Consider the following 72,089-nt stretch of genomic DNA (forward strand, 5'->3'; position numbering starts at 1 on the left):
CTTTGCTTCTTTTATGCAATTTCAACTCACAATCACTTATAAATATGTAATTATGATATGGTTTGAGAATTTATAAGTTTATTAGTTGAGAAATGAAGAAAATAGGCAAGTGAGTAGCCATTTCGGCTCGAAGTGGCTTTATTTTGATAAAATGCGCAAAAAAATTAGAACTTTGCTTATTTTATGCAATTTCAACTCACAATCACTTATACATATGTAATTATGATATGGTTTGAGAATTTATAAGTTTATTATTTGAGAAATGAAGAAAATAGGCAAGTGAGTAGCCATTTCGGCTCAAATGACCTTGATTTTGATGAATTGGACCCAAAACCTTAGAACTTGGCGATTTTTATGTAATTTCAAATGACAACCACTTATAAATATGTCATTATGAGTTTTTTTGAGATGCAAGGAGTTTATAAGTTGAGAAATGAAGAAAATAGGCAAGTGAAAAGCCATTTCGGCTCAAAATGGCTTTATATTTTTAAAATTGCTCAAAGTTTTTTTTTTTAAATATGCAAGTTCCGCCGCCCCGGGACACTCGAGGGAGCCGCCCCCGCTGCCAGAACAGCGAAGGCAGCCCGCGCCGAGGCCACAGCAGCCCCGGCAGCCGCATGCCAAGGCTGTAGCAGCCACATATTGTAAAAAAAAAAAATATTTGGCGGTTTTATTTTAAAAGTGCCTAACGGTTTAACACTTACAAAAATTGAGAACTAAATAATTTACCTCCTTATTAATCAACTTCACCCATGCACGTGGCCAATCAACGAAGCTACCTACAGCTTGCCAAAGCGTTGTTATCTCAACCTCCTCTATCGGTACGGGTAGTGGGATGTCTTCGAACCCCGCAACCACTGAATCGATCCCAACTGAGTAATGATGTGGCCCCACCGTAGCACCCGTCGTCGGTTGGGCACTACCATACGCTACCCAACTCAACGCCGTACTATTTGCATGCCCCGGGGCTAGAAGTGCACACCGGGTGTCTTCCTACACAAGTATATATATAAAAAGAAGATAGTTAAATAGGACTTTTACAACAGCATAGATAATATAACAAAATTCATTAAGGTAGAGGGTTACAAATCACCTGTAACTCTGGAAATTCATGCGGTGTTGGATTTTCAAGCTCCCTCGAGTCCGCATGTGTAGGAGTAGGAACCTGCAACAGTACATCAATCATTGCACCTCAAATCTCAATTAACTCAGTATTTTAAAACTTTTAATAGACCAATTGATTTTACCTCAGGTGGCACATCTTCACCACGTATCTCATCTCCTCCATGTATATCACCTTCTCCTTGTCCTTTTGGTTCAAAACATGAGTCGACCGGAGTACTCGTGAGGAACGACAAAGTCGGTAAGTTCATCAGCTTCGCCCAAGCATTCAATTCACCAACTAACTCGTTGCGTACTTGTTCCTTAATTGATGCCACCTTGGCATCCAACTCCCCCGGTGAGTTAACACTGGCTCGAGATCTACCCAATTTTGTGTATTCGGGACCCATCACCTTATTCCATCCAAGAAATGACCCTCCCGAACCTACTACTCGTCATGGATGGTATGGCCTTCCCAAAGCCATGGTGAAAGGGTCATTCTCCACACTTGGTTCAAATTTGCCCTCCACCATCTCTTGAGTGTGCTCAAGCTATAGCATAAGGAAAAATGAGGTCAGTAAAATAGTTAATGGTTTGTACAGTGATTTAGATGCAAAAGTGACTTAATTTCAACAATTCATAGGTAACTTACAAGCTTATCCGCCAGTTTTTTGACTTCCGGACCCTTGATGACCCATTTTCCGATTTCCTTATCAAACGTATGGAGAGAACAAAAGAAATCACCGGCACGACTAACCAATGTAGTGATTGTGGAACTAGAGGGTTCCTTCGATGCCACTAGAAGCGCTTTAGGGTATAAACCCGAATCGACCCACTCAGGTCTCTTTTCACCAAAAGTCTTAGGACCCATACGATGGACGTATTCCTTCTTTTCTGCATTCTTTTTATTTTGCTCTCGAAGTTCCTACAAAACTAAAAATGTTAGTCTCATTGCTACAAAAAGTGTCAAGCTATTATTCAATTGAGATCATATTTACACAAACTTACAATGGCTTTCTTTTGAGTCTTCATTCTAACGAACTCTTCCCAATCATCTTTTGACACGGTCGGCCATATTTGCCACGGGAGACGGTCATCCTCATCAGCATTCTTCTTCTTTGATTTCTTCTTATTCTTGTGGATCCACCGATTAGTCAACTTGGTCTTAAAGCCTCTAAATCTTTCCGCTAATAAAGATTCAAACACCCTTCTCTTCTCGGGATCATTAGGAATAGAAAACAGCCTCTGCAAGCACAAATTAAAACCGATTATTAGTTTCTATTTAGTAACAACCATAAGGTTAAGGTATCTTAAATTGTCTAAATGTGCCAAAAACACACTTACCCTTGTATCATCCCAAAATGTTTGAATCAAACCCGGAGGTACTTGCCGCATTACAAGTGTAATGGGGATTTTCCGCGAACATATGCCAACTTGATTAGCATATTGTCGACACCATTTGGGCCCGGGTTGGCCGTTGTTGTCATACTCCAAGACCATGGGACCGTCCGATTTCTTAAAGCTTCTCGTCGGACCCCTTCTTTTTCTTTGAGCCGGTGCCTTTCCCCCCCTCCACCACCTGTGTTGTTTTCATCTTGTCCTTGGCCTTGACTTTTAGGAGTCGGGTTCTCACCAACAATCTCACGTGCTGTATTTACAATAGGCGGTGCACGTTCAGCTGAAATTTCAAAATCGTCAAGCCTACGCTCGAACTCATCTTGAGCCTGATCCTCTGGCTCACCCAAGTCATCCTCCTTATTCACATCATAAGGCACATCATCATCGTCCTCGTCCTCATCCTCGTACTCGTCCTCATACTCATCATCGTCAATGTCCTCTACACAATGAGGATCATGATCGTGCACCATGAGATATAAGAACCTGTCAAAGCAATCACAAAACAATATTAGTGTATAGTAAAGTATATGCATGATAGTTATTATGGTTAAGTAGAAGCTATTTCAGCCATTTTCACCTACTTATTATGGTCCTATAACCTTGTATATGCATGATAATGAGTACAAAATGGCAATTTCAATCTACAAACATGTTAAATATAATGAATATAGGTTGTTAGAATGAATAAATGTTAGTTCATACACAAAACAAAGGAGTTGGGTTAAGTAGAAGCTATTTAAGCCATTTTCACCTACTTATGGTCCTATAACCTTGTATATGCATGATAATGAGTACACTTAGGCAATTTCAAACAAAAAACATGTTAAATATATTGAATATAGGTTGTTAGAATGAATAAATGTTAGTTCATACACAAAACAAAAGAATTGGGTTAAGTAGAAGCTATTTAAGCCATTTTCACCTACTTATGGTCCTATAACCTTGTATATGCATGATAATGAGTACACTTAGGCAATTTCAAACAACAAACATGTTAAATATATTGAATATAGGTTGTTAGAATGAATAAATGTTAGTTCATACACAAAACAAAAGAATTGGGTTAAGTAGAAGCTATTTAAGCCATTTTCACCTACTTATGGTCCTATAACCTTGTATATGCATGATAATGAGTACACTTAGGCAATTTCAAACTACAAATATGTCATTTTCGCCTACTTATGCTCCTATATACATGATAACTAAACTATATTTGCAATGAAACTATTACTAACTTTTAATCAAACTACCTCATTCTGAAATTCCTTCATTGTGGTCTGATCGCATATAACCTGCTTCGTTGTCTATGTCATTTAGTACAACAGGTCTAGGAACAGTGAAAGGTGCTGAATCATCAAACGCATCATATTCTTCCTCATCCTCAACATCTCCAATGCCTAGGATTCTTCTTTTCCCAGCTAGCACTATAGACCATTTCGAATCCATTGGGTCAATTACGTAGAACACTTGCTTAGCTTGAGATGCAAGGATAAATGGTTCCGCACTATCATTCAAGTGGCCAAGATCTACAAGAGTAAAGTCCTCATATTTGACGTTACGCATGATATTATCAACCCACTTACACTTGAAAAGAGCAACCGTGAAGTCACAATAATCAAGCTCCCATATTTCTTGAATTCGACCATAGTATGACAACTCTGCATCGACAGGTGATTTATCCTTAGAACTTGCAAACTCCCTTGACGATGCCACAAGAGTTACACCACTGTTTTGGGTGGAGGAAGATTTCAAATCACGACCCTCGGTCCAAAAAGTGTACCCATTGATGTTATATCCCTCAAATGAACGAACATCATCCCTAGGACCGTACGCAAGCCACCGTACTGTATCGGTCACATTAGTATCATTCAATCCACTCATTACTCGATCACGAAACCAATCAACAAACCTCTTATTATGCAACTACATAAGTTCCCTTTCACCTTTGGATGGAAATTCGTCACGCAAACTAGCCATGTGCTCGTCTAAATATGGGTTCACATCTGAAACATGGTGCAACACATAAAGGTGTGCTTGTAAGAACTGATCTCGGTCTGGTGACATTCGTTTCGACCCAATTGTGCCATGACCATCAAGTCTACCTTCATGTCGAGAAGTAGGAAGACCAATAGGTTGAGCAAGGGCTATGTAGTCCACCACAAAGTTACCTATCTCCTCACCCACTGTCCCTTGCATCATACTTCCTTCAGGGTGAGCCCGGTTCCGTACTTTATCTTGTAATGTACCCATGTGTCTTTCAAAAGGGTAGCACCACCTCATGAACACTGGACCGCACAACTTAATCTCACGCACCAAATGAAGAACCAGATGAACCATTATGTCAAAAAATGAGGGTGGGAAATACATCTCAAATTTGCACAAAGTCACAACCACATCTGCTTGCAAAGCATCTAGTGTACAAGGATCAAGAACTTTGCTACAAATTGTATTGAAAAACGAACAAAGGCTTGTAATCGCTTCCCTCACGTGTTTCAGTTAATACCACGGATTGCAATCGATAGGAATACTTGCATCATAATGTGACAATCATGGGATTTCATACTTGTCAGCTTCAATTCTCCATTTAAGGTTACAAATCTTTTCATGTTAGATGAGTACCCTGATGGAACCTTAATGACGTACAGACATGCACAAAACATACGTTTCTCTACCCTTGACAATGTATAGCAAGCGGGGGGTAAATAATTCTTTTCATCCTTCCCTTTACCCTTAACTTTCTTCTTTGACGCATCTTTGGCCTTTCCCTTTCCCTTGCTCTTCTCCTTCCCTTTTTTCGAAACATTTTCATCTTCTATTCTCGGCTCCTTCCCCTTTCTAACCTTTTCTTGAGGCCACAATTCTGGACGAATCCCCATCTCTTTCAAATCTAACCGTGCACCCTTTCCGTCCTTTGTTTTGCCTGGGATATTCATAAGCGTCCCCAAAAGAGCATCACACACATTCTTCTCTATATGCATCACATCAAGACAATGCCTAACGTCATGTTCTCTCCAGTACGGAAGCTTCCAAAAGATTAATTCTTTCTTAAACAGAGCAGCTGAGACCACAGTTTTTTCTGATTTTCCAAACATCGTTCGTATCCCTTTCACCCGAGCACTAATCTCAGCACCAGTCAATGGTCTAGGCGCAGTATCCTCTTCCACGGTTTCATCGAAAGCCTTTTTCTGCCTACGGTACGGGTGATCACGCCTAAGGAACCTTCGAGTCCGTAGGTAGACATCTTTGTGAGAATGAGTCAGGTATACGCTTGATGTGTCATCAATACATATGGGGCATGCTTTTTTCCCTTTGAACTTGTACCCACACAAGTTGCCATATGCAGGGAAGTCATTCATGGTCCACATAAGGGCTGCACGCAATGTGAACATCTCGTTCTGATGATCATCGAAAACGGAAACCCCTTCGTCCCACATCTTTCTCAAGTCGTCAATAAGCGGCGCAAGGTAAACATCTATGTCGTTTCCAGGTTGCTTAGGACCAGTTATTAGCAATGAAAGCATTACATACTTACGTTTCATGCACAGCCAAGGAGGCAAATTATAAATCACTAAAAGTACCGGCCATGTGCTGTGTTGGGTACTAAGAGTGCCAAATGGATTCATCCCGTCCGTGCACAACCCAAGCCTTAAATTTCTGACTTCATTACCAAATTCCTCAAACTTCAAATCAATGTTCTTCCACTGTGGAGAGTCAGCTGGATGCTTCAGCATTCTGTTTTTCTTTCTTCCCTCTGCATGCCACCTCAAGTTTTTAGCGTCTTTTGGTATTGAGAATAGACGCTTAAACCTTGAAATAATGGGAAGATACCACAACACCTTAGCAGGAGGTCCCTCCGTGCCAGGATTGCAACTCATGCGCTTGTACCGCGACCGCTTGCATCGTGGACACTCCTGCAGTTGTTCATACTCATTTCGATACAAAATACAGTCATTAGGACATGCATGTATCTTCTTATACTCCAAACCAAAGGGACACATGAGCTTCTTTGCGTAATAGTAAGACTTAGGAATTTCATTCCCATCAGGCAACATATCACTTAATGCGGTCAACAAAGAAGTAAAACTGATGTCTGTCCACCCATGCTTCGACTTAATGTTGAAAAGTGTTAGCACGGCCGATAGTTTGGAGTATTTTTTGCACCAGGGATACAAAGGCTTTTTGGAAGCCTCCGATAATAACTAAAACACTTCTCCTTCAACACCATGCAACATCTCATCCACTTGTTCATCCTTGACCTCATCCGCCTGATCATCATCGGCTCCATCCTCACCATTATCAACAATATAGTCATCATTCTCGTATTCCTCGTCCACATGAATCTCATTGCTTCTAACACGGACATCATTCCGATCAAGATCCCCACTGTACTCTCCACTTTCTCCGTGCCAAATCCACACATGGTATAATTGCCTAAACCCACGACATAATACATGATCTCTAATGATTTCAACACTATCGACCACATTCACATTATTACAATCAACACAAGGACAATAAAGGCCTTTGCCACCCAGTTTGCGTTGATAAGCTAAAGCCCTCTCGCAAAACTCTTGAACCCCATTCCAAAATTCCAATGTATCGCGTCTACCATACATCCAACCACGATCCTTCTCCATTTAGTAAATTGTCTCTAGACATATATAGCACCATATAATTTATAATGTGTAAGTGCTACATATTTTATGTAAATCAAATTCAAGTACAAAACGTAAATATACCATTCATATAGTGAAAAAAATGCATGTTTCCAAAGGGTCCTTATCACTCCAACCTAACTCATCCTTGAATGTCTACTCTCACTAGTGAATGTATGTCAACTTTCCAATTTTAAGGAAAATCTGGCAGCATTTCCCCCTAGTTCTCCAAGTACACGATGTAGATAATTAATTACCCACATATGTACCCAGATAACATAGTGAGGAAATGGTAAGCCAAGATGTTCCTTAAAATCGAAAAGAAAACATACATTCACCACCTAAGTGAGAGTACACATTCAAGAACAGTCCCAACCGGGGACTATTCAAGACTTTCTCCTAATGAGAAATCCTTGAACGGGTATCTAGGCATATGATGATGCAAGTATTCTATATATTGTTGTATTTATTTGCAATTAAACAATACACAAATTGCAATTTCATGAATAAACTTTTATTAAATGGATAAATAGAAAGAAATATAGCTAAGTAAAGTTTATAAGTCATACCAATATAGCAACTACCCACTTGAGCTCAATATGTAGTCCTCAAGCTAATTAAACTCGTGCTTCAATTCATATATGAATCTATATATTAAAAAAACAAAAATTAGCAACGTCACTAATTCTCTAATATATTCACAATTCTCTAATGTATTCACAATTCTCAAATTTATCCACAACTAATTAAGTGGCAATATCACTATTTCTCTAATTTATGCACAATTCTCTAATTTAATCACAATTCTCTAAATTATTCACAAATCTCTAATGTAATCACAATTCTCTAATTTATTCACAATTTTCTAATTTATTCACAACTAATTAGTAGCAAGGTCACTAATTCTTTAATATATTCACAATTACCCATTAAAACAACCTAAAATTACACATTAAAACATACAAAAACTCAACTAATTAAGTAACATTTTTACTAATCTCTATTATATTCATAATTACTCATTAAATCAACCTCAAAATAACCCATTAAAACATACAAATTTTTCAACTAAGGAACAAGGTAATGCAAAATTACTCTAATCTATAATATGTATTCAAAATTACTCTAAACATACAAAATTACTCTAATGTATAATATGTATTCAAAAATTTCTAAGAAAAAGGTTAATTAGCGACGGCCAATGTAGTCGCAAATCCGTCGCAAAAATGGATTTGCGACTGATTTGCGACTAGTTTGGTTCGTTACTAAAGACCTCGTCGCAAATCCTTTTTTGCGACTAATTTTTGGACAGTCGCAAATTTAGCGACGGATTTGCAACGCCTTTGCAACTACCATTTAGCGACTAACTTTCAAATTTTAGCAACTAAATTATTGTCCGTCGTAAACTATTTGCGACGGATTAGCAACTACTTAGACCAATGTTTTAGGACTACTTTTGCGACGGATTAGCGACTACAAGACTAAACTTTTGCGACTACGAGACTAAACTTTTGCAACTACGGAGACTAGTTTAATTGCGATGGATTTGCGACTACTGAGACTAATGTTTTTTGCGACGGATTAACAACTACTTACGAAACAAATTTTTGCGACTACAAAACTAATTATTTGTGACAAATTAGCGATTACTGAGACTAATGATTTTGCAACTAACGAATCAGTCTCTAAACCAAATTTGCAGTTGCTAAATATTTGCGACTGGCGATCAATATTTGAGACCATAATTCAGCGACAACCAATATCAATCACAAAAAAAAGGTACCCACGCATAAATTCAAATAACCAAAATGTTAATTTTATTCAAATATCCAAAATATAATCAATTTTGTATCAATGTATTAAAAAACAATATTTAACTCATATGACTAATTGTTCCAAAAGTCACCTCCCATATAAAAAAAGCTGCTTCAAATAAGAACTAATGACAATGTAAAAGACCAGTTGTTCATAAAATTACCACCAATAAAATAAAAATCACTTAGTTGTATCACGAGAGCGGGTGACTGCAGGCGTAGGAGGCTTATAAGGACGGTAAACTTGTTTTACAAGTGATGCCATTTCCTGCAATGTTTTTTGCATAGCTAATTTTTCCTTCTTCCATGTAGCTTTTTCGATCTCATGATTTTCGACGAATTCCTTAGCACATTTTAAGCTCTCTGCCGCTATTTTTTGGCTTTCTTCCACCTTGTTATGGTTTTCTTCCGCCATCTTCTTTAGTTCTTCAACTTGAGAACTTAATTGAGAAATCATGGAAGGAGTGGAAGATGATGCAGTAGATTGAGAAGTAGGATCGCTCTTGTAATACATTTGTGAAGCACTCCCTAAACCGTAGACTTTTCCTTTCTTTTGCCCACCTACAACCTCCAAGTAGACTTTGTCGGGGTTTATCTCAATTCCTTTGTTCTTATATTCCTCAAGTTTTTCCATATATTCTCCCTGCATTAAGATATGTATTAGTAACTATGATCTCAAATGTTAAAACTTAAATAAACTAAATACATTTTAAAAAAAACAACTATAATAAAAATACAAGCAATGACTCGGGGCATCGTCCGGGATAAAAACTTGTTTGGACTTCTAAAACACAATTTAATTTAATTGTTATCTTATAGTCTTTCATTTTGGACATAGTAAAAACTTGCCTTTAGATACCATCTGATTTATTTAGATACCATCAGATTTTGGTTACAAAGTGAAAAGTTAGGTGATGGTCTAAGCAAATGGTATTGATGGCAGTGAGGGTCCAAGCAGTTATTAGTAAAAATTTCGGCAGAGTCTCCTTTATAAATTGAAGAATTCCCTCCTATAGGGTATGGCTTCAAAATAAACCTGTTTCAATTCACATTATGCCATACCACATTAATCATATGATTAATGCCGGCAAATCATTCTCATCCTCCGACTCAATCACACAAACAAATAAACAATCCATTATATCTCCAAACATTAACTACCATATATCTTTTTGTAATCTTAGAAAAATATAGAAGTATACTCATACCATGACTTTTTGAGACTTGTCACCCATCAATTCAACTTCATCATTGCCCACACAAACAGAATGAGTGCTCTCATAGACTTCAGCAGCAGTTGGTAAAATTCCATCCTTTTTCTTTGCCTTGTATTAGAAGAAGTTGTTAGCACTTAAATAAAACAACAAAAAATAGGGGGACATAGACTACAGAGCAATTGTAATAAAGACCAGTTATAGTCATCTATATTAGTGGCTAAAAAGTTTCTACTTGCTTCAATCTGATATTAAAAATCATAAGTTTGCTGCTAAAATCATACACTTACCATTTTGGTTATCCTCATCTAATGGTATCCTCATCTAATGGCCAAGGTTGATGTCACATAGATGTTGGGAAATAAAACCGAATTTGACAATGACAACAATACAGTGAATACACCTTATTCAACCCAGATAAGAAGATGAGGGTAGTGGGAAATGTGAGGATATCAAAATCAACATACGTAGTATGTAATTAACACTATTAAAAGTTTCTTAGTCAAGTTAACAGTGAATGACCAAGAAACTTGCATGCTTAATTACAAGTTCTTAATTACAAGTTCTTCACCCCTGACTCCCCGAGTCCTTACCCAAGTAGTTTGCACAACTCACACCAGCTATATGTTCACTAAGAAACCTGAAGTTGAAATGCATAACTCCAGCACCAATTCGCTTTAATGATTTGTTAATATATTTAACTTCATAATAACTCCAAACACATTTCCAATCCAAAAGCAACTCCAATTCTCCAAATAAGTGATCCATGATTACACATTATATAGAGGTGAAGTGAATTCAGACCAAGCAGATACTCAGAAAACAGAATGAGTGAATGCATTTATGCATTCGATGCCGGGTCAAGGTAAATTTTTATATCCAACAAACACTTGATGAATTTAAATTCATCACCTAAAATAAAACCAAATTGAACCACCCCTTGCGTCCTTACCTAGTCATCCCCTGAAAGGAAGAAAAACTCAAGAACAAGGCTTGAAGCTTGACAATCCAGTACAATCTATCTTATATTCTTAGTAATCAGTACATCAATCTACATAACACCACAAAACCAGCTGATAATATTCAACCCAGAATACATACTAGCAGTTGATAGCAAATTCAGCAACACACATTCCTCATTTATCTCGACAATCCACGTCTTTTTCCTAAGGCAAATAGGGGTACTCTAAGACACAAAAACCATGCTTTACCTTCACATTATCACCCCCAACACAACACCACGAAACGGGTTGCATTTCGGATTCCACCCATCAATCATAGTTGAAAGCACTCTAGTAAAACTAATTTCTTACCTTTCCAATAAACAACAGAAATCAATAATCCCAATTTACAACACAACACAGTTATATCAAATTCAAATTCCTAAAACCCTAACAAACTAAATCAAAAGGGTATTACCAGAAATCATCAAAAATCACTAAAATTAGAAATAAATTGAAAAGAATAGCAAACTAACCATGAAAAAATGAAGAAGAAGATGGCACAAGTAGTGGACCCACCAACAAGACCTTTCCCATAACAGAGACACTTAGTAACACCATTAACAATCAAATGACTAATCAATAGCAAAAAAATCGCAGCAACTCCGTACAACGTCGAAGCATCAGTACCGTACTTAAATTAGGAGCAAACTCAATTAACATACTGTTATTCTAGCAACCACCCACAACCGTGGCCATGACAACCAACCAGCAGCAAATTAGGCTCAAAAACATGATAAAATCAGAGCAAACAAGAATTCAATTATAACTAGCGAGCCTCAATACCCTCTAATGAACAGGAATTCAGAGCAAAACGAGAATTCAATTAACAACAAACCATTCGGGATTTTTACATTGAAAATCATTCGGGATTTTTGCATACTCAATCAATTTTGATTGATTTTTAATTAATTGACTTCAATTAGACCATGGAAACCAAATTAAAATCAATAATTGGACCCAAAAAAAAAAATCAAAGATAACCCTAAAATTCATAGTCGACAAATTACAATAAGCGAAGGGTGGAAGGCATTTAAACTTACCTGGGAAGAGACGTGATGGCGCAGCGGAGCTAAGGAAGGTGAAGAACGACGGTGAGGGGCTGAGGGTTGATTCTCTTTGAAAAACCCTTCTGCGTGTATAAACCCGTACCCTTTCGACTTCCCGGAGATCTTATCGGTAACCGCCTTACAATCCTCGATATCGCCGTACTACGAAAACGCACTCCTCAACTAACAACACACACAAGGTGAAGAACGACGGTGAGGGCTGAGGGTTGATTCTCTTTGAAAAACTCTTCTGCGTGTATCTTGAGACTTGAGTGATTAATTCTTTTTTTTTTTTTTTTTTTTGTTTTGTTTTAAATGATTAAGGATTTTTTTTTTTTTTTTTTAGGAAGAGTATGATAGTTTTTGTTTTTGACGGTGAATAAGATTATAAGACTGATTGATAATTCTTGTTTTTTTGGCGGCAATAACCTTTTTTCCGTTTTTTTTTAGGAATAAGGGGTTTTTTTATTTTTTTTTATTATACTAAGGGTTTTTTTTTTAATTTCTTTAATAAATATTTAAAATAATAGTAGCGACTACCGTGTTAGTTGCAAATTATTACAAGAGCGTCGCAGATTAGCGACCGCATAGCAACTATTATAAATTCGGTTGCAAATTTTGTGACTACTCGTCTTTTTCCGTCGCAAAAATATTTTTTGCAACTGATTATTATAGTAGTCGCAAAAATCAGTCGCTAATTAACGACCGCATAGCAACTACTGCAAATTCGGTTGCAAAATTTGCGACTACTCGTCTTTTTCAGTCGCTAAAATTATTTTTGCAACTAATTATTATGGTAGTTGCAAAATTCCGTTGCTAATTCACCTTTTTCTTGTAGTGATAAACAACCAATGCAAAAATTAAAAAAATTAGGGTAAAATTATATACATTCCTGGACTTTAATTTTCTTAACAATAATTGTTCAAAATGCTATTGAAAATAATAGAATTCATATTTCAAAATAATTGTTCAATTTTTAACAAAAAAATAAAAACTTACCATAAATTAGTTGGAGGTGGAAGAAGCTAAGGGGATGAGAGATTGAGGAAGACCCTCGCTGGTGGAGGTAGCAGCGGTGGTGCGCACTAGTGGAGGCAGCGCGGAGGTGGAGGCGGTGCGCGCTGGTGGAGGGAACAGCGCGGAGGTGGAGGCGGTGCGCTGCTGTTTCGAACAATGCTGGTGGAGGTCGGTGAAAGACATAGAAGGGCAGGGCAGGGGAGAATTAAGGGTGGTGGTTTTCGACAATGTTGGTGGCCGGTGAAGGTGGCGGCTATGGTGGAGGGAAAAGGGGGAGGTTGCCGCTGTGGTTTTCGACAATTGTTCTTCGTCTCTAATGAAAGAAGTCAGGTTAGAAAGGAATGAAAGAGAAAGAGATCGAGGAAGGAGAAGAAAGGAGTAGGCCGCGGTTTTTTTTTAAAAAAAAGCCCCGGTTTAATTGGCACTGGTTCAAACCGGTGCCCTTTTAATTTTTGGCACCGGTTTGAGTTGAACCGGTGCCTTTTCCCTTTGTTTAAAAACCCGCCCAATTTTAGGCCGATTTTTGGCACCGGTTTGGCCTGAACCGGTGTCATATGGGGAGTGCCAAATGCTATTTTTCTACTAGTGACAAGACACTTTTCCTGGGCACCGTTTCACGGTGCTGACTGTCGTGACACGGTGCAGTCTACCGTCAGACGGTAGAAAGCCCCGTGCCACGGCACTGTTCACCGTGGCGCGGCAGAACATGCTGTGACACGGTGTGCAGTTCCAGGTCAGTTTTGTGATTTTTCCAGATTTTAATCGATTTTAGGTCCATACTAATTACTATGTGAAAATAAAAACCCTCGGTCATGGGTTAAACAAAAGAGTAAACACATGAAGGTTAGCACCAAACAATCACATAGCATTTAGGCACGATGATGTAAAAAAAGTTCGCAACCTAGAGTCAAGATCTATGTTCAAATATTGGTCAAGCTTTGGGTGTCAAAAGGGTACCATGGTTAAGAGTTTGGACGCGTTAGCAAGGCAGCCTCCCTTGAGGGTGTATGCCAACGGGCGGCTCCGCGAGTTCGTGATGAAATCGAACTCGACTCCATGGTTTGGGTGGATTTAATGACTCGGATGAACCCTTATTGCCATGAGCATTTTTTGGTTGATAGAGCTTAAATCCCCCGGGGCTAAGACGCATGTAGAACACATAAGTTTTTTCAGAAAAATCGAAGGAAGTTGACTGTGAGAAGAGAAAATAAGCCACCGGACTGATTTTAGGACTGCCGTGACACGGCAAAAATTCCAACGGTGCACTGTACCGTGGCACGGCAGATTTTGCCGTGGCACGACAGTCAGAAGATCTGACTGGTACCCTGTTTTCCTTCGTGCGCAACCAAGTTATTCAATTTTTCCTACGGGACAGAACTGAATGCGACGTTAAAACGTCTATGCAGATGCAAAAATGCCAAATTAATCACAGGAATATTTTTTCAAGAATCTTTCAAGTCTCATCCACTCATCTTAATTAAATATCGATCACTCAAATCGATAAATAACCAAGAATCCTCCCCAGTGGAGTCGCCAAATTGTAGGCGTCGTTCGAAGTGCGCCTACGTTAAAGCATGTGGTGAATATGCTTGGCACTCATAGGAAGTGGGAATTGACATTACGATTAGGGACAACGATTAGGGACAAAGCAAAGTAGGGAGCCGCCAACAAGTTTTTAAGGAACTTGTAAACCGTTCACGGATCATAAAAGGCAACCACGATAAAGGGACAACGATAGTCAACAACGATTGACCCGTGAAGGTTACACCCCATTCATAATTCATGAGATTACTAACTCCATATGGTTCGGAACCACGAAAGGAGGATCGGGGATGATGGTACGAAGTGAGTCATGGAGTCACATTCGCCCGTATTGGCCTCTACTCGATTCTTATAGTGAAAAGTGATTCGTGCGATCTCAAAAACATACAAACAAAGATTCAATTTGCTCCAAACTATTATTAAGCTAAATTGGTTTAATATTAATGCAACACATAATTCTAAAATATTTTCACTTCGTCAAAATAATATCATACTTCATATGTTCTTTAATTTGATTTTGAGTTACACTTCATACATACATAAGTGAAAAATAGCAAACTTCTCATATTTTAAGGGACATATAAATTAATGACAAAAGCATGAAAAATTAAAGGAAAATTGTTAGGAATAATACAATCTTTCACCGATCTTTTAAAATAAAACGACATTGTAAACACAAATTTTAAATCTGAAAAATATATAGATTCAAAACAAATGCAACAAAGAATTAATTTTATTAATTTGATAATTTTGGGTACAATCTCTAATTTGCTCCTCTGATTCGATCTCCACTTTGGTTTCTCTCTGTTTTTCTCCTTTTTTTTCAAATGAAACAGAGAACCTCTATTTATAGAGAGAGACACCCTAGGTTAATTAGCTTAGGGTTTGATATGTATTGGGCTTTTGAGGTAATCATGACTCATTTACAATAGTTTAACCCATTTTAATAGGTTTTAACTATTAAATAAACAAATTAGTTAAAAATAATTAAAATGGGTTAATTTAATTTATTTCACCCAAAATAATTAAGTTTAATTAATAGTCAAATAAATAGGAGTCAATACTTTGACTTTTGACCCATATAATATCCGATGTGGCACTTTTATAAATTTTTCGCGCCTACAAACATTTTGATCATTTCGGAATAAATAAAAAATCTTTAACACACATTTTCTGTAAGTAGAATAAAAAAGGAAAAATTAGAAATAATAATCCCAACTTTGTCTAATTTATGTAGAATAATCCCAACTTATAATTATAATGGAATAATCCAAACTTTGGGGGTCTTCTTTTTCTTCAATCCCAAATACCGGTTACCGGTTGAATGGGTTAATTTTTTTATTAAAATGACACGTGTCACAAATTAATTGGTTAATAAATACATAAAAAACAAAATAAAAAAAAAAACCAAAAAAACCTACCATGAACCAGACAACCACCCAACCCCTCCACCCTTGCTCACCGGAGCCCCAAACCCCACCCACTGCCCTCTCCCTTTTTCACCGGAAAAACCACGGATGCCAGACCGAAACCTGGCCCCGATCTTCCCCCACTCCGGAAAACACCATCGCCACCCCTATCCGACCTCCCTCATCCTGAAACCACCGAAACCCCAACCCAACCCATTGTTGGCTTCCCTTCTTGCCTGGCCAACCACCACAGCCTTGCCAAACACCACAGTTACTAACCCCAGTCGCAGCCACCGACCTCAAAACTACCAAACAATCTCTCAATTCCCCCAGCCACAAGCGCCGGCCGGCATACCGCTCACGAAACTCACTTGAAACCCTTCCCCTAATCCCGAAAATACCTAACCCACCCTCGAATTTGCGATTTGGGGTTTTGGTGGCTGCGATTTTGGGATTTAGGTGGCTGCGTTTAGGGATTTTGGTGGCTTCAACCTTGGGGTTTCGGTGGTTGCCTGGGGGAATAGGAAGGTGTTTTCAGGGAGGGGGAAAAACGACGACGTAAGGGGTGGGGGATAGCGGCGGTTCGGCGAGGGGATAAGAGGCGGTCTAGCTGTGGTGGTGGAGGTATGGGTGCACAGGGGGGGGGGAAGGGGAGGTTGGTTGGGTTTTCATTTTTAAAATTTTTTTTGGACCAATCAAGGCTTGCCACGTGTCAAGTGACCTGATATAGTAGGTCATTGACTTTTGTTGACCGGTTAAGGATTGAAGAAAAAGAAGACCCAAAAGTTCGGATTATTCCAATATAATCAAAAGTTGGGATTATTCTACATAAATTAGACAAAGTTGGAATTATTATTTCTAATTTTTTCATACAAAAATCGGTAATCCGGCTTTATAAGTTAAATCGGATATGTGTTGCATTATGATTAATTCGATTTTTTGTAAAAAAATTTAGCATAAAAATGATCTTAATTTTTTATTTTTATTTTTTATTTTTAAAAACAGAAATCCCCTCCACCTCCCCACTGACCCTTCCTGTTCAATGTTTTTTGATTCATTTTTTTCCTCTCGTGAGCTTTTCACTTTAACGCTGCACCTATTTCTCTGTCTCTCCATTACAGCGTATTCTTAGCTTTCTCTCCTCCATTGAAGTTGGTTCTAAGGTATGATGTTGTTCTATCTTTTCTTTATAATCGAATATCAATTTAACAATTAAGAATTCATCTTTAATTTAAATTTCAGTACAATCAAATTAGGGTTCTTCTAATATGGATTATTGAACTATTGACTATTATTATTGAAATCAAGTCGGGTAATAACGAGCAATTTTTGTTGACATTCTTAAGCAAGAAGAATGTATCTATGTTTGTAGCTTAATTAGATAATGGAGTCAATTTTGGTTGTTAAGCAATGTTAAGATGTAAGTATGAAATTGAACATTTTCTCGTTTGGACAATTTAATTTATAGATGCAAAAGCAATTTTTGAATATGTAAAATCATACAGAGAAATTTCGGTCAAATGTTAATTAGGACTCTGATTTGTATCCACTTTTGGTCATATAGTTTTAAGCATCTTGCATTTGATACTGGTATGTAGGAGACGAGACTCGGACTAGTATCAATGCAATGTGTGCTATAGTCAAATAAATGGAATGATCTCTTTGTGGGAACAATGTATCTGCGATCTCAGATTTAATCATGGTGTTGTAAATATATATCGGGTTGATTTTTTGTTGATCATGCATTGCCTCTTAATACTAATATGACCCGAGCAGCCAGTGAAACATATTACTGTGAGTACCAAGCCTAGGACATACTTCCTCCATCTCTTTATATCTGCAACACTATGACTTATACACTATTTACATACACTACTTTGACTAAATCTGATGATATTCTTCAGGAAATATATAATCATGTAAAATCTTGTTACATTTGCTTCAATTTATTATTTTTATATATTGATTATTAAGGATGTTAGTAATTAAAATGATGCATCAATAAGCATGAAATGAGATATGTTAGTAAAAAGATTGAAACATCAAAAGTATATTTTTAGCTTAAATAGCAGGAAATATAATTCATTTCAAGAGGAAACTTAACTCCAACATCTTCAATAATATATTTGAATTTAGATGTAGACTTCCATAGGCCCGGGAGGAATTGAGAGATGATTGTTTGAAGTTGCTTCAAAAATCAAATTTTGCCTATATGATATCCTTTTGATGGTATTTGATTAGAAGTTGAAGCTACTGAGTAGTTTAAGGATAACGTGCACCACCGGTCTTGTACCTCTTACGACTGCCTTCATTTGTACTTGGTTTGAGGGTAAGATTGTGATTACTTTATTTTAATTCAGGTTCTTTCTCTCTTGTTTATCTTGACACAAACTGTTGTCCTTCTCAACACAAGTATTTCACTCGTGGAATTGGCTTTGATACTTGTATTGATGAATGTTCAGTCATTTATAGTTTGTAGAAAATTTGGAAAGCTAATTTGAACTTACTCCAACAAGATTTTTGTCCCATGCAGCATCCATGGTGATTAATTTTCAATCAGTGCTCATATTCTCAACCATTTTACGGGTACTATTGATCCTCTATGGAGATTGGCAAGACTCCCATATGGAAGTTAGATACACTGATGTTGATTATCTTGTATTTTCTGATGCTGCTACTTTGATGTCTTCTGGGGAGTCTCCTTTCAAAAGGACCACGTATCGTTATTCACCATTGCTTGCCTTTCTACTCATACCAAATGCGGTTTTTCATCACTCTTGGGGGAAATATCTATTCTCAGCTGCAGGTATGAAAGAATCATCCTAACAGCTCTAGAAAAAGCTATTTTACTTGGCATTATTTTTAGATATCTGGAATTCAATTTCGTTGTGACACATCTTATCCCTGCTCTTTTTTTTTATGTACATTCCTCATGTATGTGGAAATAAATTCTTCCATTCTAAACACTTGAAATTTTGGCATTTAACTTTGGTTGAGCTTCTGTTTTTGGTTTAGGGTGACCAGTTTTTATGATATTGTGAATTTGCTTGCTTTTTTTATTTATTAATTGTGGTGGAGCTTAATGTATTATTAGAAAGAAGAGAAATTTCTGATCCATTGTTGTGGTCAACAATTTCTTTGTCATAACTTCTGTTACTGTGGTCTTGCTATTTACAGATTTGGGAGTGTACTAGGAAATATGAGGTGCACAAGTTTATTTGGCCATCATCTGAGTTGCAACATTTCTAATTTGCAGATCTGCTAGTTGGATACTTAATTCGTTCCATTTTGAAGCTACGTGGAGTACCAGAGAAAATATGCACTTACTGCATGATGGCATGGCTTTTCAATCCATTTACCTTCACCATTGGAACTCGTGGAAATTGTGAACCTCTTGTTTGTGCAGTAATCTTGTGGATCATTACCTGTATTATGAGGGGTAATATTCTAAATTCAAATATCTTTCTTTTCTTTCTTTTACTGCGACGTGGCTCCATACGGGGGAACTGGGTTCTTAGGACTTAAGTCATCCCCCTTATCGGATTTGAACCGATGACTTACGCCTTACCATGGCAATTTAGTTTGAAATCTTGTTAGCCGGTAAGCCCCATATAAATATTCTTTTTTAGTCTTTCAGTTTGTCTTTTGCTTTTTATGAATGTGAAATCACACAAGCTTAAAAAAAACCTCTATGACAAGTTCATCACTCAAACAAATACTTAAGGAACCTCACAAATTTAAACTAATGCCAAGGCTGCAATAATTGGTAGCTTTTTACCCTGATACAACTTGTGCTTTGACATGGGTTTCATTCTTTGTGAGCTAAGATAGTAGTGATACACTATTAGGAGCTGTTGAAAAGGGAAAAACATGAAAGGATCTCTCACTACTGTTGTGAAAAACAAAATCTGGGGAGTGCTAGCAGAATGATATACAGTGAAAATTGCTCATGTTAATGTGAAGGCCTACTGGGTTTAAGATATTTGCTCTATTTACCATATACATTGCATATGTTAATGTTCATTGTTGTAGAAAGTACTCTTCATCATTGAGGCCTTCCAGATTCAAGTCTACCTTCTTCACTGAGAAATTTCTTGAATGCAACAGTTTTTCTTGAGTAGTTCTCGTTATCGCAGTTTGTAAGTTCACAATTTCTATTCATGCACAGAGAGATAAATCATTCCCCCCCCCCCACCCCCCTCTTTTTTTTTTTTTGGGTGAAATCTGTGACTCAAACAATTTAATTTAAAGTGGAATAAAAAACTGGTATGGATGGTATATATATTCATGCGCATATGTGTAAGTATACGTCATGTATGTAAATAAATTTGAAGAAATGGTTTTGAATTTGCTAACAAAAGCAGTCTTTACATAGGATCCTGTCGAAATTTTCTAGATAATGTGTGTAAGTATAAATTTTTATATTAATTAGTGCTCTTAAATTTGAAAGACCAGTCTTTTGACAAGATACCATCAGAAATTTTAGAAAATGAAGTAATTCTAGTGCTACCCGTTAGAGTTTAAAACACTTGAACGACTAATAAATGAGATTATATGCTTTAGGTTTGCTAAGTGAATGCTTCTGACAAATGCTAAGTGGCACTTGATATTTGTACATGTCAGTGGATGTGCATGTTATATAATTTTTAAGCGCATTTGTGGTGCAACTTACAATGTTCTACCAAGCTTGTTTTGTATGTTTACTTCATTTTATTTTTTTGGAATTTCTGACCGTAAGACATTATAGATTTTTTTTTTTTTTTTCTTGGGCAAATTGTACTAATTTCATAATGTCTTGTGATTTTCTGTTCTTATCTGTCAACAGGGAAGGTCTACCAAGCTGCAATATGGTATGGACTTATTGTCCACTTCCGAATATATCCTATTATATATGCACTTCCCATAATATTAGTTCTTGATCCACGAGTCATCCAATCTGGTCAGAAGCCCACGCTTGTGAACTGGAGCTCTGATCAAGAAAAATCACCTCAACGCTTAAATGATACAGACCTGAAGTCTTTGTGGACTGTACTTGCGAGCTTTTTTTTAGGCACTAGGATCCTGTTTGGATTGATATCAGGTGCTGTCTTCTTTGGTTTCACGGGTCTCTTTTATTATTTATATGGGTGGGAATTTCTACATGAGGCATTGCTTTACCATCTCACACGAACTGATCCTAGGCACAATTTCTCTATATATTTCTACCACATATACCTTCATTATGAGCATGAGCTCTCAATACTTGAAAAGCTCGTCTCTTTCCTACCACAGTTTACCGTTCAGCTGGTTCTTATGTTCAAATATGCCCTCGATCTTCCCTTCTGCTTTCTTGTGCAGACAGTGGCATTTGTAGCATTCAATAAGGTTTGTAATTTTCCTTTCCTTTTGCCATATTTTTTCTTGTTTTTCGTTTTCTTATTAATGTCTGTAGTCTTTTAAGTGATTGTTGTATATATGCAAATTTTGAGTATGTTTGTTTCCCCTCTCAACATCAGGTAATTACGGCACAGTATTTTGTGTGGTTCTTTTCCTTGATACCAGTGGTATTGCCATGGAGTAAAATGAAAATGAAATGGGAAGGACTCTCCTGTATAGTAATTTGGATGGGGACTCAACTTCACTGGCTGATGTGGGGTTACTTATTGGAATTCAAGGGCAAGAATGTGTTCTTACCTCTTTGGATTGCAAGCCTATTATTCTTAGCTGCTAACTGTTACGTTCTCATTGTTATAATTTGCTGTCATAGATACTCTCCCATATTTCAACATCTTAGCACAACCTCAAGAGACTCAAAAGGGCGTCTAAAAGTCAAGTAAGCAATTAGAGCTTTGAGACAGTTAGATTTCAGGTAATTTCTTGTAACTTAACTTTTGTTACTACTTGTATTAGATGATTTGTTACCAAATGAGTTATTACTCCTTTTTCCTCATGCTACCTTGCAATACTGAAAAAAGAAAGGTGAGTTTTTGAATTATATGGACAAATTGCTATGACTTTTACATTCCCAAAGAAAAGAGCTGGGCTTGAGTTTTCTGATAAGCTTGATCTTGTTTGGGTGGATCTCCATAGTTTAGTTAGCATGAGCTTAATTTTAGTCTTCTTCATGCTCATGATCGATTTAACTTGAGCCAAAGCTATACCAAGTCTATATGAGTCAAGTTTAAGATGGATGTAGCTTAAGTTATTAGCATTGCTGATATGGTGAATGTGAAATTTGGTACTGATTTATACATCCTAATGGCCTTAACCTTATATGGAATTTCATTTTGTTAGTAGTTAATGCTTTTATTTTAGGCTTTTAGCCTTTACGGTGTGTTTGGATAGAAGGAAATGGAAGGAAAAGAAGGGGAGGTAAATGGAGAGATGTGATATCTTTCATTTGGATAACAAATGAGGAAGTAAGGGAATTGGAGGGGAGAGAAATGAAGGGATTAAATTATAGGAAAATGATCCCTCCAACAATGGAGAGATTTGGAAGGAAAACTCACCATTCTTCTCTCCCCTCCCTTTCCCTCCCCTTCTTTGCTCCTCCCTTTCCTTCTTTTCCTTCCTCTAATGTTATCCAAATACACTGTTAGTGTTGCGTATACGAAGTAGCAAACTGTATGAGCATATTAATTGTCTTCAAAGCTAAATTTTCAAAATTTCATTTCCAACTGTCAGATTCTCTCTCTCTCTCTCTCTCTCTTTTTTTTTCCTCTTTTTCCTCTAATACTCTAGATTATTGATTAGTGTATCTAACCATTACTCTCTCTCTTTTTTTTTTTTTTAAATTACTACATTTTGATATTTGATATCCGAATAGTGTTCTCAGGGAAAAAAATATCTAAGAGGAATTTCACTTTTTCCTTTCTACTCCTTATGTCTGTTTCCACTCTTCTATTCCATTTTCTACCTTATACTACCATTTTTCTTGAGGTACTCCCACTTAAGCAATTTGATTTTTATGGCAAAATGGTAAATAAAACAACATATATGTCGAGTCATCATGACATTTTTCATAAATAAATCAACAATAGTAGGACCAATATTTAATACTATTTTGCCATTTTTTGTTTATTAAATTGGTTAACTGGTATTTTCTGATTTTTCTCATCCTTGAATTTTTGTTTACGTAGTAGGAATTCTACAAATTTACAATTGTATTTTTTATTTATTTTTTTTTTTACCTTCAAAATAATTGAAGTTAAAGTGTCATCACTTGCATAGTTACATGTGCCTTACTGACAAATATAATTTGATGGGCCAAGGGTATTATTATTAGAGGAAAGTGGTAGCTCAAATCATAAAATAACCACATTAACAATTATAATACTAATACGATTAAGTTAATAAATTAAATTAATTCAAAAATAAATATTAATAATATTAACAAAAATAACATTAATACTAATAATAATTATAAAAAAAAAAAAAAAGACAAAAGCTAACGAACGCTCCGGGGGCGTTGGATAAGCTAGCTAAAAATAGAAGGATTAAATTAAAAATTAACATTAAGATGCGTGATTTTGTAATGCTTTTCCACCCAAAATAATTAATGAAAATAAAAAAATAGACTTCTACCCAAAATAATCAAATCCACCTAGGCAAATCCAAAAATTCTAGGCGGATGTAGAGAGGCAGATCCGGAAATTTTTGGTGAATTCGGATTTTTTAGGTGGAAGTCTGTTTTCAAAAAAAAAAAAAAAAAAAAAAAGACTTATAGAATCTTTTGACGACATCTCTAGAGTACGAATATTGTCGTCCATCGTCCTAAACTTGTCCAAAAAACTGGATAAATTTTTTGGTGGTGGATCGAAAAAAGTGGGGTTAGATGTCGTGGGGACCGACGTGGTGGGCTTGATATTTTTCTTAACCACGTGGTATAAATTAGAAGGGTCAGTATGATATAATAATGGCCATGACTAATAAATGACTATTTTATAGTCCAACTTGCAAAAAGGCGAAAATTGTCCATTCATGTGAAAAAGAGAGTGTTCCCTTGTAAAAGGGAAACGACGTTTACTAATTCACTTTTATTTCATAGGATTTAGAATCTGAAGACGGCAGTGATAGTATGAATTATAGTGTGAATTTTGTCACGGACACTTAATTTCCAACGTTTGAGGATGTAGTTAAATGGGCGTATGTTGTTTCCATAAATCTGGGATGTATTTTGGTGAAAATGTCTTACAACTAAAGCAGAGATGGTCGGCCGTATCGATATTTGAAATGTGATCGGGGACGAAAAAGCAAGCCTAGAGATTTGGAGAACGCGATACGGAAGGACACAAAAACCAAAGCTAATATTTGTCCTTTCTACATCATGATATATTATGAATTCACCACTAACAGTTGGAAGATCCATGTAAAAAATGATAAAATCGAGACCCATAACTATCCAATGATTGTGTCTCAGGAGGGTCATCGTAAAATTAGTGGATTGAGCCTGTGTGCAAAAAAGGTTGTGCGTGACATGACAAAGTCTAAAATTGCGCCGCGTAACATTATGACAACTCTTGTAGAGTAATTTTCAAGTGATCATCCAAACATTTAACACATTTACAATTGCCGAAATAACTTGAGTACGGAGATGTCCAAAAGTAGAGGAGTTGTTCAGCAGTTTCCTCATTTGGCAAGACAGAGTCGGTATATTTACTGGGTCATGGCCGATGACCTCGGCATTCGGCAACATGTGTTTATGGTGCACCCAGTTACGATGAAAATACTCCGCACATACCCACATGTAATAGGTATGGATTTGACTTACAAGATCAACCAACAAACCAGAATTTCCTAGTTGGTTATGTGTTCATGCGCAAAGAGTACACAACAAGCTGTTGGAGGGTGTTGCAGAGATTAATTGAGTTGATTGGGTTTGATAAAGTGTCATCGGTAATTTTTTAAGACCATGAACTTGGCCTTTGTGCGTCTTTGAAAGAAGTGTTTCGAGTGACGTCGCATTTACTCTGTCGATGACACATTAACTGATATGTTAAAAAACAAGAAAATTGGTGCGAGTTTTAAAAATGGCAAATGGGAACACATCATAGATGCTGCAACCGAGATGCAGGAGTATGATGTTGCTCTAGTTACAATAAAAGATTTGTGGGCAACATTTCCGGCAGTGATTCTTTATGTTGAGATAATATGGCTTTGTCATAAAACCAAATTTGTGACATGTTGGACGAATCAAGTTCTTCACTTTGGTAACACGAGTAACTGTACAGTTGAGAGCTAACATACAACAGTGAATACATGGTTTGAATCATCGACATGTTCTTTGTTTTACTTTAGCAGTTGTTGTCTTTACTTTGTTAATGTAATTTTAATAAAAAAAATAAAATTATAATGTCTTTAATAATCTGAATCAATGGCAGGTTCTTTGGATACCGTATGGGCCCGAGTACATTGTCATATTGGTAATCAGCATTACAATTCGTAATGGTTTGAAGGTATAAAAATTTAAAATTCGTGAGAAATGCAAAAATTTGCCAATGTCACGTATAAATGGCAAAGTGTCTCAACATTGTTTGAAAATACTCAATGATGAGACGACAAGGATGCGGGAGTTGAGTTACCAGGTATATGAGCCTTGTGGATGTGCAATGCGTGTGACCCATGGTATGCCATGTGCATGCCAGATACATGATTCGCTAATTGCATAGACAAGCTTATACCAGGAAAATTCATCCCTTATAGAAAACCTAGGTTATTGGTAATGGTGTTAATATTCCTGAATTGGTTAACTATTCGACCGAGAAAGTTGGACATTTTCGTTCCCTGGTTGATGAGGTAATTGATATTGACTCTACTGTACTTTGAAATGTATCTCGTATCATTGAAGATGAGCTGCATCCGGATCATACAAACCTTGAAGAACCACATGTAAACCTCAACGTTCGAGGTCGAAGGAGGAACAATGGTACCAGACGTAATCAAAGTTATTTCGAGCATGTAAACCGTCGAAACACTCAACGTGGTGGTAACCAACAAACATGTACTAATAAATGACTATTAATTTTTAAATTAAATGTATTTCAGCTTCTAGTGTTACAAATAATTAACTATGATTTTTGTGCATAATATCCGTGTGACATTAGTCAGTGTAGGTATTTGCACTTGTTTTCGGAACCGATGTTGCCTTATATCACGGCATAGAAGGATGCCATTGGTGATGGGAACTATGGATTTCATTGTGTGGCAGACTTCTTTTTTTTGGTGATCAAGCGCAATGGTATGACACTCGGAAAATAATAGCAAATGAGATCGTCGGTCATCCTATGTTGTACGAACGGATTTACAGGCTTGAAAGAATTTGGATGAATTTAGAACGTATTCGATGGGATAGTGAGGTGGTTAGGGAGCGACATTGGATGGTAACAATTCAAGATTTATTTCCTGTTGCTACTTGGTTCAACGCAAGGGTGATTTGTCTCGGTGTAGGCCTAATACCAATTTAATATTACCCATGCATCACGGAATTACCATTGAGGGCATGAAACGGGGTCAGGGCATCCGGTAGAGAGTTCGTGATTGCTACAATTGGTGGGTCACATTTCATCCGTCTTGATCCCTGATTCACATCTTTTGTTAATCGCAAGTTGGTGGATTGAGAACCACGAGCAAAATGTTGATGGATGAGATCAACAATAAGAAGTTAGAATAAATATGTGGAACACATTAAGTAGGAAGTAAACTTATCTATGTAATTATTTATGTACTTTCAATAAGTTTGAACAATTGGTTTGCCTATCATTGCCATGAACATGGCCTTCACCTTAAACCTCTTTGACTATTGACACTTGTAGGGATCTTTCTCTTTTGGAAGCAAATAGAATTTTCTGGTTTCTGGGTTCAAGTAGAACCATTTCTCATCAATGTGAATGACTTCTTTCATGTCAACAAACTTTGGGTCCCCTTGACTTGGAATTGGGTTTATGTGACTTAAAACCCACTTCAACCTTGCCACTTTGTGGTTGGATGTCAATGCAGGATGGTTTGTGCTTGTGTGTGTGCTTGGTCTTCCTTTCTTCCTTAATCTGTGAATTGTTGAATGTGAAACATTCAGTGCTCCTGCATAGCTTCTCTGTGTTGTTCTCTTGTATAATGGGACAGATTACAACCATTCATTAAAGTACTCTTTGGGTTTGGGACCAGTCCTACCAGCTTTTTTAACCTGACATCAATGACATTCCTCTAGGCCATTTGCTTCTTAATGTTTGCATACAACCTAAACATTGTTGATCTATGAATGTCGAATTCTCTTGCTTGTTAGGATAAAAAAAAACCCCTTGGAAGATCACCTCCTTGCATCTGTAACAGAATGGCATCTACGATTTGCCTTTTCTGTTTTATGGTGAGGTCTCTTCTCTTCTCTCCTTGCTGGATTGTTTGCTGATTGTTTAAAATCTGATAGTATGCCCATTCTGCAGCATATTCATCTTCTGAATCAGTACTTGACTGTGATGAATCAGTGGATAATGCTTGTTGTTCTTCACCTAGTAACTGTTCTATTGAAAAAAAAAATTCTTCAATATCAATATCCATTGACAGATACTACCTTGTTCTGACCCAGGTCTTGCGATGGTGATGAAGTGGAGATGCAACTTTTTGGACAACTCGAACTGAACCAGCTTTTGGAAGATTTCAAAATGAAGATGCTGCCCCTAATTTAGCACTAATTAGATTTATGAATGTAGGTTTTGTGTAATTATGGTAGGTTTTGAACTTTCTTAGTGCTAACTTTTAGAAATTTAAGGTGAAATGTATTCATTAGGAGGGAGTAGAAAATGTTGATGTACTAAATATATATGATGAGCTGGGTGTGTTTTAAACAATTTATACCAACATTGCTTGGGAAAAAATTTGTAGTGGAAAACTAAGTTTTTAAATTTTGGTGAAAATTTGGGAAGGAAAAGTACACCCTCCAAAATAAGTCCATGTGAATGCTTTGAAAAAATAGGTAGTCCCTTTTACTTCCCTCCTTTTTAAAACTTAATTACATGGAATTAACTTATGCTTTACTCCCTTAAAACTTTTGACTTGGAAAATGTGCAACCTCCTTTTGTTGCAAGAAATAAGAAGCGGAGGGAGTACTAAGTACTCCGTATTAATGTTATTATTGTTCTTTTAATTAATATTTATTTTTATTATAGTTATTATTAGTATTAATGTTATTATTGTTAATATTATTAAAATTGTCCATTTATGTGGAAAAGGGTGCGTTCTTCTAGTTTCAAAATGTATTTTTGTTTTCTTGTCTTCTCGTAGTCAAGATCTCTTGTGGAGTAATCGGATCCTAGATCCAACCATATCTTCTATCCCTTTGCGTTTAAACTGGAAGAATTAAGCTCCCTGACTCCTTGTAGTTCACAATTAATTTACCATGGCCTTCCAAGTTCTAACTTCAATAGGGACAAAATCACACATTCACGAGGATGCTCCAGTTTATCACTTTGAATAACAAAAAATTGTTTATCAAGTTGCAAATGATAAATAATTTAACAGAATTGTCTAGTCGGTTTGACGATTTTGTAAAGCTCCCCTTGTGGGTTGAGGGTTGCATCCTCCAAAATCTGATTATACTCCCTCCGTCCGTTATTGATAGTCCCGATAGTCCCTTATGGTGAAATTTCATGGGAATAAAGAAACTTAAATAACTTAAATAAAAATTGTAAAATTCCATTGGAAAGGTAAATTTACATGGGGTATGCAAAAAAATAGAGAGAAAATTAATAAAAGTATATGGAAATGCAAAATTTACATAGGGAAGCAAAATTCGCACAACCTTGTTGCCAATTGATGGGAATTTTGGTGAAAAAAAATAATATTAATAGTAGTTGGAAAAAGCAAATGAGACTATCATTTTGAGAGTTAAATTAGGTCATAAGGAACTATCAATAAGGGACGGAAGGAGTATCTATTATTGTTAGGGATGTTCAGATCCAGGTACCCGGTATTTCGGGTACCCGGGTTTTTGGGTAATCAAGTCCTCGGCCCATGACCCGACCTGCGAAATCCGGGTACCCGGCTATCGGGTACCCGAAATTCCCGGGTCGGGTCAGGGGGTACCCGGAAAAAAATGTAAATCAATAAAATTTAATTCTTGCATTTGAAAGAATAATAATAATACATAATTAAAATTCAACCAAGGGATTTAAAATAAATTGAGAAAATAAAAATCAATTGCAAGCTTGCAACCACAAATAATACGAAGTATATCAAAGATAGAAAAACATAATCAAAACATCATTTACATTTATAAATTGGCAAAACAGCTTTAAATTCAAATCTGAACACTATAATATGAACACGCAGTGGTTTCCGACGGCGTTGAACTTATCTCCGACGGTTGCGGTTTTCTGGCGAGGGTTTCGTTCTTTAGACCGAAATCCTCTTGCATGGTTCGTTCTTTGGACCAAATACCTCTTGGGTTGTTCAATTCAATGGGTTGATAAAGGGTTGCTCTTGATATTTGCTATGAAATTGCTTATTTACAATAGGTGGGTGAGTATTTGTGGTGAAGGGGAGAGAGAGGAGGTGGGTGTCTTAGGGCCTGTTCTCTTCCGTTGAAATTTAGTTCAGTTCAGCTCAGCTCAGTTCAGTTCAGTTCAGTTCTTAATTTATGTCTAATGATATTGCTAATGATATAAAGCCAAATTTTAACAACAACAATCAATAAGTAATAAATAATAATAATAATAATAATAATAATAATAATAATCAATAAATAATAATAATAATAACAATAATAATTGAAATAATAATAATAATAATAATAATAATAATTAATAAATAATAATAATAATAATAATAATAATAATATTGATACACATATGTACATTTGTATATACACATATGTATAGTAATAAATAATCAAAGATCACTAATCCGTAGTTAAAAATCACTAATTAATAAGTTCAGTTCAGTTCAGTTCAGCTGAGTTCAGTCAATCGGAACAGACCCTTAGACTCTTAGTCTGTGAGGAGGTTGGTCTGTGAATGAAGGAGAGTGAGGGGAGGGAGGAGAGAGAGTGAATGACGGCTACAATGTATAAAACCCTAATAAACATATAAGAAGTATTTTTTTTTTAAAAAAAAGAAAAAAGTAGCTTAGCGGATCAGCGGGTACCCGCCTAACCAAAAGGGCGGCCCATAACCCGACCCGTTTGACTTCTTTTTTACCGGGTCGGGTACCCGACCCGCTAATTTTGAAAAAAAAATAGATAAAATACCCGCTTAAAATTATCGGGTCATCGGGTCGGGTATTTTTGAACACCCCTAGTTATTGTGGAACCTATTTAACAGAAAGCTGATTACGGAGTTTAAATTTGTGAATTGCTAAATACCACCCACGTTTTTTTATCAAATCGCCAACAAAAATGATGAAAAGATAAAGCTACCCTTACTTATTCCCACTTTGCTTTCTCTCTCCTAAGTCCATTAAGCTTCAAACTCAATCGTCAACCACCGCCCACGCCACCACGACTACCACCACCCATTACACCATTACCACCCACAACCACCACCACTCACTATTGCACCATCACCGCCCACAACCACCACAACCCACTGCAGCATCACTGCCCACAACAACCAAGAGGACTAGATCGAGGTATCAGAATTTTTTAAGCTACAACTTATATTTCCGACAACCACCAACATCGAGTCAGTTAACCACCATTGGAATAACGACGAACCACCACCTTCGCGCACGACAGTGAAGGTGGTTATTTTATTCTCGACGACCAGCACAATCGGTTCTCAAAATCGGTAACCTAGGACATCAATCAGTTTTAAGAGCCGGTTGACCACGGTAATCGGCGTCCAAAATCGGTTACCGTCCCAGGTGACCGGTTTTGCACGCCGATTGACGACCAGGTTGACAAACATCCAAATCAATTACCGTGGTGTTTAATCGGTTTTGCATGCCGATTGTGAGCGCCTAGAAATTAAAAAAAAAAAAATCAGAGGTACTACCCTTTCACCTCCGTCGCTGCCACCGCCACCGATAGCTCCACCTCCGACGAACTGCCGTCGGGACCACCGCTTCCCTTCATTTGATGTTGTTGTGGTTGATGGTGGTTGGGGAGTGGTGGTTGTGGTCTTTACAGGTGATGAGAAAGAAAAAAAATAAAAGAGAAAGAGGAAGATGGGTGGGGGTAGTAAGGGTATTTGTGTCCATTCACATTAAATGTCGGCGGTTTTGATAAAATTTGTTGGCGGTATTTAACACCCCTAAAATTTTGTTTATCATCAAAGTCTTTTTGATGGTGAAGAAAATTACCTTTTCCTCCATTCAAATACTCTGTACTTTTATTTATTTATTTATTTAATATTTTTTTCTTGCAGTTTTAACTTCTAAATTAAACAAATAATTTAAGAAGTCGTCACTTTCATAATTTAATTGGTTGTTGCTTCTAAATAATCCCAAGCCTTAATTACATAATTGATGTTGCTCAAGTTTCAAGATGTGTGGTGGTATGTCGTTGCTGCCCTTGCTCCCACAAATGGTCCAGCCGAAAACATCCAATGGCCGTCCCAAGACTACTATTCGATTAAAACAATAATTTATTTATTTTTACAAGAAATAATACATTGCTACTATTGGATGCATGGAAATAATTTATACTCCGTTCCTAAAATTTCGACCATTTTGGATTGGTTTCGCGGGTATTAGGAAAGTTAAATAAAAAGAAGTAAAAATATATTGAAAAGATAAATTTACATCGTATTTATAAAAAATAGAGAGAGAAGTATTAAAAATATATGAAAAAACAAAATTTTATATAGGTAAACCGGTTTTTTTTTTTTTGAACAATAGGTAAACTAATTTTGTACAACTAATTTTGCACAAATATAGTTGTAAATTGTTGGGTATTTCAATGCAAATGGTTCGATCATTTTGGGGCCCAAAAGGGTCGAAGTTTTGGGGACGGAGGGAGTAGGAAATAATTTAATCATGTTTGGTTGATATAATAGTACTCTGTATTTCTATGAAGATTGACTTCGGGTCTGTTCTCTTCAGCTTAAATTCAATTCAATTCAATTCAGTTCATTTCATTTCCTAATTTCTTCATCTCATAAAATATATAATTCAGTTCAGTTCAGTTCATCAGAATAGGCCGTTCTTGTGTTGTGTTTGGTTTAACTTTTTGTACTTTTCATAAGGATTTTTATTTTTTTTTTATTTTTTTTTTTTGGTGAAAAGATATACTTTTCATAAGTTATAACAGCTTTATCTTTTTTTTTTCCCAAATTTTTTAAGAGCAATAATGTAATTTCATCAAAAAAGTGTTGTGGGAATCTCTTGTGATCAAGCCTTTAACTGGTTTGTGAAATTGGTAACCTGTGGTACAAGGTCACTTGCCATGTGTCACATTCTAATTGGTTTTTTTTTCTAAAAAAACAAAAAAAAAAAAACCTAAGCTTCATGTAGGCGTCGTTCGAAGTGCGCCTACGTTAAGAATGTGTAAATATGCTTGGCACTCATTGGAAGTGGGAATTGACGTATACGATTAAGGACAAATAAAGAAAGGAGCCGCCAACAAGTTTATAAGGAGCTTGTAAACAGTTCAAGGATCATAAAAGGCAACCACGATAAAGGGACAACGATATGCAACAACGATTGGCCCGTAAAAGTTACATCCCATTCATAATCCATGAGATTATTAACTCCATATGGTTCGGAACCACGAAAGGAGGATTGAGGATGATGGTACGAAGTGAGTCATGGAGTCACATTCGCCCGTATTGGCCTCTACTCGATTCTTATAGTGAAAAGTGATTCCTGCGATCCCAAAAGCATGCAAACAAAGATTCAATTCGCTCCAAACTATTATTATGCTAAATTGGTTTAATATTAATGTAATACATAATTCTAAAATATTAGTGATCACTTTAATTAATAACAAGATTTAAAAGGAACTAACCTAAATCGGTTGTTCAAATTATCTTATTAGGCGTGATTTTCAGTTACATATTCCCTTTAACATGCAATATGGTGATCAATAAATATATAATAGAATAAACATTAATATTGGAAGCAATTTAACAATAAATTGTTAGTCAAATCAAATATAAATTAACCTAATCATGATACTAGCAATATAAAAATAAAATAAATAATTAAATTAATTAATTACTCACATTTCGCGTCTTCCTTTAAATTGCTACATCATGAATAAATTGTTATTAGTAAATTCAATAACAATATAAATTAAATTGAAATTAAATAAAAAGTAGAGTTGATTTGGTCCAAACCCTCATTTAATTATATCTTTCATGCCTTGCTTTAAGGACGGAACCTCGGGTATTGTATGGACTCCTTGGAGTGCTAGGGGAAGTATTATGGAAGAATAAAGTGGCTAGAGTTTAGGCTAAAGCAAGAGAGATAGAGAGAAGAGAATGATTATTGGTGAAGAGAGAGAGAGAATGATTTTTGGTGCCCCGAACCGTAGAAAGGAGGAGGGTATTTATAGAGGAAATGAGTAGGGGATCACACGGAACTTTAGAAAAGATAAAAACCCTAATTTGGAGCACCGTGACACGGTCAGTGTCTGCCGCAACACGGCAATGGGTGTCGTGACACGGTATATATTACCGTGTCGCGGTGCGCAGTTTTGCCCTAAACTGATAAAATGCGTGAAAATTTTACGCGGGGAGTACGCATAAAAATCCCGTGTCACGGTATGTGTACCGTGACATGTAGGGGTGCTCAAATCCGGGTACCCGGATATTCGGGTAGTTGATTAGTCGGCCCGTAACCCGTCCCGAATAATCCGGGTACCCGGTTTGCGGGTACTCGAATTATTCAGGACGGGACACGGGTACCCGGATTTTTTTTAAATTTTTTTTATTTATAAGTTTGTACCTAAAATATGGTGTTGGTGGTTGTTTTCATTTCAATAAACCTGCAATATTTTATTTTTTTTTAGAAAATCTCCTGCATTTTCACAAAAATAAAAACTGCTGTATTTATATAAAAAAAATTTGATGACAAGCTTATTAATATAAAGCTAGAGTTTAAGGATAAAAATACAAAGTTTTTGAGTCTTTAATTACATAACTTCAAATTATACAAAGTCCAAATAATGGCAAAAAGCCACACAACAAACGAAATGAGAGGGGATCAATTCATTCACTTGTGACTTGTGAGATCTGATATTTCAAGTGTCTCATCAATAACAATCGCCAGTTGATCCAAACCAAGTCTTTCATTCCTACAAAACACAAATAATGCAATAGAATAATTACATCACCTATATTATATATAGCAAAGTCGTAAAATAAAGAGATATAAAAATTTATCAAACAAACACATTAATAAAAATAAAAAGAGGAAGTTAAAAAAAAAATCAAACTAAAACAAATTTACCAGCTTAATCAAACCGAATAAAACAGAATTTAAAAAATTAAAAAAGCGAAAACAGCTTAAGTAGAAATATAGAAATGATATAAAAAAAATAAAAAATACAAACAACAAACATATTTTTAGACAAACGTATTTTCAGAATTAGTAAAATAAATGATTAGTATAAATGATTAAATGAAAACAGGAAGTTAAAAAAAAAAAAAAAAAAAAAAAAAAAAAAAAAAAAAAAAAAAAAAAAGCTAAATTGATTTAGATCTATAACAACAAAAATTACAACAAACTAAACTGAGTTGGTGAGAAGATTGAGTGAACTGATGAAATTAGATCTACCAATTGATGATAAAGACAATAATTAGATTCAAATTACTAAAGTAAAAACCACGGAAAAAAAATACAAAAATACCACGAAAATACTACGAATAAAACATACCTGAGATTGAGTGAAGAACTGAAGTGTGAGGAACAGAGGATGAATCGAATTATGCTTGAGGAATTGAGTGGATTGATATTTTAGAGAGATGGAGGCGCTAGAGAAGTAGAGAGAAGTCTGAGAATTTGAGTGTGAAGTGAGAGCGTGAGTTTTGAGTTGTGAGAAAATGAAACCCTAGGGCATAGGCTAAGTGGGCTGAGCTAGTGGGCTGGTTGAGGACTTTGAGACTTTTTTTTTTAAATATTTAACGGGTATTCGGGCACCCGCGAATCAAGAAAGCTGACCCATGTCCCGACCCGCAAAATTGCTAATTTTGCGGGACGGGTACCCGACCCGAAAAAAACAGAAAAAATAGAGAATTTCCCATCGGGTTTTTTGCGGGTCATCGGGTATTCGGGACGGGACAACCGGGTCGGGTTTTTTTGAACACCCCTAGTGACATGGAAAAGGTCATTGGGACGCAGCACAGTCCATCGTGGCGCGACACGTGGCGCCGTGTCATGGTGTACAACCAATCCAAAATTCCGTCTAGATTCATAAACACGTGAGAAAACGCAAAAAATACACGGAAAAGCACCATGACACGGTGTACAGTACCGTGTCATGAAAATATGCACCGTTCCACATCATCTTTTGTCGCGACATGACATTTTAGCTAATGCACGGTAATTCCAGTTTCTTACGCGTTTTTAATACTAAGATAATTTTTGATCCGTAACTCGAAATAAGGTATATAATATATCATTGGAAAGCTTATAAAGTTTACTTTCCAACCCAATTAGAGTCAGGTTAAAATCATTTGTAGATTTTAAGATATGGTTGTTTTAGTGAAAGGATGTCGATTTTGGGCCGTGTTTAGTACTTTGCTCATATGTTCTTTGTTTTAAATCAAAATTGGGCTTATGATATATTTTTGAAAATATTATTTCAAGGCCTATCCAACCAAATTTTAATTGGATCAAAATTATAGGGCCACAAAATCAGTTTCTCTCAATTTTTTGATGTGGACACAAAAAGTGGAAATTAAGTTATGGTTTAGGGAAATAAGCTAGGAATTGGATTGGTTTATGAAATGTATTGAATGGAAACATGGATTTAAGAAATCCAAAGATTAAATACTTAACCCGACCAATAATGGCAGTGAAAGGTTGTTCATCATCGGGTTTGGTTTTGGGAGACATTTTTAGGTGTCTACACTTCCCCTTCCATCCCCTGCCGGACCTTCCCTCTCCCATCGAACCAGCAACCCGCCGGATGAACTCAGTCACCTCTGGGTAAATGGAACCCTAACATCCGCCAGAGTAATAGACCCATCCAGCTTTCAGAATTCCGCAATTCCCCTTCCTGTCCCCCTTTGGTTATTCCCTTTCCTGCTAGATGTCGGCTTCACCGAAACCACCCCCTCGCCACCATCACCTCTAACTCTCACCCTAGTAGAAAACTCTCACTAAAGCAATTCACCTCCCAACCGGCTCCGCAAACAGTCCACAAACCCCATGCCTCACTGTCGAAAATACCCAACTTCACACGCCTCTAACCACCAAAACCAACAGCACACCTTACCAGCGGCGCCGCCCCGCCATTCATTTGGCCTAACAACTAACAATATTGATAGCCACCAATTTGAACAATAATAGCGCCCAAATACCAGATTGATTTCAGTCGACTTCCCTATCCTCCCAGTTCAAGTTGGTTTCAGTTTGGGGGTGGAATTTCAGGGTGTTTTGGAGATTGGGTAGCGGTGGGTTTGGTTAAGGTGGAGTCGTGGCCCGTGGGTAGTGGGGTACGGTGGAGTTGGTTTGATTATTTAGTGGGTTAGTGGTTAAGTGGTAGTTATGGAGGTGTGGCGGTGATTTGTTGGTGGAGAGTGGTAAGGAGGGAGGAGAGAGATTAAAAGAAAATTTAAAAAAAAAAAAAATAACCTGTTAAACTGATTATATGTAAAAGGACCTTTTTTAGAAGATGGGGGTATAAGGTGGGATTATTACTAAAATACGCAAAGGTGGGATTGTTTTGCAAAGATGAGCCAAAGGTGGGATTATTCTTTTCAGTTTTTTTTTATTATTATTTTTTATTTTTTATATATATATATTCCAAGAATAAACGTCAACACTGAATTTCCATGAATTTTTATTTCCTCCATAATTTGAGTGCAGCAACAAGGCCTATTACTCTTTCCATTTGTTTCCAAGTGTACTAAATCAACCGTTTTTAAGTGTACCATTTTTTTTTTTTGAAACCTTATAATAGATTTTTTTTTTTTCAATTATGTTTTTCTCCTCACATGATCCATCCATCTCCCACTTTTTATTTTTAATTTGTTATTTAAAGAAAAACAATAAATATAGCCCTAAAGGCTTTGTATATGAAGCCTAAAAAGGAAATGATAAGGACATATCAACATTAATTAAGCGTGATTTTGTCATGAATTTTCAACTATATTTCATTTAATAAGTCTATTGAATACTCATATGTAGGTTTTAGGGCTAAGGGTTACATATATGAAGGTAATAAAATCTCCTGTCCTTTTTTTAAAAAAGGTAATAAAATCTCCCTACTTCCAAGCATAGGTAGATTGTGGCGTCGGTAAGTTTTTCATCAACTTTTGATAAAAAATAATGAGATTCAAAATAAAATATTCACAACATGCTTTACGTAGGTGCGCATCGAATAACACCTACACCTCTTCGACTATTGAGGAAAATATCCCTACGGTTTGGAGATCAATCCCAAAATTAATTTGGTAATTTACTAAAAGCTAGCCCCTTTAATTTTGGGAAAAATATCCAAGATATTAGGAGTGGTGGCAAATCGAAGAATAAGAAAAAATATTCATTCAAAGCCACTAAGATAGCTACACAAAGAAGTGGACCTCTTGCACCAATCACTAATGTGAATATTCTAAAAGATTCAATACAATCTTTTATTGCCAAAGATAATCTTGGGAAGGAAAAATCAATATTTGATCTTTCACAAGCTGACTCTCAAAGGCAACCAGAGGAAATCCAAAAAGAAGTAGAAGCTGTTTCAAATAATGAACCATCGAAGGAACTCACCCATGTTTCCCCCACCATCGAATGTTATTCAATTAACGATCCCGACAGACAAAATTCTATGCGTGGGCCAACCCATGGAGAAACCATACTTGGGCATAGGCGACCCCTTGACAAATGTTATGGAAGTGAGGATCGAATCATGGATGGAACCAATACCGGAGCTGATGGAATTGGTGTTCACTATGCGAATTCGCAATGAAGTAAGTCGATTAATGAGGTTAATCTCTAGTTCTTATGTTAGTTATTTACCATCTATACCTGTTTTAATGGAAGATACCATACCAAATTTAACTCCAAATTCTCTGCTTATTTCATGCATGGTGTAGAATGTGCAAGGGGCCGGTAGTTGTGCTTTTGCGGGAAGTAATTAGAAACCATAAGCCTAATGTCACTACTAGAAAAAGGGTCATTTCCGACGGAAAATTTATGTCAGAACCACCCCAAAATCCATCGGGAAACCCGTTTCCGACGAAATTCCGTCGTAACCGGTTGTCAGAAAAGTGTTTGTAGGAAATTTGTCTTCTTCGACGGAATTTCCGTCGAAGGAGGTTTTCCAGCACCAGAAAAATCTGTCGAAAATTCCCGACGGAATGGAAATTTCCGACGGAAATTTCGTCAAAAACTTTTTTTAAGAAATTAAAAAAAAACCCCGCGCCACCACGGCGTATCAACCACCACCAACCAACCCACACCACCCGTATCACCAACCCCCTAACCCGTTCCACCACCCTCAACCACCAGAACCCCTACCCACCTAACCCAAACCCACACAAACGAGCCCACCCTAACCACCCCACCACCCACCTAAAACCACCACCGCCACCGCTGAAATAAAAACACGCCGCACCACCCTTACCCAAACCACACCACCACTCACCCAAACCAGACCCACCCCCTAACCCAAACCAGACCCACCCCCTACCCTAAACGACCATTTCCACCACCTAATCCACCTAAATCAACATCTACCACAAAAACAAACCTAGATCTACAAAAAATCCGGTCGTACCACCACCAACAACAAAAACCACCAACACCGCCAAAAAACCACTACCACTACCACCGCCACAATAAACAACAAAAAACAAAAAAAGAATGAAAATTTAAAACCAGAAAACATACCTTAACAACCTAAGCTTCCAATTTCAAGCCGAAATTGGTTTAATACGGCTAAGTTTTGACCCTGAAACCTCTAGATCTAGAGATTTCATTGTCGAATTTGACCATATAAATCATTACTATGAAATAGCAAGAGACCGGGTCCAATTTCAAGGAAGGGTTTCACGAAGAAGAAACGAAAAAGAAGGGGGAAAGGGAGAAGAAGAAGGGGCGAAGAAGAGGAGGAAGAAGGGGCGAAGAAGAGGAGGAGGGAGAAGGGAGAAGGAGAACAAACAAAAAAGAAAAGGGGAACGAAAAAGAAAAGGGGCGGCTGAGAAGAGAGGAGGAGGGAGAAGGAGGGAGGAGAGAGAAATGAGGGGTAAGGGTAAAGGACGGGTTTTATAATTAGGGTTCTGATTTTTTTTAAATCAAAATTCCGGTCGGAACCATATATTATTCCGTAGGAAATTTTCCAACGGAATTTAATTCTGTCAGAAACTTTAGTTTCCGACCGAAAATTCTGTAGGAAATTTCCAACGGAATAAAATCCGTCGGAAATCACTTAATTTCCGACGGAATTTAATTTCCGTCGTAAATTTCCAACGGAAATTCCAAATCCATCAGAAATTTCCTACGGAAATTAAATCCGTCGGAAATTAAGTGTTTTTCGACAGATTTTCATGTCCGTCGGAACCGTTACGTCGGAATTCGACCTTTTTCTTGTAGTGTGTTTTTGCTCTTGTTAAAACTCACATGGGGGGTTAATAAGATGAAAGAATTTTTGCCATCTTAGGGTATGCGGGGCACACTAGGGTGGATGTGCAACAATTCAGTGGTGGTATTTGGGTGTATTGGAAACCCGATTTTGTATAGTTGAGCTAATTTTACAACATAATCAACATATTACTATGGACATTAGACGTGTAGGTGGTAAGACTTGGTATTTTACGGTTGTGTATGCTAGTTCGGATCCAACAAAATAAGTGAAATGGAATGAGCATAATGATTTGCAACAACTCATAACAAACAATGGATGTTAGCTGGTGACTTTAACGACACTCATTTTGGTCATGAGCATAGTACTTGTTGCCTTAAAACCTCTAGGCGTGCAACTAGTTTTAATGAATAGGTGGAAGATCTGAATTCTCTATAGAATGAATTTAGTGGTCCGAAGCACACTTGGGCAAGAGGTAACTCTATTGATACTAAAACTAGTTCTCGACTTGATAGGGCTCCTTGTAACGGGGAATGGAGTCTTAAGTTTGCGAATGCGGAGGCTAAGAATTCATCTACAGTTCAATCTGATCATTGACCTATCCTAATTGCACCGAATGGTTTTGCACCAATTTCATCTATTAATAGACCATTCAAATTATAGGCAGCTTGGTCAACTCATGAGCATTTTCGTGGTTTTATTGAAGAAAAATGGGATAAAAAATACCTCTCATGCCCCTCTTAAAAAAAGTCAGTGATGACTTGCAATAATGAAACAAGGAGGTCTTCTATAAATTTTTTTAAAAAAAGAGGAATCTACTAGCAAGAATTGTCGGTGTTCAAAAGTGCCTAGCCGAACAAAAATCAAGGGACCTTATCAAGCTTGAAGCCAAACTACGTAAGGAGCTAGATGAGGTTCTTGAGCAAGAAGAGTTATTGTGGTACCAAAAGTCGAGGGTTGAATGGATTCGAGAAGGAGATTGAAATACCTCCTTTTTTCACTTAAGTACTATTGCTAGAAGATGGAGAAATAATATCATTGCTATTAAAGAAAGTGATAATGGAGATTGGATGTATGAAAAAGAGCATATACAAGAAAATATAGTCTCCTACTTTACAAATCTATTTACGGAAGAGGAGCAGCCCAACCATGGTCCAATGCCAACATTAACTTCATGAGTCACGAACAGAGACTTGGATATGCTTTCCCGTCCTTTTTTCTAAATGTGAAATTAAAAAGGTGTTGGGGTTTGGTGAGTCCGACTCACCGCGGAAACAACCCCGACCCAAAGAACCAATCGCAATTAATAAAACCATAAAGCATAACTAATAAACACGAGAAAGGGAAAACCGGAATATACCTTTGAAGCGCGCTTCGCCCTCACAAACGGACTCGTACTTGAAAGCTCTAGCTCCGAAAATACCGAGCCTCCAACGGTATCCACCCACAAAGGACGAACACCGACTTTTTAGATCCGCTACCTTGGAGTTAGCAAGGTCCGACTAAAACCCAAGTGTTAATGGAGTTTAAGAGTTTTTGCCAAAACGCAATGCTCTTTCTAACTCCCACTCAAGCACTTTTCTCCAAATCCCAAGATGGGTATTTATAGAGAAAAGTGGGAGTGAGAATTTCAATCCCATCAATGTGGGATCATGAAATTCCACAATTTAATTTAAAGCTAAAATAAATTAAATAGGCAAGCAAGTAATAAATCAACAAGTGTCCTTGTTGTATGTAAAGAGAAGTGAGGACCACTTGGAGAGGAGGGAACCATACTTGCTCCCCACTCCTTCCTCTCCTTGTGCCACTTGTCTTCACACAAACACACTCCCTTCACATGCTTCCCCAATGACTTGGCCCTAGCACCCGGCCTAGCCTGGCCCCGCACACACGGGCTGCTAGCTGCTGCCTTCTCGGCCCAGCACGCCCACGCACATATGTACGGGTTGCTGCTGCCGATAGGCGCTGCTAGTAAGCCACGCACATGTGCGGGCTGCTAGCAGTAGCGCGCGCCAGCAAGCCACTCAATGCTTGCAGGCTGCTGGCCGTAGCTTGCTAGCAAGCCTCGCACATGGTGCAGGCTGCTAGCTTGCCTAATCCCCTAGCACTCGGGATTCCGATGCTAGGGGTATTTTAGTCATTGTTGATTTATTACTAATTTTTCCGTCTCGTCTTTTACTATTTTTGACTAGAATTCCGACGCTCGGTTTCGACGCTCTGAGCACGAATTTCCGACGTCTAAATATTTAACACTCGGGCGACGAATTAATTTCTTCCGAATTAATTCGTCGAGTCGGTTCGTATATTTGCTTGGGTGTGACCCGAAGGATTTAGTCAAGATTAAGCTGTAATATTAATTATACATTAATATGACTGATCGGAAGCGGCCTCCACCCAGGCATTCCGATCACTTGACCTTACTGAATATATTAGATTTCTAATAATTCTGAACCCGCTATCAGAATAATACACTTGTTCGAAGGACACCATTCCTTTCAATCTCCCACTTGTCCTTCCGAACAAGTGAGCATTTAGTGTATAGCCCATTTCCTATGTCTCTTCATGAACTATAAGGTAAGATTATTTCGTCATCCTTATTACGTCTAGAAGTGTTTCTCAATTCCGAGTCTGACTGTCAATAAATAGATGATTTCTATAATCCATCCGAGCACGGCCATGCATTTTTATAGTCTCGCTCTACGAGAGGCCTTGTATACAACAAAGACATCTTCCCTATTTTAGTAGGGGGACATTCCCAGTCTTGTAATGTAGCTCCTCTTACTGAGAGGACCTAGCCGCCCGAGTGTTGCTGTTATAATCCCCTATTACGGCAGACGTTTGACAACATCAAAGCGGACTAGTACTCAAACAAGAGAACTCACAATACTCATGGTCAAGGAAATAGGTTCCGATAGCCATAATGAGAAGTATACTTATGACGATTTTTAATCTCTTAAAGTATTCTCATAGGTCGATCCAGTATGGTTCTAAACCAATACCTGTGCAAATGATTTATGACAATCATGTCCTCGTAGCACAAGAAACAGTGCTATAAATCAGACTACACACTAATCTCAATTGGTCATTAATCGTCCATCGTTTAAATGACCTCGATTAGGGATAATTTTTTATTATAATATTCAATGTTCACTTAATATGTGTTTCCTTACCAAGACTGGCCTTGATACCCTATTTTGAATATTCCAAGAATCGAATGGACTCATTATTTAATCCTAAACCACAATTAAATAGCAAACAGAGTAATAAAATATTGCATGAAATTTATATTACTTCAAAACTTGAATGATTTTTCTTAGTGTCTTACATTAAATGTTCAAAATTTAACTAAAACACTAAACAAGGAAATCAAAGCCAGTCTCCTACATGCCTGATTCCCATTGCCTCAACATGCTTGTTGTGCTTCACTTGAGGCAAAGGTTTAGTAAGTGGATCAACTACATTGTCATCCATTCCAACTTTGCAAATTCTGGTTTCACCTTCTGATTTCCATTCTCGAATCATGTGAAACCGCCGTTTGACATGTTTGACTTTCTGATGTTCCCTTGGCTCTCTAGCCTGAGTAATAGCTCCATTGTTGTCACAATAGAGGGCTATTGGACCCTTTATTGAGGGTACAACATCAAGTTCACCAATGAACTTACAAATCCAAACAACCTCCTTAGCCGCTTCAGCAGCTGGTAAGTACTCGGCTTCAATTGTAGAATCTGCAGTTGTACTCTTCCAACTGAACGCTCCTCATTTAGACAGAACACAAATCCAGATTGCGATTTGAAATCGTCTTTGTCTGTCTGGAAGCTTGCGTCGGTATAACCTTCAACAACTAATTCCTCTGAACCACCGTACACCAGGAATTTATCCTTGTTCCTTTTCAGGTACTTTAGGATATTTTTGCCCGCAGTCCAATGGGCCTCTCCTGGATCTGATTGGTAACGGCTCGTAGCACTCAAGGCATACGATACATCTGGCCTAGTACATATCATGGCATACATGATCGATCCAATAAGCAAAGCTATAGACACCCATTTGTGTCTCCCCAAAACCAAACCCGGTGATGAGTACCTTTCACGTCGAATCATAAACGAATGAAGTGAAAGTGTAGAAAGTTTAGTGTTGCGGATAGTTTTAATTTCTTTTTTCTTCTCTCTGTTTTTGAAAACCTATTTTAAGAAAACAGCCAATCCAGTTTCTTTGGTCCATAACAAGGGTACAATAATGGTGTAGTTGGATGGGGCTTGAAAAGAGCTTTCCAACGATATATTATAAGCTCTATTCCGATGAATAATGAGGAAGTTATGGCCAAATTACTAAACTGGGCCCATTTTGAGCCTTATATGCGGTCCATAACGCGTAAAAAATTTGATTAGCGCCTGACGCCAGTCATTAGTGCCTGGCGCTAATGTTCAGCGCCTGGCGCTAACTTCGTTTTTTTCACGTCGAAACTCTGATTTGTTTTTCTATCTTTTGGCTGATTTTCTCTATAAATAGCCTCCTAAAAACTCCGTTTCCAATCATCAAAATATCATCAATTCTCTAATTCTTTCTTCTCAACAACTCTCATCAAGAATTTCTTGATTCTCTTTCCCTCTTTCTAGCCTTTTACAAACAAAATTCCTCATACATTAGCACTAGGCACACCTAGCATTATTCGAAGTTGCCTTCGCCCTAGACGTGAAAGGTTTTAATTTCTGAGGGTTTGGTCCCAAATCTCTATTTCAATTATTTAATTTAATTGTTTTAATTATTATTTTCCTTGAAGTTACTAACGAGTGTATTTTGTTATTAGAAAGAGATACGAGGCATCCAAGTAAGTGCTTTAATTGATTTATTAATATTATGATATAGAAATCATGTCTAGGTTGTTGTTATGATTCCTAGTGTCATGTTAGGGCGTTTTGATCTTCCTAGTATCATGTTTAGGGTAATTTCTAATATCAAATATGACAATTGTGTTTCCTGCGATGCTTCCTATTTTCTTTCCTAATATTCATGTTAGTATCATGTTATGGTTAAAGCTTTGATTTTTAATGTTTAGTGACATGCTAGGGTTTGTTATTAATCTTGTTATTATTATGCTTTAACATGATTATGATTATTTTTATAACTATTATGATTATAATTTTTTATTATTATTTCTTATTATTATGTTGCTTGATTATATTTATTTTTATTGCTTGATCACACCTTTTATGCATGTTTAAAGGGAATTGGTTCTTGTAATCACGCTTAATAAGATAATTAATAATCTTGTTTAGGGTTAATATGATTATAATTCAAGTGATCGCCAATAATAGTTTATTTGTGCATTAAATTCAACCAACATAGATAAACAGGTTTAGGGTTAAACCTATTGATTGCATGTTAGTCAGAAAGCGCACATGAATACGATCAGAATAAAGTAGAGGCCTATTATTAGGGCAGGTTCAATCTCTTTTAGGTTGGATTTGTACCTTCATCGCCGAAATACCAGTCATGGTTCCAGACCTATTGGAGTTGACGATCTCCTGGATCGTTAAGGGGTGTAACCTTCACCCCGCGACTCTTTTGCTCTATCTTCTTTCCCTTTGGACGCCACCGTACTTTAGTGTATGATCATAGTGGGGTTCAAGCTAGGGGTAATGCTTGAAATATTCCCTACAAAAGCATATGGGCCTAGATTCATTCTTTCCCGCTCATCAGGTGTCTGTGGACACTGCTTCTTGCTCAGGGTTATGCCATGTGACATTGGCAGGAGACCTCTCTTGGCCTCCTCCATGCTAAATCGATCAAGTACCTTATCAATATAAGTACTTTGATTCAATCCAATCATCCTTTTTGATCTATCCCTATAGATCTTGATGCCTAGTATGTACTGAGCCTCTCCTAAGTCTTTCATTGAGAAGCATTTTCCAAGCCAGACCTTTACAGACTCTAACAACGAAATGTTGTTTCCAATGAGCAATATTTCATCGACATATAAGACTAAGAAGACGATGTCACTCCCACTGACCTTCTAAACACAAGATTCATCTGGATTCTTGATAAAACCAAACTTACCGATGGCTTCATCGAATCGCAGATTCCAACTTCTGCTAGCTTGCTTTAGTCCATAAATGGACTTCTTAAGCTTAAAAACCTTCCCAGCATTGTTTTGGTTGACAAAACCTTCAGGCTGTGTCATGTACATAGTTTCTTCCAAAATACCATTTAAGAAAGCGGTTTTGACGTCCATCTGCCATATTTCATAGTTATAGTATGCAGCAATCGCTAGGAGGATCCGAACGGATTTAAGCATTGCGACTGGTGAAAAGGTTTCATCGTAATCAATACCATGAACTTGTCTATAACCTTTTGCCACCAATCTAGCTTTGTAAATGATTACATTTCCATCTTTATCGGTTTTCATCTTGAAAATCCACTTACATCCGATGGGTGTATAACCTTCGGGTAAGTCAACCAAGTCCCAGACTTGATTTTCAAACATGGAATCCATTTCAGATCTCATGGCCCCATGCCATTTAACAGAGTCGGTGCTTGCCATCGCTTGCTTGTAGGTTGTCGGTTCATCTTCAACCATAATCAGGATGTCCTCTGAGAACTCGGTTAATACTAAACCAAGATATCTATCAGGTTGAGATCGCGGCCTCTGAGACCTACGTAGGGTAATGGATTGAGCATTTGCATTATCGGTTTGACTTTGCACATTTTGATCATCAGATGTTGTTTGAGCACTTTGACTGTCATTCTGATTTTGTTGCTCATCCTCACGAACTTCGGCCCAGTTCGATTTTCCTCCCACTTGTCATTTTGGAAAGGTGTTCCTTCTCCAAAAAGACACCATCGCGAGCAACAAACACTTTGTTCTCCGATTTGTTGTAGAAGTAATAGCCTTTGGTTTCTTTTGGGTAGCCCACAAAGTAAACCTTGTCAGATTTGGGATGAAGTTTGTCAGAAATCAATTTCTTGACATATGCTTCGTATCCCCATATCTTTAGAAAATACAACCTAGGAGGTTTCTTTGTCCATAATTCATATGGAGTCTTTTCTACAGCTTTTGATGGTGCACTGTTCAGTGTTAGTGCCGCAGTTAGAAGTGCGTGTCCCCAGAAAGAGATAGGAAGATCACTAAGACCCATTGTTGATCGTACCATATCTAACAAGGTCCGATTTCTCCTTTCGGATACTCCGTTCCATTGTGGAGTTCCTGGAGGTGTCAATTCTGAAAGTATACCTTTTTCTTTCAGATGGTCATCGAATTCTTGGCTCAAGTATTCACCACCTCGATCCGATCGAAGGGCTTTGATTTTCTTGCCAAGATGATTTTCAACTTCACTCTGAAATTCTTTGAACTTTTCAAACGATTCAGATTTATGCGACATTAGGTAGACATAACCATATCTACTATAGTCATCTGAGAAGGTGATAAAATATCGGTGTCCATTTCTTGTGGTTGAGGTCATTGGTCCACATACATCAGTGTGTATTAGACTTAATAAGTCTCTTGCCCTTTTCCCAGCTTGGAGAATGGCTGCTTAATCATCTTGCCTAATAAACATCCCTCGCAGTTCTCAAACGATTCTAATCGAAAGAGTCAAGAACACCTTCTTGTAGAAGTCTCTTGATGCGTTTGATGTTAATGTGCCCAAGACGACAATGCCACAAGTAAGTTTGGTTTGACTCCATGGTCTTAGCTCTTTTGTTAGTATTATTCACATTATAAACTTGTTTGTCCAGATCAAGCACATAAAGACCATTTTCAGAATGTGCAATACCATATAAAACATTATCAAGATAAAACGAACATTCATTGTCTTTTACTCGAAATTCAAAACCCTTGGCGTCCAACGCCGAAATTGAAATGATGTTTTTGGTAATGTTAGGAACATAATAAACATTATCTAGTTCCAAAACAAGCCCGGTGGGCAAAGACAAACTGAGAGTTCCTACGAATACAACACTAATTCTAGCTCCATTGCCGACTCGGAGTTCAACCTCTCCCTTCTCTAGCCTTTTAGTGTTCCTTAGTCCCTGAGAATTGGAACAAAGGTGTGAGCCACATCCAGTATCTAATACCCATGATGCTAAGCTAGTGAAGTTAAAGTCTATAATAAATATACCTGATTCAGAAGCAACGGTTCTGTTCTTCTTATCTTCCTTGAACTTGAGGCAATCTCTCTTCCAATGTCCCTTCTTCTTACAGTAGAAGCATTCAGAATTAGATTTATAATATGCTACCTTCTTCTCTTAATTATCTTTGGTAGCTTTAGACTTAGGCGGAAATGTTTTCTTCTTGCCCTTCCCCTTAAAGCCTTTCTTCTTCTTGCCTGAGAATTTGAACAGCTTGCCCTTTTTAATCATGAGCATATCATGCTTCCCCTCATCCTTGAGCGTTTGCTCTGCTTACTTCAACATACCTTGAAGCTCGATGAGGGTTTTCTCCATGTTGTGCATGTTATAGTTCATCTTGAACTGATCATAGCCTTTGTGCAATGAGTGGAGAATGATATCAATTGCCATCTCGGTTGAATACCCCGCATCAAGCCTTCCCATGTTCTCAAACAATCCTATCATTTTGAGTACATGTGGGCTTACTGGCTCTCCTTTCTTGAGCTTGCTCTCAAGGATCTGCCTATGGGTTTCAAACCTTTCAGTTCGGGCCTGCTCTTGAAACATATTCTGCAGTTCAGAAATGATCTCAAAAGATGTCTTCTTCTCAAAGAAAGTCTTTTGAAGCTCTTGAGACATTGTGGCCAACATGATGCATTTGACATCTCGATTGGCACTTTGCCATCGATTTAGGGCAGCCTGAGTCACCTCCTCATTGGGAGCCTCGGGCATTTCCTCATCAAGGACATATTCCTTTTGCTCTTGCATGAGAACAATTCGCAAGTTCCTTTGCCAATCAAGAAAATTTGGCCCACTCAACTTCTCCTTGTCGAGAATTGAGCGTAACGAGAATTGGTTGTTTGAGTTATTTGAAGACATGATTATACAATTGAAAGAATTTGAAATGAAAAACCATTCATGAAATTTAAATAAGATTGAATTCATGCATTTTTAATCAAACTTATTTAAAACGTCTTCTTCACACATTTAAATTTGTCCCCAATTTGGTGAGAATGAGTCTATTCCAAGATCCGAAGAAACAAAGAGTGGTTAAGAATGCTTTGGCTTGTCTTAACACTCAATCTCCTAAGGTAAGCAACGCTTTGCTAATGGCTCCAAGCCACTCTTGGTTGAATTAATCGTGGCATCTAATGCTCTCTCAACTATTTATTCACTTTGTCACGACATGTTAGGACTCCATCACTCATATCGTTGAGTACAACCAAAACCAACTTGCATACCCGGTATGCCTTACGCTCCTAGGAGAGGTAGTGATGCCTCACATTGGCGTAGCCCACCACTACCCTCGTTCGGTTGGTAAGTGTCACTACAACAAAATAAAGCAAAGGTAACAATGGAAAACCATTGCCTAATATAAAAAAAGTGTTGCCTTGTAGCTAAGGCAACACATATGAGGCGTAATTTATGCCCCCGTTGTCTATTCATAAGGCAACACATTTTTATTCAAAGGCAACAATTTTGAAAGCCAAGGTAAAATGATACATAAGGCAACACTTTTACAAAGACAACAAATAAAAAATGTTGCCATCTAAGGAGATAATTAAAAAAATGTTTCTAAATGTTGTCACTCCCAAACATTTAGTAGTTGGTAGGGTTATCGAAAAACATAAATATAGATGCATTTGGCAACTAGCATGACCCCTTGAGATCTTCAAATCTTCAAAAGGTCTTTATTGCAACTTTCATGGCTACGTCTTCCAAGAACCTCCATCTTCAAGACCTGACCATAATTAAATGCAACTACTAGTATCTACGATTAGGACTAATCTAAATATTAAGGTACAAAAATACTCAACGGTATGCAGACCGTATTTAGATTTACAAAAATATATCACGTATCGTAGTCCGTATTTTCTATCCTAATCGGGCCCCACTAGTTGCCATTTCATAAAACCTGTGAGAGAATATACATTCCATTCATCCATTCACTATTTGTGAATGGCCCATGCATTTTACAACGATAAACAAGTAACAATGCATAAACACGCGTGAACTAGTAACTAATCTAGGCGGTTAATCCAATTAACACGCCTAATTAAAACTAGTCAAAGTTGTTTTAACCGGTTATGTAAATAAGCGCAATTAACATTTGAAGCTCCCACTAAATTCCGCATCCAACTTAATTAATCAAATTAATTAAGCCGGTAAATCCCAAAATTTGTCAAAATAAATTTTGCCAATGCCGCTCAAAATCGAGGCCTAGCCTCCAAAATTTATCAAAATAATTAAAACAAATTAGATTAATAAAATAATTAAAACGACAATTTTTAAGCAAAATACGTAGTCCAAAGTGTTTAAGTGCCTAACACTAAGACATGGAGTGCTCACATTTTGCACAACCGTTTGATGCTCAATGAACGTGGGAGTGGGCCCGATGTCGCTAAGCGTTACACCGCCCACATCAGCGAACTTTCACACATCAATAACGTGGCCCTTGATGGCCATGTTGAACGAATTCATTGCACTACATTGCTTCGCAAGCAACATCTACGCATACCCCTAATTACACGACGCATGCACCAAGTCCCAAGCGATGCACCTTGTGCTCGTGCTTGCTCTAGTCGCGGCCAGCCACGCAAGGCAGCACGCACAGGCGCGCACAGCACCTTGCTGCTGCTTGGTGCTTGCTGGCGCGCCATGCTGTTGACAGCAAGCAGCAGCCACACATCGGCTCGCGCGCAAGCTCGGGGCTGCATCCTTGGCAGCCACATGCGGGCTGCTATGCAGCCCGGCTAGCCAAGTGATGTGTTGCCTCGTTTTGCGTTCCATAGCCTCGGGATTTTGTTCCCAATTTTGCGTGACATAATTATTAATTCTAAATTAATTTTAGAACTAATTCATTTGAGCAAAATAAAAAATTTAAACAAGTCTAACTTAAATAAAATTTTTGAAGTACATGTAACCAAAATGATTCCCAAGAACCATTCTTTAATTAAATTGGTTTAACTTGGTGCAACAAAAATAATAGGGCAATTACTCACTATTAATTTAATTAATTTAAATTAACCTTAAGTTTTTGAAGAAAAAAAAGAGGGTTGGAAAAATGAACATAAATTCAATAAAGATTCCAACTTTAGTACTTGTGAATCCTTGAAAAATTATATCTTCCAATATGTAGATAAACAATTTTTCTATCACAAAGTTTCAAACTTTATGATTCCAATCAATTAAAATATGATTAAATCAACAAGGTTTAACAACAATTCATGGAATTTAGTAATATAAAGTTTCAATCACTTAACATAATTAAAGATTGAATCTTTAATACTTGGAAGCCTCAAAGAACAATAATTTCACACTTAATGCAATTAGTTTGCAATTATGTGAAAAATAAAACCAAGCATTCAAGCACAAATTACTACCAAGTAATTATGCCTAAAGAGGTTTAAAATTGCATATAAAATATGTATTGAACCAATTACATAACCATCATAAATATGCAATTAATTTTCAAGGTTAGAAAGACTTAAAATTTTTCGTAAAAACGAAAAAACCATTTCCATAACACATTTTCCACCCAAAATTCACTATTTTTGGGTCGAAATCTGGGTTCGGGGCTGAAGGTAGCTTAAATACGAAGTTAAAATAGATAATACGAGTTACTAATCTAATTAGCAACTTAAACCAGAAAAATTAAGCCATAAAAATTACCTTGAAAAATATTATGATTTAAAAATAAACGAGTGTGGCTCCGATACCGCTGTTGGGGTTTGGTGAGTCCGACTCACCGCGGAAACAACCCTGACCCAAAGAACCACTCGCAATTAATAAAACCATAAAGCATAATTAATAAACACGAGAAAGGGAAAACCAGAATATACCTTTGAAGCGTGCTTCGCCCTCACAAACGGGCTCGTACTTGAAAGCTCTAGCTCCGAAAATACCGAGCCTCCAACGGTATCCACCCACAAAGGACGAACACCGACTTTTTAGGTCCGCTACCTTGGAGTTAGCAAGGTCCGACCAAAACCCAAGTGTTAATGGAGTTTAAGAGTTTTTGCATCTAGCAGCCCGCGTGTGCGGGGCCAGGCTGGGCCGGGTGCTAGGGTCGATTCATTGGGGAAGCATGTGAAGGGAGTGTGTTTGTGTGAGGACAAGTGGCACAAGGAGAGGAAGGAGTGGGGAGCAAGTATGGTCCCCTCCTCTCCAAGTGGTCCTCACTTCTCTTTACATACAACAAGGACACTTGTTGATTTATTACTAATTTTGCCGTCTCGTCTTTTACTATTTTTGACTCGACTTTCGACGCTCAGTTTCGACACTCTGAGCTTGAATTTCCGACGTCTAAATATTTAACACTCAGGCGACGAATTAATTTCTTCCGACTTAATTCGTCGGGTCGGTTCGTATATTTGCTTGGGTGTGACCCGAATGGTTCAGTCAAGATTAAGCTGTAATATTAATTATACATTAATATTATTGATCGGAAGCGGCCTCCACCCAGGCATTCTGATCACTTGACCTTACTGAATATATTAGCTTTCTAATAATTATGAACCCGCTATCAGAATAATACACTTGTTCGAAGGACACCATTCCTTTCAAAAGGTTGTATTTGAGATGGGAGCAATGAAGGCCCCCGGGCCGGACGGTTTTTAAGCTTTATTCTTCCAAAAGCATTGGGATTTAGTTACGGATAATGTTTATAAGGTGGCGGTTGATGCTTTGAATGGGAAGGGTCTTCCGGAAAATTTGAATGACAATTCATTGTTCTCATTCCTAAAGTTGATACTCCAGAACTTGCAACTCAATTTCGCCCTATTAGCCTTTGTAATGTGACATATAAAATTATTACAAAGGCTATTGTCAACCAGATTAAACCAATGATGCCTCACTTAACATCATATACTGGAGACAAATCACAGATAATATTGTGATCGTTCAAGAGGTCATTCATACGATGAGAAACAAAAAAGGAGGAAAGGGTCTCATGGCGATTAAAAGATTTTGAGAAAGCGTATGATCATTTAAAGTGGGAATTCATTCATGACACACTTTATGAAATTCGCTTCCATGACCTTATAAATGAGCTCATAATGGAATGTATTACTACCTCATCGATGCGTGTGCTTTAGAATGGAGAACTAACCCAAGCCTTTAAACCGGAGTGTGGCATTCGACAAAGGTGACCCATTATCTCCATATCTTTTTGTGTTGTGTATGGAGAGGTTGAACCAACTAATTGAAGAGTCCATCATAGAGAATGGATGGAAACCGATTTATGCTAGCAGGATTGGTGCAAAGCTCTCCAATTTATGTTTCGATGATGACATAATCCTTTTTGTCGAGGCAACCGTTGAGCAAGTAGTGGTTTTTCAAGAGTGTTTAGCTCGATTCTGTAGTGCTTCTGGACAGAAAGTGAGCTATCCTAAGTCTTGGGTTTATTTTTCCCAAAACATGAGTGTGAATGAGACGATAGGTATTTGTAATGCCCTGGGTATTGATGCCACTGCTGATTTAGGTACATATCTCAATATGCCTACTCTCACGAGTAGAGTTACTCGTGATACCTTTGCATATTTATGTGAGAAAATTGATCAAAGACTTGTGGGATGGAAGTCTAAATACATCACTCTTGCTGGCCGTATAACACTAGCAAAAACAACTTTAACCACGATGAGCTCATATGCAATGCAGACTGGCAAAATCCCACAAGCGATTTGTTACGAAATTGATAAATGAACTAGGAGATTTATCTGGGGTGGGGATGAGGAGAATAGGCGCATCAAACATATTGTGTTGGCGTGTCTTGACGGAGCCAAATACTTTATGGTCTTGTGTTCTTAGAACAAAATATTGCAAAGGGAGATGTGATATTGACATGTTCGAAGCTAAATCAAACATGTCGAATGTTTGGAGGGGCATATCAAAAAATGCTAATCTCCTATGTGTCTCGTGTGGCCGTTGGAAATGGAGCAACAACTTTATTTTGGAACCACAATTGGGCTATGCCTAGTCCACTTCGAGCTGCTTCTATTGATATTCCCCTCAACTTGATGGAGCAACAGTGGAAGAGTTATAGGATGGGGAAAATGGCTGGAAGTTGGACTTGTTTTTGGAGTTACTGCCAGCTAATATTCTGAAGTTAATTGAAGCCCATGCCTTGCGTGATGATCCAAACACAAGGGATTTATTATATTTGGGTGGTTCTTCGAATGTCAAATTTAATCAGCTATGAAGATTATAAGAAGGGATGATGCTATTGAAAATGAAGGTGTTAAGAACCTAATTTGGAAGCTCAAAGTACAACAAAGGACGCAAGTTTTCCTTTGGCTTTCTATGCACGATCGTATAATGACAAATGCAAACAGTTACAAGCGAAATTTAACAGGCAACCCTTGGTGTAATAATTGTAACACTCATGAGGAGACCTCTCTCCATGCTTTTCGCGACTGTCGTGCAGCTAAAGAGGTCTGGCGTCAGGTGGGTGGACCTGCCTCACACTCGAGTTTCTTTAGTGGCACATTGCAACAATGGATCTCTCGTAACATTAAGGTACAAATTCGCAGCAACCTCTCTCCTGAAATCTGGCCTACTTACTTCTCTATTGCTTTGTGGTGGATTTGGAGATGGAGGAATAATTATGTGTTTGATAGAGCACAAGAGAATCCAATTGATATAAATCAAATTCTTCTTGCGCGTTTTAAGGAAGCGTGGCGTGTGTTAGGTAAGGATGTAAGTAGTTCTCAACAGCCTGCTAGAAACCTTGAAGAATCCTACATCAAATGGTTGGCTCCATCTATTGGATGGCTTGCGTTGAATACTGATGGTGCAATCAAAGGAGCACCAGGACCAGCAGGGGGAGGGGGAGGGGAGACCTAATCCGTGACTATACTCAAAAGTTTTTGCATGGATTTACTCTCGAATTGGGGAACTGTAATGCTTTCATAGTTGAATTAAAAGTTATTAAATATGGTTTGGAGTTGGCGTAGAGAATGAGGGCAGCCAAGGTGCAAGTGCAGCTAGACATTCAAATTGTGGTAGCAGCTCTAAACAATGAAGAAGTTCACCGAGGACAAGGTATTATATCATTAGAAGGTGCAAGCAGCTCATTGAGGAAAATAATTGGCAAGTGCAAATTCATCATATCTACCGTGAAGCAAACAGGGTCGCTAATTGGCTAGCAAATAAAGGTGTCGTCCACAACAACAATATCGAGTTGATTCAATTTCCTCCTATTGAGTTATGACACATCTTACATGATGATATCGTAGTGGTGGCTTTGCCGCGTTTAATTCCTATTTAGTTTATTTATTTTTTTTCTATTCTAGGGCTTATATACTAGGTGAACCAAGATGTAACTAATTTTTTTACTACCCCTATTTTATATTAATTGCAACAATTTACCATTTTACGTGAAATTGTTACAAATATTATAAAACAGAGGTTATAAAAAACATGGAGCATAAAAGGAATACACCGTGGACATTGCATCGGGCATGTTTATTGTTAACATCTTTGATCTTTCTATTAATATATTTCTAAATTTTTTGACATGGAAAACAATGGTGGAAAATTTATCCTTCAATCTCTAAAACACAATTCTAGGAAAACCATTCTTTCTCAAAATAAAATAAAAAGAATGTTTTTATTTTTAGAATTATAACTTACGATGTTTTTTTTTTTTTTTAAAAAAAAAAATCAAAAAAGAAAGAGAAACGTAGTAGTAATGGATTGGGGGGCGTGACAAAAGAGAAAGGGGAGCGGGTGATTTTTACAAAAATGCGAAGATTCCCTCGCATATTCCCTCCCTCTTCTTTTGACTGCCCTAAATAATTAAGAATTTAAGATCATCATCAATCAATATTCATACATACCTCCCTATCAACAATACAATCCAATCTAATCCAATCTAACCCTTTCTATTTTTCACTTTACCCTATTATTTCTTCCCCCAAATCTTATCCTTTTTTTTAATTCATTTATTAATTATTATTATTATTATAAATAAAAATCCAACCTACTTTTCCTCTTTCACTTTCAAAATCCCCTGTTTTCTTCTTCCCTCAACCACTTCTTTCATCCCCCTCAAAAAAAAAAAAAAAAAAAAAAAAAACCACTTCTTTCATCCCTTTTCCAAAAGAATCCTTTAAAGAAATCCCAAATATTAAAAAATTAAGCTAAAACAACAACAATGGCTTCCACTGCTACGCTTTCTGAGTCTGATCAATTCCAATTAATTCATAAACTTAACGTCTTTCGCATCCATGGCCGTGATAAAGGTGGCCGTAAACTTCTCACCATCCTCGCCAAATTCTTTCCTGGTAATTTCCTCTTCTTTTCTTCTTAATTTTAATTTTTTTCTGGAATTTTGTTCTTTGATTTCTGGATTTGTGTTCTTTGTTAATTTTTATTATTTTTTTTAATTCAATCTTAAATTTGTCTTCAATTTTTCAAAATTTTGTTTATTCTATAACGTCATTGCCTTTTGAATTACTCCGTAATTTCGATTTCAGCTGATTTTATTGTGCATGTTTTTTTTTCTGTTAATATTATCTTGTAAATTCTTTATTCTCTTTCTTTAATTTCCTCGTTTCCTTTTTTTTTTTTTTGGCCTGAGTTTGTAAATTTTTATATTGATTTCTTTAATTCCGTCTTCAATTTGTCTCTTATTGTTTTTTTTTTCTGATTCACAATTTTTATAATGTAATTTGTATAGAATATATCTAATTATATTGTGCAATTTTTCAATTGAAGCTCGAATTATAAGGGTGGAAGTGGTAAAGAAATACTTGGAGGAGAAGATTTACCCAAAACTCCTGAAAAAAGGTGAATTTTCTGTCCTATACATTCACACTGGTGTTGATCGTGGAGAGAATTTTCCTGGAATCTCAGCCCTCCGATCTATCGTCGACAACATCCCACCGTCCGTTCAAAGCAGCCTTGATTCTGTTTATTTTCTTCACCCTGGTCTTCAATCTCGCCTCTTCCTCGCCACCGTCGGCCGCCTCTTCTTCTCCTCCGGGTAACTTTCTCTCTCCTCTTTTTTCATGCGCATTTTAGTCATTTTCCTCTTTTTTGCTAACTTGCGCTGTTATTTTTTTATTTATTTATTTTTTGCTAACGTGCGCTGGTGGCCTATGTTGTTGAATCTTTGTTGATTGGTCAAATATTGATTGAGTCGATTAAATTTAAAAATTATATTAATTGAGTAATATGGATCTTAATATTTTATTTTTGTAAAATTGTGGATCTCAAATTTGTTTGATATTGTTTGGTAATTATGGATCTCTTGATTGATACTCCCTCCGTCCCAAGAAAGAGGAATGTAATTTAGGGGGAGAGAGTTATTGATAATTTTGTACTTTTATTAACCGGTTGTAAATGCAAGATACAACCTAGATTATTTGTTTGCGAGATTGTACGACGAAGATCCGATCCTTAATTATATGATAAAAGCTTTGGATAATATTCTCTATTTTTGTAATCCACTTTACTAGAAAAATTAATGTTTTCATAATCTAGTGTCGGTTATTATTACTCCGTGTATTATATTATGATCAATGTTTCTACTTTTATACAAATATGATTAAGAACAAATTATAATGTTGTTTATAGAAACTTTGGATTATACTATACCTCGTAAGAATTCTATAATTATTTATTTACTCTAATGATTAATCAACTAATAGTGTGTTTTGTTTCCTAATGTTTCTTTTTGTTTTGCTTTACTGAAAAAACTAATAGTGGGTTTTGGTATGGTGTGGCAGGTTTTATGGTAAGGTGAAGTATGTAAGCAGGGTGGATTTCCTGTGGGAGCATATAAGGAGGAATGCAATAGAGATTCCTGAGTATGTGACTGATCATGATGAAGACTTGGAGCGCCGTCCGATGATGGACTACGGATTAGAGAGCGATCATCCAAGGGTGTATGATGCACCATCTGTTGATTCTCCGATGGCTAGCTTCTCTATGCGGTGCATCTCGTAGCACTGGATCATTACCACCTCTCCTCTCAGCTAAAGGCAGCAACCAAATTATGGATAATTTTGTGTTGTAGTTGGGGGTTTGATTTCAAAGTTTTAAAGTTTGTAGTATGAGGTTCTAATTTTTAAGATTTGGTCTTTTTTCAGTCCTTTTGTTTTTGTGGAAAGAAAAGAGAAAAATTGTACCAAAAAAAAGGGTTTGTGAATTATAATTTGCATATGTACATAGAGTTGTGAAGATTGTGGAAGTTGAATGAATGAATGAGATGATTATGCATACAAATTTAATGAGGATTTTTAGTTTTACTCTGATTTCATTTTTGTGTAATTTTGCAAGCCTTTTCTCCTTAAATGGTGATTGCTATTGATGACAGATCCCGTAATCCTTTCTGGGAGTGACCTAAAGATTGTCTCATTCCTTTGAGTGATATCATGTCTTTCCCATTTACCCCCCTTGCTTATGGGGATTGTGGAGAAAGTATAAAGATCTTATTGTTAGTCAATACTTCCTCCGTTCTTTTTTACTTGACCTGCTTTGACTTTTACACTATTCACTACTCTTTCTTTGACCGTCTTTTGTGAATAATATGTAAGGAAAAATATATTGAATTCGTCTCAATAATTACTATCATAATATATAATTTTTGTTATGAAATATTGTGTGGATGACCATTATCCTCCTTATATCATTTCGAATATTCTAGATGTGGGTTTATTCTTATCTAAACCTATTTGTGGATATCCATCTTGTATCATTCTAGAACTCTCTAGATTTTATGACTTATTATTCTCCAATCAAACCCTATCAACTCTCTAGATTTTATGACTTATTATTCTCCAATCAAACCCTATCAATTGTACAGTATATATATATATATACCTCCATCATATAATATACAAGCAGAATACACAGATTAATTCCCTCTCAATCTCTTATATTTTTCTTTATTTTATAATACTTTTATGATTTTTACTTATGGAGAATTGAAGTTATTGATCGTTAAAATTTTGCATTGATAAGCGTGATAAAATAAACATGTCAAGTAAAAAAGAACAGAGGAAGTAGTAAAGAAGACTCTGGGCCGCACCAGGTTACAAATTTTTACCTACACCCAACGGCAGGGAACACTGCGTGCACCCCTTACCCTCCGCGCGTGTTCTACCCCGCCCCTTTTCATTTACGAGTTTTCTGTAAATTTTCATAAAATGTTCATTTATGTATTAGTAAATGTTCATTTGTGTATCATAAAATGTTCATTTTTATTATAAGGAGTTTTTGTTCAAACTAATATATATTTTGAATTGAGTTTTAAGAATTTTCTATAAATAAAATGAGAGCAAATTTATTTATAAGGATTACTACATTCAAATCATTTTTATTATAAGAAATATTGCATCATTCAATGTTCATTTTTGTTTATTCGTGTTCCAACCTATGTTCATTTTTGTATAACCAAATGTTCATTTCAAGTGTTATGTGTAAGCTTCATAGTAAGATGTATGCCAATACATACGTCTTAGATATCTATTTAATTAAATAAAACGTTGTTAACAAATAATTTCCAATATAAAATAAATTTTATTTAATTAAACGTTGTTATATTTAATATAATAAATTGTGTGTGTGTGTGTGTGTGTGTGTGTGTGTGTGTCCTCCTTGTTGCAACTATAATCATATACTTGTGTGTTTTCGATGAAAATTATAATTTGAGCACAATATATATGTTGCCTTCAACATCCTTACTTGATTATCATGTACAATGAAAGATCAATCAATTTTTTAAAAATATAAAAAACAAAATAAAAATGCAAAACAATCATTTATTTTTATAGTTGTGTTGTGATCAATTTATAATGCTAAATGATCATTCATAATGCTTTTAGATCAATTTTATTCCTTTTAAATGAAAATTTTTAATCGATAAATATTCAGTTTTATTCATGCTAAATGAATATTCATAAAGCAAAATGATAAATGAACAATTTTATAATGCTACATGTATTGTTCATTAATAATGTTAAGTTATTCATTTTAATAAATATGATAAAATACGTAATGATAAATGATCATTTATGATGATAGATATTGAACATGTATGTCAATGTCAATGATCATTTATGATGATAAATATTGAACATGTATGTCAATGTTTTATATTTGATCATTTTGTATTATATTAATGAACATTTTAAAAAAAAATGTTCAAGGTGTATGTTCCAATTATTACAACAAATAATCAACTTCCTCCAGGTGATCCAAGAAAAGTCCAGTTCCTTCAACTGCTCTAAGAAATGTTCAAGTTCTTTGAGTTTGCCAAGATATGTTCAATGTCATCCAAGTGTTCCAAGCAATTTTCAAGTGTTTCAATAGGGTTTCAACATCGCAGTTAAAAATAAAGTCATGTAAAAATAAACATATAGTCGACTATAAATGATCATATACTTTGCAATTACAGACATGTCTTTTTTTAACAGGACCGACCACTTGATATAATTATACCTTTTAAAAGTTGAGGATCAACTACATGAGATTTAATTAGCTTAGCGCTCTTTTTGTATTGTATCCACTCTTGATTGAATAAGAATATAATCATCATCTCTGTTCATACACAATTTTTTATTTTTTATTTTTTTAAAAATCAATTAACAATTACATAACTCCATAATGTAAATGACAAATCAAATAAACACTTTCAAATCAAGTACATAACACTTACATGTCTCTAGAATCGTCATTTATGTCATTTTTCGTTGTTGTTTTGCAGATTCTAGCGCAATTTCATCAATCACACATTTTTCTTAATTATTGTACTCAATATTGATCGTAAATAAAAATCAAATAGACCTACGATTTTGATTTTGTTGGAGAATTTTCTTTCGCTAGTGCAATTTCATCTCCTATATATATCACTTATTGTTGTTGATATTGTAACAAATTTACAGATTTTTCTTCATGATTGAGCAATTTAAAAGCAAAAATGGAGAGAGAAAATGCTGGATGAAGAAAGAGAAAATGATGAATTTTATTTTATTTTTTTTGTTTTATATTTTTGTACTGGGGTAGGTAGTGGCAATTACTCTTAACTACTGTAGACACCTAAAAATGTCTCCCCAAAACCAAACCCGATGATGAACAACCTTTCACCGCCATTATTGGTCGGGTTGAGTATTTAATTTTTGGAGTGCTTAAATCCATATTTCCATTTCATAAACCAACCCAATTCTTAGCCCATTTCCCCAAACCATAACTCATTTTCCTCTTTTTGTGCCTTTAAACCCAAAATAATTCATTTCGTGTCCTTTAAAATCAATCATTTCGTGTCCTTTTTATAAAAACGTTTATTCCAGTTTATTTTGGTCCATAATCAGGGTATAATGATTGAATATTTGGATGGGGATTTAAAATAGCTTTCCAACGATATATTATAAGCCCAAATCCGAGTTATAACGAATAAGTTATGACCAAAATATTAAACTAGCCCAAACCGAACCTAAGCCCACCTTACCTACGACCCAATGATCATGTGGAGGGTCCAAATTATTTAATCCCATTCCTAAACCAATTAGGATTAATTGGAAGCTTCTATAAGTTTCTAAAAGATCTTAATTATCCTTTTTGAAAAGATAAGATTAAATAGTTTGAAATTGAATAAAACTCCTTTTTTTGAAATCCTATTTATATCCGAATTGAAAGACGTTCAAAGATAGACAGATATTATTTTCGTGTATTATAGTTTTTATCCAAATTTTATATGGTTGGATAGCCCTTGAAATTATCTTTCCAATGATATATTATAATATCAATTCCGAGCTATAACGGAAAAGATATGAATAAAATGTCAAACTCTATCCAAAACTGAAACTGTCTCACTATTTCGGCTATATCTTTTGTTCTACAAAATATTTTAATCTGATTTCAATTGGGTTAGAAAGTAGACTTCAAGATCTTTCCAACCATATCTTATTCATCTTATTCCGATTTCTGGTTCAAAAGATATGATAAAAACAAAAACCGCAAAAACTGCTGTCTATCGCAAGCGTTTTATCCGATTCGAATTCTTATCTTTTCTTGATTCGACCCCTCTTTTCCCCTTATAAATAGAGGTCATATCTCCCCTTTTTTATTCATCAACAAGCTTGATCATCAAATCCTTCTGTCTTTACACCAAAAATCATTCTCTTCTCTCTCTCACATATTCTAAGCCTTAAACCTATATTTCTAATTCTATCATTTCTTCCTTAAGCACTCCAAGGAGTTCATACAATACCCAAAGTTCTATACTTAAACCAAGGCGTGAAAGGTATAATTGACTGAGGGTTTGGACCAAATCAACTCTACTTTAATTTAATTTCCATTTACTTTATATTTTTATTGAAGTTACTAACAGTTTATTCATGATGTAGCAATTTAAAGGAACGCGCGGAATGTGAGTAATTAATTAATTTAATTACTCTTATTTTATTTTTAATATTGCTAGTATCATGATTAGGGTTGTTATTATTATTATTTGATTTGGCTAACACTATTATTGTTAAATTGCTTCCAATATTAATGTTTATTCTATTGTATTTTTTATGATCACCATATTGCATGTTAAAGGGAATATGTAATTGAAAATCACGCCTAATAAGATAATTTGGACAACCGGTTTAGGTTCCTTTTAATCTTGTTGTTTAATCAAGTGATCACAATATTTTAGAATTATATGTTGCATTAATATTCAACCAATTTAGCTTAATAATAGTTTGGAGCAAATTGAATATTTTGTTTGTATGCCTTTGAGATCGCATGAATCACTTTTCACTATAAGAATCGAGTAGAGGCCAATACGGGCGAATGTGACTCCATGACTCACTTCGTACCATCATCCCCGATCCTCCTTTCGTGGTTCCGAACCATATGGAGTTAGTAATCTCATGGATTATGAATGGGGTGTAACCTTCACGGGTCAATCGTTGTTGCCTATCGTTGTCCCTTATCGTGGTTGCCTTTTTATGATCCGTGAACGGTTTACAAGTTCCTTAAAAACTTGTTGGCGGCTCCTTACTTTATTTGTCCCTAATCGTATGTGTCAATTCCCACTTCCTATGAGTGCCAAGCATATTCACCACATGCTTTAACGTAGGCGAACTTCGAGCGACGCCTACAACTACGAAGTATGTGGTTAATGAGTTTATCTATAAGGGTTATTATAGTAATTTGGGGGGTGGGGGGTGTAGGCAATGTTGCCTAGAGGGGGGAGTAGGCATAAACAATTAGTGCCAGATTGTCCCTTGTGCCAGGCCCACGTGCTTTGGGACAAGTTAGGTCCAGCCCATGGCTCGGTCCACGAGTTTCGTAACATGTCGGGCCGGGCTGAAGTTTTCAAAAAGTTGGTCTGGGCCGTGGCATCGTGGCTAAGCAAAATTACATTGAGTTTAGCATGCTTTTTTTTTTTTTTGTGTCGGGCCCAATCGTGTTGTGCCTTATCGTGTTTCTCCCAAATAAAGGCAGCTTAGGCTCGGCTCACGACCCACACGCACAATATCGTGTCGTGCTTTTTTCGTGCCCGTGTCCAGCCGTACTCTTTTCGTGCTAGTCAATAGTGTGGTAAAATGGCGGGGGGAGGGGGGATGAAGTTATGGGAAAACGGGAGGGAAAATTAAAATGCTTCAATAAAATCTTTAACACACAAATGTCTAGTTGGATGCCATGTCAAATTCACTTTAGCAAATGTTACGATCTTGATGAGGGAGGAGGAAGTCTAAATGAAAAATTGATAATGTGCATAACACTCCAAACAGGCGCCGTTGAGAAGGGAAAGAAAATGAAGGGGGTCCCACGCTACAGTAAAAAGCACAGCAAAAAAAAAAAGGTAAATGCTTGTATTGGAGGGAAGTGCTCCGTATAATACAACTGTGTTATACATAGTGATGTCAAATTTCAAACCGAAACCGTTTAACTGCCCGAAACCAACCGACCCAAATGAGAACCGAACCGATTAAAAACCGATTTTTTGAAACCGAAAACCAACCCGAATCGTATTTAAGTAAACTCGAAACCGAATCGACCCGAATAACGTTAAACCGTAAAAGAACCGAACCCATTAACAAACCAAACCAATTCTAAATCGAACTGAAAGAAAACTGAACCGAAAAAGAACCGAACCGTTTCTAACCCGAAATCGCTTCCAACCCGAAACCGTTTGAACTGGGATAAAAACCGTTTACACCGAACCATTTTTAACCCGAAACCGTTTGAACTAGGATAAAAACCGTTTACACCGACCCGTTTCTAACTCGAAACCGCTTCCTTGAATTGGGATAAAAACCGTTTACACCAAACCGTTTATAACCCGAATTGATTATCAACTAAACCGATTATAAACTGAACTGATTACAAACCGCTTACTATAATACTATAAAGAGAAGATTAAAATCAAGTTAAATGATATTTTATATGAAATTTTATTTTGCACACATGTTTACTAAAGAGTAAATTATTATTTTTTTTCCACTATGGATTAAGTGTTACAAACTTAGAATATTATTTGACTTCCCTTAGAAATAGCATTTGTTAGTTAATCCATGAGTATTGTATTATTTCCTCGAAAAAAATGAGTATTGTATTATTTCCTCGAAAAAAATGAGTATTGTATTATCAAAACAAGGAATATACATGAATTAAAAGCTACTTCGTATAATTTAGGCATATGCTCACTGATTTGCTAAAATATAATACCTTTGAAGCATATAATAATAATAATATGGAGCACAGTCCTTTCTGTAATTGAGTAATTCACATCAAAATTTATGAGTCTCATCACAGTTACAATTAAGCTCAACAAAACTCAACTCTGACTTCTCATTACAGTTGAGCAAAATTTTGTTCTTTTTTAATATGTAAAATCACGAGTTAATCGTTCCATAGTTAACTGATTAACGGAAGAAACTAAACCATAATCAAAAGTAAAATACTAGCCAGTAGGCGGACTTGAGGTTGAACACATCAAAGAGATAATTTGTCGAGTTATTGCTTCAGCTTCTTCATGTAGACATCAATTAGAGAAGGAGGAGAGAAAATTATGTTTTTGGGCAGCAACGTTTGAGTTTCTGGGCACGCAGCAACAGATGCGATTCTGGGCAGCAATAATACTTCAAAAAATTGCAACAAACGAATTGATAATGAGTCTTCAAAAAAAAAAAAAAATTGATGATGAGAGGTTAACAGAGAAATGAGAATAAGAGGGGATCTGAGAATGATATAAGAGAGAGAATGAGGGAGCAAGGAAATCAGCGCCGTGAGGAGAGATAATGAGGGATAGGGAGTGAAAGTGGTAAAGTGGATGATTAGGGTTTCAAAAGTTATAAGAGGGTATAGGTAAGTTATATGATTTAATCTAGCCGTTGATTTTTTTATTCTTTAAATGTCAGCCTTTAGATTATGATTTTTTTTTTTTTTTTTTTTTGTGTTTGTTTTTTGTATTGGACAAGTGAAGATGATGATCCGTGTGTGTTGTGGGAGGAAGAATTTGACCGTTGATTGTTTTTAATCTATGGTTGGGACTAGGTGATGTTTTGTGTGTTGTATATTCATCTACTCCCAAGTCCCAACCATAGATTAAAAATAATCTACGGTCAACCTCTTCCTTCCACAACACACACAGATTACCATCTTCGTGAACAATGATATTTTAGCTAATCTTAAGAGTTAAGACTACAAGTCAAATTAATTAATTTAAGTACATATAAATCTAGCACATGCTAAAAAATCACAAAATCTACCAAAATACAACGGCTAATAAAAAAAGAAGAAGGTTAAATGGACAATATTAGTAAATTTATATAAATAAATAAAAAAATTAGTAGATTGAATTATTGATCTAATCAAAATAATGTTACTAATTCATATCTTTGTAATAATAAATACTTCGTACTATTTAACTATGAGATGGTTAGATGTTATGTCATTATGTGTACGTATAATCGATTGAACAAATCAATGATACCTTGTTAATCATTAATGTTTTCTTTCATTATATATAATGATAAATTTTCCATAATTAATCAGAATATCAATTATCAAACTAACAAGAAGTTGTATGCTCGTGAATTTCAATATACTTACATAATTATATAATATAAAATTACTAATCATTAATGTTTTCTTTTTGGCTGATTTTCTCTATAAATAACGTCGTAAAAACTCCGTTTTGATTCACCAACTCTCATCAAGATTTCCTTGATTACTCTCTCTTTCTCTCTTTTCTAAACTAGTTTTCTCACATACAAAATTCCACATTAATTAGATCTAGAAACACCTAGCCATATTCGAAGTTGCCTTCGCCCTAGACGTGAAAGGTTTAATTTCTGAGGGTTTGGTCCCAAATCTCTCTTTCAATTATTTAATTTAATTGTTTTTGTTTATTATTTTCCTTGAAGTTACTAACGTGTGTATTTTGTTATTAGAAAGAGGTATGAGGCATCAAAGTAAGTACTTTAATGGTTTTATTGATATTATGATGTAGAAGTCATGCTTAGGTTATTATGATATTTCTAGTATCATGTGTAGGGTAACTTTAATATTAAGTATGATTGTTATGATGCTTTCTATGTTCTTCCTAATATTTATGATTGTTAGTATCATGTTAGGGTTAAAGCTTTGATTTTTATTGTTTAGTGACATGCTAGGGTTTGTTATTAATCTCGTTAGTATCATGCCTAGTATCTTGCTATTATTATGCTTTAACATGATTATTATGATTATGATTATTATAATTATTATTATGATGATTATTATGATTATTGTTTTGATGATTATAATTATTATTTTGATTATTTATTATGTTGCTTGATTATTTATTGTTATTGCTTGATCACGCTTTTTATGCATGTGTAAAGGGAATTTTGTACTTGTAATCACGCTTAATAAGATAATTAATAATCTTGTTTAGGGTTAATTTGATTATAATTCAAGTGATCGCCAATAATAGGTTTATTTGTGCATTAATATTCAACCAACATAGATAAACAGGTTTAGGGTTAATCCTATTGATTGCATGTTAGTCAAAAGGCGCACATGAATACGATCAGAATAAAGTAGAGGCCTATTATTAGGGCAGGTTCAATCTCTTTTAGGTTGGATTTGTACCTTCATCCTTGAACCCTTATTTGGTTCAAGACCTTATGGAGTTGACGATCTTTTGGATCGTTAAGGGGTGTAACCTTCACCCTGTGAACGGTTTACAAGTTCCTAAAACTTGTTGGCGACTCTTTTGCTCTATCTTCTTCCCTTTTGGACGCCATCATACTTTAGTGTATGATCACAGTGGGGTTCAAGCATGGGGGTTAACGCTTGAAATTATTCCCCACAATAACTATGAGACGAATCTTAATTATCAACCTTGTTGACTAATCAAATATTGAATTATCGAATTGTTGACTTATCAAATCATAATTATGACACTATCAATTAAGTGATTAAATAAGAAGCAGATAATAACCTGATAGTGAAACAATAATACATTAATACACTAAAATTTTAGAATCTACTTCGTAATAAACTAGCAAGATCAGTATGACTAAACTTGAAACATAATAACATAATATGTATTTATAGAATCAATGAGAATTTGTATATAACATGATGACTAAAAATGAGGTGATGAAGCTCGGCTTAATATAAAAGGGAACTTGTTAACCAGCAAAAGGTTAGCAAGTACTGTTAATTTCAAACCAAAAACGGTTTAACTATCCGAAAACAACCGACCCAAATGAGAATCAAACCGATAAAAATCGAATTTTTTAAACCGAAAACCGACCCAAACGGTAATTTAGCAAATTCGAAATTGAACCGCGCGATGTGAACAACGCTAAATTGTATAAGAATTGAACCCATAACGAATCGAACCATTTCTAAACCGAACTGAAATAAAACCGAATCGAAAAAGAACCGCACCGTAATTTAGTAAACTCGAAATGGAACCGATCGAAATAACGTTAAACCATAGAAGAACCGAACCAGTTATAAATTGAACCGAAAAAGAACCGAACTAGTTATAAATTGAACCGAAAAGAACCGAACCAAAAAAGAACCGAACTGTTTCTAACCCGAAACCGTTTCCAACCCGAAACTGTTTGAACCGGGATAAAAACTGTTTACATCGAACCGTTTACTACCTGGGCTGTTTACAACCCGAACCGAATTAAAACCGCTCAAGAATAAACCAAAACTGAATCGAATCGATAACTATTTAAAATGAACTGAAATCGACCCGCGAGGCACTTAAACCGATTTCAAACCGACCTGATTTAATACCGAACCGATTTCAAACCTAACCAAACCCGAACTGTCAAACCGTTTTGACAGTGCTAGTTATACGAGTACCTTTTCCCCCTTTTAACTTTTTCCCCTTTTACCTTTCTTACTGTCTTTTCCCCTTTTACCTTTCTTTTTAATCTTTCTTAATTGCTCTTGAATCTCCATCACCGTTGCTCTTCAAAATCTATCACCAACATATTTGAAGACGATTTAATTTGTGAAAATGACAAGGAAGATGGTGGTGATGGAAATTCATTGTTAACAAACGATGACGAAGACGGTGGTGGTCGTTGTACCGGTGTTTTGTCGGATTGCGACATAGCTACCATTAAATACCCCGAAGACCCAACTGCCATTGAAGATCCTGAAGACCCACTAATCGAAACCTGCGAGCAAGAAGATGACGAAGAGCAGTGTTCTTTAGCCCTTGAAGCCTTGTTGAAGGAGGTAGTATGTTAAGTAATTTTAATTTCGCACATTTAATTTTTAGGGTTTTGATTTAATTGTTCGGAAAATTTGACTATAATCTTTAGTTGGTTTAGTTTGAATATGTAGAGAGAAGGAGAGTAGAGAAAGAAAGTTGGGAATGGAGCATTGCCCTTGCTTATGTTGTAGTGAGATTGGGGATAATTGTATAGAATAATTGTAACACGCCGTAACTTTGAGCTATGGTTTTACGGTACTTTTAAGTAATACTTTGATTTCTGTTTAAATTTCAAATTTCAAATTAGTTATTATTAATATTTTGATATTGTTGTTAATAATTGTAGACACCTAAAAATGTCTCCCCAAAACCAAACCCAATGATGAACAAACTTTCATTGCCATTATTGGCCGGATTGAGTATTTAATCTTTGGAGTGCTTAAATCCATATTTCCATTTCATAAACCAACCCAATTCCTAGCCCATTTCCCAAACCATAACTTATTTTCCTCTTTTTGTGCCTTTAAACCCAAAATAATTCATTTCATGTCCTTTAAAATCATTAATTTTGTGTCCATGATTGAATAGTTGGATGAGGCTTGAAAATATCTTTTCAACGATATATTATAAGCCCAAATCCGAGTTATAACGAATAAATTTTGACCAAAATATTAAACTGAGCTCAAACCGAACCTAAGCCCACTTTACCTACGACCCAATAATCATGTGGAGGGTCCAAAGGATTTAATCCCATTTCTAAACAAATTAGGATTAATTAGAAGTTTCTACAAGTTTCTAAAAGATCTTAATTATCCTATGAAAAGATAAGATTAAAGAGTTTGAAATTGAAAAAAAACTTTTCTTTTTGAAAGTCCTAATTCTATACGAATTGAAAGACGTTCAAAGATAGTCAAATATTATTTTTGTGCCTCATAGTTTTTATATAAATATTATATGGTTGTATATCCCTTGAAATTATCTTTCCAATGATATATTATAATTTTAATTCCGAGCTATAACAGAAAAGATATAATTGAAATACCAAACTCTGTCTAAAACTGACACCGTCTCACTATTTCGGCCATATTTTTTATTCTACAAAATATTTTAATTTGATTATAATTGGATTAGAAAGTAGACTTTAATATATTTCCAACGATATATTATTTATCTTTTTTCAATTTCTGGATCAAAAGATATGATAAAAACAAAAACCACAAAAACTGTTGTTTATCGCAAGAGTATTATTCCAATTCGAATTCTTATCTTTTCTCAATTCTTTGACCCTTCTTTTTCCTTATAAAAAGAGGTCATATATCTCCTTTTTCAATCATCAACATGCTTGATCATCAAATAATTCTCTTCTCCCTCTTTATCCTAAACACTAGCCTTCCTATTATTTCACTATTCCTTCCTTTAAGCACTCCAAGGAAACCATATAATACCTGAAGTTCTATACTTAAACCAAAGCGTGAAAGGTATAATGAACTGAGGGTTTGGACCAAATCAACTCTACTTTTAATTTAATTGTTTCAATTTGATTTTTATTTTTATTGAAGTTACTAATAATTTATTCATGATATATCAATTCAAGGAAACGCAGATAGTGAGTAATTAATCACTTAATTACTCTTATTTTTATTCTTGTTGCTAGTATCATGATTAGGGCGACAAGGGGTGAAACTAGATCGTCATCTAATTCTCCCTTGGTCAAACTAAATATGTAAACGCTTAACAAACCTTATACGAGTATAGAGGCAAGTTAAGGGTCGAACCCAAAGGAATGAATAGGAGCTATGCTATAGTCTAATGTTAAGCTTAATCAAAGAATTATCAATGGTTGAGTTGGTAATTAGAATAAACAGAATCAAAACAATTCAAAGAATTCAATCAATATGCTAAACACTAGGGATATAGGTTCCACATGCAAGCTCAACAATCATGCTAATTGATAGATCACTCAATTGATTCAAACATTGCAAGGGACAAACAATAGTTGCAATTAAAGGAATTCAAAGGTTATCTCCTATAAACCAAGCTAGGGTTCACTATGAATGGCTAACAAGGAGAATCACAATCAAATTCAATCAATTAAAGCAATTCTCAAATCAATTGTTTGTGTCATTGAAATTTGCAATGCAATCTAGATTAATCTTATAGGTTAATAACTCATAGTCTAATTAATCACATGCACAACAATGTCAACCAATCTAATTGCAACAATTCAATCAATCAATGATCATCAACTAGCAAAAATCATCAATCAAGCATGCTTCCCATTCTCCCTAGAAACTAATCTACTCACTAATCATGGTGAAATTTAAAGCCAAAACTGTTTTAGGGTTTTTTGTGATCTTCTAGAATAATGGTCGCGCTCCTCAGGCAATGAGACACGGACACCTGCAAAATGAACGAAAATTCCTTTACCAGAATATTCGCCTCTGACGATCAAGTTAGAGATCGGGAAACAGAAAGTTTAGAGAGAGAAAGTAGAGAGAAGTTGGAGCTCTTTAATACTCTTTTCAAGGTTATGTCACCATCCACCCCTCCAATCATAAATGATTGGGGTATTTATAGGGGTGGGAGTGTGTGCCCCTTTAGGGTTTGTACCCTAAAATTTCGTGACATGATTGGCTGCGCAATCAGAGAGTGCCACGTGTCACATGGGGGCGCCGCTTTGCGGCTTTCAATAACTTTCCTTGGGATTTGGGCCCTGATGTAATAAGGGCCCTTTCTCTTGCTGATTTCAGGTGCTCTTTAGGGCATCTGACACGTGTCATCTTCCCATAAGGACACGTGTCGCCCTTTGACTGGGCCACGTGTCACTACGGGATTGGACCATGTTTTTGGGGTTATTTTTACCCTAAACATTTGCCCCTCATAGGAGGTGGCTCGTACGCTTACAGGCCGCCTCCTCTAATCCTCTACCCGTCTTAATGTGTCCGAGTATGCGGAGATTTGAGCTTGTATGTAGGGGCGAACAGATCATATCCGCCAATTGAAGGGGCGGACGCTTTTTAGACGAAAAGTCGTGCCTTGTCCGCATGAAATTTTTCACAGACTGATAAGGTCCAGAAATTTGGAGGCCGGATCTTGCCACCTGGACTTTTGGAAGAAGGTGCGGACGCTAGGTCTCTAATCCCCCGTCTTTTTAAAATATTTTATAAATGAAATTTTATTTTATTTATAATATTTATTTGTTATTTTTCAGAATTTAATTTCAAAATTTTCAAATTATTAATATGGGTTGAAAATTATTTGAACAAATTATTTTATGCACCTTTATTCTACAATTTTTGTCCAATCAAACAAGCCTAACCCATTTGTTTACTTAATTGACCCATTATTTTTATGAGGCCCAATCTTCCTATTTACCCTACAATTCACTCCTATATATAAATACCCCATGAATCCCCAAAATTTTCCCACACAAAAAGGTTAGTCTTATTTCCTTTCTCCTTT

General features: G+C 36.2%; 4 protein-coding genes across 10 annotated transcripts; 3 read left to right on the plus strand and 1 right to left on the minus strand.

Moving 5' to 3' along the window:
* Positions 1–8,948: 8,948 nt before the first annotated feature.
* Positions 8,949–12,506, minus strand: LOC145642534 (uncharacterized). Its single transcript, XM_081693743.1, has 3 exons — positions 12,227–12,506; positions 10,177–10,293; positions 8,949–9,611 (listed from the first exon to the last, which is right to left on the minus strand). Exons 2-3 carry the CDS (start codon positions 10,201–10,203, stop codon positions 9,150–9,152), a joined length of 489 nt encoding a protein of 162 aa, XP_081549869.1. The 5' UTR covers positions 10,204–10,293; positions 12,227–12,506; the 3' UTR covers positions 8,949–9,149.
* A 4,573-nt stretch (positions 12,507–17,079) lies between these two features.
* LOC145570334 (GPI mannosyltransferase 1-like) lies at positions 17,080–28,024 on the plus strand. Of its 6 annotated transcripts, XM_081629489.1 has the most exons (7): positions 17,100–17,363; positions 18,337–18,529; positions 18,734–19,006; positions 19,457–19,639; positions 21,026–21,564; positions 21,696–22,048; positions 27,758–28,024. In XM_081629489.1, exons 3-6 carry the CDS (start codon positions 18,739–18,741, stop codon positions 22,014–22,016), a joined length of 1,311 nt encoding a protein of 436 aa, XP_081485615.1. In that variant the 5' UTR covers positions 17,100–17,363; positions 18,337–18,529; positions 18,734–18,738; the 3' UTR covers positions 22,017–22,048; positions 27,758–28,024. The 6 variants fall into 6 exon arrangements, 5 of the variants coding, with proteins under 5 accessions (XP_081485791.1, XP_081485615.1, XP_081485684.1 ...); XR_014096485.1 differs by lacking the exon at positions 18,337–18,529 and having other exon boundaries at positions 17,081–17,363; positions 21,947–22,048; XM_081629414.1 differs by lacking the exon at positions 18,337–18,529 and having other exon boundaries at positions 17,103–17,363.
* Positions 28,025–53,137: 25,113 nt separating this feature from the next.
* On the plus strand, positions 53,138–53,659 carry LOC145629108 (uncharacterized). The gene has a single exon (XM_081681620.1). The coding sequence runs from the start codon at positions 53,138–53,140 to the stop codon at positions 53,657–53,659; it is 522 nt and encodes a 173-aa protein (XP_081537746.1).
* A 2,308-nt stretch (positions 53,660–55,967) lies between these two features.
* LOC145642545 (uncharacterized) lies at positions 55,968–58,215 on the plus strand. Of its 2 annotated transcripts, XM_081693753.1 has the most exons (4): positions 55,968–55,985; positions 56,032–56,241; positions 56,675–56,942; positions 57,688–58,215. In XM_081693753.1, exons 2-4 carry the CDS (start codon positions 56,112–56,114, stop codon positions 57,905–57,907), a joined length of 618 nt encoding a protein of 205 aa, XP_081549879.1. In that variant the 5' UTR covers positions 55,968–55,985; positions 56,032–56,111; the 3' UTR covers positions 57,908–58,215. The 2 variants fall into 2 exon arrangements, with proteins under 2 accessions (XP_081549879.1, XP_081549876.1); XM_081693750.1 differs by lacking the exon at positions 55,968–55,985 and having other exon boundaries at positions 56,001–56,241.
* The last annotated feature ends 13,874 nt before the right edge of the window (positions 58,216–72,089 follow it).

This window comes from Chenopodium album, chromosome 1, assembly GCF_948465745.1.
Source record: "Chenopodium album chromosome 1, dcCheAlbu1.1, whole genome shotgun sequence".
NCBI lineage: Eukaryota > Viridiplantae > Streptophyta > Magnoliopsida > Caryophyllales > Amaranthaceae > Chenopodium > Chenopodium album.

What these genes read in the sequence shown, in the direction of transcription:
- LOC145642545 (XM_081693753.1), top strand. Translation starts at nt 56,112, where the DNA reads ATGGCTTCCACTGCTACGCTTTCTGAGTCTGATCAATTCCAATTAATT. An exon ending in CCTCGCCAAATTCTTTCCTG is followed by an intron (nt 56,242 to 56,674) that starts GTAATTTCCTCT and finishes TTTCAATTGAAG; the next exon opens with CTCGAATTATAAGGGTGGAA. An exon ending in CGCCTCTTCTTCTCCTCCGG is followed by an intron (nt 56,943 to 57,687) that starts GTAACTTTCTCT and finishes ATGGTGTGGCAG; the next exon opens with GTTTTATGGTAAGGTGAAGT.
- LOC145642534 (XM_081693743.1), bottom strand. Translation starts at nt 10,203, where the DNA reads ATGGGTGACAAGTCTCAAAAAGTCATG. An exon ending in ACAAGTCTCAAAAAGTCATG is followed by an intron (nt 9,612 to 10,176) that starts GTATGAGTATAC and finishes ATCTTAATGCAG; the next exon opens with GGAGAATATATGGAAAAACT.
- LOC145570334 (XM_081629489.1), top strand. Translation starts at nt 18,739, where the DNA reads ATGGTGATTAATTTTCAATCAGTGCTCATATTCTCAACCATTTTACGG. An exon ending in ATATCTATTCTCAGCTGCAG is followed by an intron (nt 19,007 to 19,456) that starts GTATGAAAGAAT and finishes TCTAATTTGCAG; the next exon opens with ATCTGCTAGTTGGATACTTA. An exon ending in CATTTGTAGCATTCAATAAG is followed by an intron (nt 21,565 to 21,695) that starts GTTTGTAATTTT and finishes TCTCAACATCAG; the next exon opens with GTAATTACGGCACAGTATTT.
- LOC145629108 (XM_081681620.1), top strand. Translation starts at nt 53,138, where the DNA reads ATGGAGAGGTTGAACCAACTAATTGAAGAGTCCATCATAGAGAATGGA.